Raw genomic sequence first — 55,958 nt, forward strand, 5'->3', positions numbered from 1 at the left:
TGGACTATTTCTGCAAGGTGAGAAAACAAGGCCTTCCAGCCCCTTTGCCGAGTGCTATCTGGTTTGTTGACATCGATAAGCTTATACTTGAAAACATTTCTTCATGTTTCTCCTTCGATAGTATTCTGAGTATTCTGTCTTAGTTAGGGTTTATATTTCTGTGATAAAACACCATAGCCATAAGCAACTTGAGGAAGAACAGGCTTATTTTAACTTATAGCTTGTAACCTAGCATCAAGAAGTCCAGGCAGTAACTCAAGCAGGAAGCAGGAGCTGATGCAGAGGCTATGGAGGGGTGCTGCTTACTGGCTTGTTCACCGTGGCTTGCTCAGCCTGCTTTCTTAAAGAACCCAGGGCCACCTGTCCTGGGATGGCACCACCGCAATAGACTGGGCTATCCCACACCAATCAGTAAGGAAGAGAACGCACTTTTAAGCTGTGTACAGGCAAAGCTTATAGAGATATTTCCTCAGTTAAGAGTCTCTTTTCTGACTCTGGCCTTGTGTCAAACTGACAGAAAACTAGCCAGAACAAGGTTGATAGACAATATCTCTGTCTCCTCCTCATCCCATTTCCATTTAAAGGTGTAGTCAGTGTAGGTCACTATTCAGAAAAAAAAAAAAATAACATTCATCTTCATGTAAATAGCTTTTCTTTTGTTTGAGGAGCTAACGGAGAAAACAATGAAGTCATATCCTTCAAAGAAGTTTAAAGGTAAACTGAGAGCCCAGGAATGTACAACTCATCGGGAAGGTCAGAAGTCCTGAGTGAACAAAGTCCTGAGTCAGTGTGGGTTTTTTACATAGGCATGATCATGTTAAGGACCATATCTGTAAACCATGGAAGAATGGCAAAGCTTACCTCATGTAGGTTGAGGTTTGGAGGAATGGAAAAGTCTTTCTTTGGTTGGTGTGTGGATGTCAGTAGGGTAGAAAATGTCCATTATAGTTTTTCTCCCAAGACATTTACAGCCTGAAGACTGCTCCCCTGCAGAGACTTCTACCTAGATTGGCCTGTCTAGGTATACCTGTCTCTTTGGCCAGCTGTATACCATAAACCCTGCTGCCTTGTTCATCAGTATGCAGCAAACCTGCCTCCTTGTGCAGATGTATGTAATAACCCACCTCTCTGTTCCGTTGCATGTAGTGAAGGTGCTGGGCTTCCATGCTTTTCTCCATCAGAGAGCTCTGTCCACCCAGCTTGCCTGTGTCTGTGTCTGTCTTCTCTTCATTCCCTCACTGCCATAGTTAGTTCATCCTTGCAGCCTTGTTGGAGGCAGAAATAGCTACTTATAAATAACACATCTCCATTTTTAAAAATAAATCCAGATATGAGTGGGTGCTTCACTTTCAAGATAAAATAAAAGCTCATTTATCCAGAATATTGACATGACATACAAAGTGAAGACTACCTTTATATATAACAATTATTATCTTTGCATATAAACATAGGAACTTAATCTCCCCTTCACTGTTTTTTTTTTTTTTTTTTTTTTTTACTTAATAGAGTTTTGTTCCCGTAATAATTTAAACTAGATAACAACACACGAAACTTGGCAAGCTAACCTAGCTATGAACAAAGTAAAAGTTTTCTTAATTTAAAATAAAGACAGGTAAGACTAGAAACAGAGGACTCGGGCTGTTTTCAGCACGCTGCTGTAAGGAGCACTGTGTTTCCGGAAAGAGTGGCATGTCTTCTCAGCAGGCACCCCGCTCTTCCTCCTTCTGCAGAACCCTGAGTTTGTTTGTGGAGCAAGTGTGCTTATGCTTAGTAGTGCAGGAAGGATCACAGTTGCCCTGAAAAAGTCATGAACTCCTCAAGGACCCGGGCCTAGACAGTTCTTGTGCCAAAAGAATGTCCTTATTGCTTGAGACTTAGTGGTATCTCTTGGACTGAGTTTTTCCTGACAGAATACTGTATTATTTGCCTTCAAGCTTTCCAGTCATCAACCCCTAAAGAGACAACTTACTACACCTAAAACAAACAGAAATTTGTTTTAGATCATAACCTCCCTCCAAAGCATAGTGTAGTTAAGACCAAAGAAGACCAGGGTTTCTGGGGCTGCACTCACTTATGTGATCTATTTAAAATTCCACATGAAAGCACTGATGATCAGACACTGTAATCAGCCACCCGAGCCAATGGACTTCCTCTTCTCACACAATTTATTATTCACTTTGAAGCTTTGTTCTCCACATTCGTCTGAGGTTATAATACTATTCTTGAGCCAAATGAAAAGGCATTTAACAAATTAATGTGGCTGCTGAGTGCAGAGAAATTGTTTCTTGGAATCTGACCTATGGCTTCCACATCCTAAACCCTGAATCTGTGAGTCAGCAGATAGGATAGATGATTTCCCTGTACATCTTCTAGAAAGAATGTGTGTCAGAAATTGTGTGGGCATTCAGCATAAGAAAGAAAGATCACATTCTTTAAATGATGTTTTCCTCTTTCAACACTGATATGAGAAGAGATATTATTTTTGTTGAATCTTATTTTACGTAGGAGTGAAACTGTCTCTGTTTATGCTGTTATTTATATCTGGTTTAGGAGAAAGAAACAAATAAAATACTGGTAGGAAAATGTCCCTTTCTGCCTGACGCTTTGGCCATTTGAGTCCTCTGAGCATCTGCCAGAGCATTCTGCCCACAGGACGCAGCCCTCTGCCGCTTTCCCAGCAAGAGGAAGCCTCTTTGCTACTTTACTGCAAAGAATCAGCTAGCGTGGCCATGTGTGATGTGTCCTTGGAGAGGAACACTGCCTGTCCCAGGGAGGCCTGAGAAGACTTGAGCTCTTGCCATGGTTAAAAGCTGATGATGTATTCCTGATGACTTCATCCCCCAATGGAAGTGGGATCCCAGTTTTGGTCTTAGTGAAGTCTCAGGGAAAGAACAATTTGAAAACATGAAGAGGAGAGATCGTATTTTCTCTTCTGAATTAGATGAAGGAACCACTACTCAGACCCTGGGATAAAAAGTTCTTTACAGCACTGATAACAACTCTAAAAGCACAGCAAATAGAAAAAAAAAGAGTGAGAGAAACTGCCAGTGGCATTTTTCAGTGGGACTCCTGAAAGAGAAATGTAGAAATTAAATACCCAGTCCTGTGCTTTACCTTTTCATCCCATTTGTTCTGACCCCTCAGACTAGTTTCTAGTTTTCTTTTTAGAAAAAGGGAACAGTTCCATTCCAGTTGATGGTAGCATCTCTCCATTTGGTTCTGATTACCATTTCCACTGAAGAAAACCGTCTTCCTGACCCACGTTTATCTTCGTAGTGCTCTCCTTCCCAGTGATGGGAGTGAGTATCTGAGGATGGATCAACAGCATTGACATCAGGCCGGTCAGCCTTTTCCAAGGAAGCCAGAATGCAAGGAGAGGAGACAAAGGGTCCATCCCTGGCACAGGTTGCTACAGCCTTGTAACTGGCTAGGTAGAGGGATTCTTGCAGGGAGTGTATTAAAATGCCCATAAAAAATAAGTCTGTAGTGGCTGGGCTTGCTGTGTGTTGGGATGAGACTATCCGTGTCATTTAACGCAACATGATGTGACACATAGGTGTTTGTCACTGATATTACGAGGAAACGGGTAAAAGGAAAGCTCATCACTTTTTAAGAAGAGGTGTTTATTTTGAGGCAGAGTGTGGAAAGGGAATCTGGAACTTGTTTTCAAGGCCTAGGTTGGCCTCATATTAGCCAGGTGACATTTGCAAAATCACCTAAAATACCATTGCTGTGTTTCATTGATCCATTTATTGGCTAAATATAGCAACTATAGAACTAAGAATAGCTATGAGAGTACCTGCCTCATGTGGCTACTGGGAGTTTAATGCCAGCGTTACCGACACTCAACACAGTGCTCAGAACAGAATGTGTGGGATGTTTGTAAGCAGGGAAAGTGGTGTTTAGCTCACAGGCAGGGTAAAGTGAAAATGGTAATAGATCTTAAAGAACACGTGGCCAATATCACACTAAATTAAAGGAGCTAATACGCATTTATTGTAATTAAAGAAAAGAGAGAAGCTGCACAAGTATGTTCTTAGATCCATTTCGAAACGTAATGAGAGCAACAGAAAGTTAGTTAACCCCAAGCATATAATGCTAAATGCGAAGTCAGTCACTGACAAAACTATACAACCTGAGCCAAGGTTGCTGGACAGAAGTCAAGTCTGTCTGCTGCTAACATCTTGTCAAAGGTGCCAGTATTTAAGTACATTTTAAGGTTAATCATTTTTTCCTCATGACTCTAAGGAACTGGAGTTGTAATTGAGACAAAAATGGTCTTCCTGTCTGTGTCTCTCCCAGGACCTGCTAAATGTTTGCTAGCACTTACGAACAGTGGATTCCCTAGTGTCCCTCCCAGCATCTGGCTCATAGTCTGCTCTCAGAAATGCCTTTTGAATTAATCAGAACAAAAATTCATTCTCACTTTAGCTGCTTATGTCACCTGATGATTGTCTTGTGTTTGCTTGTGTACAGAACTCTGCATCTCCTTTGCTTTTGCATGCTTTTCCCCAGGCCTTAGGTACCTCGTGCTTAAAGATATGGGCCTTGGAAAAGGATTTCTGGAATTGGACTCTTCAACCTTTATCTTTTTTATCTTGTCTAAAATTTCTTTTCCTTGTTATTTCTAACACTAACACACACACACGCATGCATGCGCGCGCACACACACACACACACACACACACACACATGCACAAAAAAATGCCTCCATTTTAAAGCCACACATCACAGTGGATTTAGAGCTAGGCAGTGGCTTCATTTCAGAAATTGAGTCTAAGCATTTCTTGCAGCGATAGCATGAATCACCACACAGCTGTTGAACACCACATCTCTGGGTGCACAGAAGCACACACTTTGGAGTCTCAAGTGCTCACCTATTGTGAGATGTACAAGCTTTTTCTGTGAGGGCTGGCCACTGTAAAAGTGCAGATCAAAGACACGCTCCATTTTCCAGTCTGATAAGAGCTGCCTATTTGTGCAGAAAAGGATGCTGTAATTTCCATTGATGTTGCACAGCCAAACAGGAAAGGTGGGAGTCTTCAGCATGCTGCCCACCTGGAAGGGAAAGGAGAATGCGGATGAATATCTAGATCTTTCTGAATCGTGAAAGAGGCTGATGCATTCTCCTGTTTAAAAAGCAGTTTTGAGCTTCCTATTGTACATGTAACTTGCAGACCACTGTATATGGTATAATACTCAAAATCAAGGCTTCATGGAGATTTAATTTGCACATAAAAATGGTAATGCCTTGCTTTGCTCCAAATGGATTGTGCATTTTAAAAATGGAGAAGGTGAAGATTTTATAGTTTGGCCTTATAGTGAGATAATGTAAACTGAAATATAAAGATAGATGTGAAAAATGAGAATGCCAATTCTGTCTGTGTCATTGACTAGTGTAATTGCTCCCAGTGTAATTTCTAAGGTTCCAGCATTGGGCAGTGCTTCATGTAGCAGATGTCAAGTTTCTGGTAACACTAACCATGTATAGTAGAGAAAGAAGCTTCCAGAATGTGGGAGACACATATACCTACAAGGTAGTATGAAGATTCCTGATGAAGACATATATACAATAGGGCATACTGGTTTCATATTACCATGATGACTTGAAATTGAAAGCAGTGAAGAACTCATCAAAATTAGGTGAAAGTAGAAAAGGGCAAGCTTAATGCCATGACAGTGGATAGAGAAGAGCCAGAATGACCTGACATAAGATGATAAACTGGTTCTGCTCATTTATGGGAGCTGCCCTCTTTTTGATTCCCTCCAGCTTTCTGCTATTCAAATAAGCGACTAAGCATGGTAGTCCTTATTGGTCGATGCTTGGCTCTGGGGTTTACAGGACAGCACTCTGTTGTGAAGAACACGGTTGATTTTGATTTGATCCTCCAGAGGTTGACATAGTAACAGTTCAGTAGACCATGACACTAACATATTGGGATGTTGATGGCCTAGAATGTTTCTAGTTGTACTGTGTGAAGCCAAGTGACTCCCATAGTGTCCCAGAATTGCTTGTTCCCCACATTTGTACTTGAGAGAGAGCAAGGCCAATCTTGGGTGTTTGAGTTAAAGTTTTTTTTTTTTTTTTAAGGCTGAATGGGTTTGTATTATCACTATCCTACCTACTATAGTTGTTCTGTCAAGGTACTGTAGGGAGCAGTCATGAAGGGAAAGTTGACTGGTATGCAAATAAATGCCTGCTGGCCTGTTCTAACGGCCCTGTGGGTAATGGACTGTCTCGAATTCCTGCTGAAGCATCATGCTGAAGACCTACATTTGTTTGATTCTAGAGAAGACAAATTTGACAATTCAGTTAAAAATTCAGGCACCTGATACAGAGATCAGCTAGGGGCCAGCTAGTGGTTTTAGAAAAGGGAGTATCTAGGAGAGCCACCCAAAGTGTCTTCCCATGACAGCCAGCCCGGGAAGCTCTCAGATTTTAATGACTTGGCTTTTAAGACTCTTTTCTTTTTCACCATGTCTTGAACCATTGCTGACTTGTTTATATAGATAGAATATTTCTTCTCTATCACCAGTCTCTTTGAGCAACTGTTACTAAATAAAGACCACAGCAGTTTAGGGGGACCATGGACAAACCCAGTTCTGTATAACCTGAAGAACATTTAAAATGTAGTCCAGAGGGCAATTAAAACCAATGGCCAGAGACATAAGGACCATTATGAGCTACTATGTCTCAGGTTCTTGACAAACAGGTCACAACACAAGTAGCTAGCCCCAGAATTTGGCAGAGGATGCCCGAGGTAATTCCTCTTCTTTTATTAATCTCTAAGGATAAGGGTTTTCTTAGGGCCAAGGGCAGTAGTTAGGACCTGTTTGTGAAACTATGAGCCTCATCCACATTGAAGTCTGATTTAAAGGCTGCTCTTCTGGACCCTGTAAGATCTCATAAAGACGTTTAGATGAGTTCAAACAGAAATACAGATGTAGCAGTCAGTACCTGTCATTACCAGAAAGGGAACATAATTGTTACTCATAGGCAAGAGTGGCCATGTCTGAGGTTCAGTTCTTAAAGGAACTGGACAAGTTTCACAAGAACTTAGGATCAGGATGTACTTGGACAAAGAAGAAGGCATCCATTAAGTCTGGAACTAATCAAGCAAGTTTCTGGGAGTTTGTCCTAAGAGAGGATAAAATTTGGTTCAACATGCTATGGAGAGGCCATAGCCTCTTTAATGGTTCAAACGTCTTGTCCAAGTTGATTAGTATCACCAGGCCTTTGCCTATAAAGATGGGTGTATTACAGAGGCAGTACAGACTGGTGGCCAAAAGTTATGGAAAAAGGTTGTAGCCATCACTGGGACTCAGACTTGAAGGGTTATTGGGAGAAGCTAGAAAAATTCGAGGAAAGCTATTTCAGGGGTTTCAGACAGTATCATCCAGGCAGAATGGCATCCCAGACCCCAGAAGAAACTTTTGAGAACTGACTACAAACTTGTGAAACAACTGTAGTACTGTTTCAGAGGAACTTTATGTCCAAGATTATTGATATAACCTGGAGTACATGTAGGCCCCTGGTGGGGACGGGAAAGAGAAAGACTAGAGGCTGAAAAGGGGAATAATGGGAAGGCAGGTTTAGAATGGGAGAGGAATGGCAGGGCAGGGTAGAAAAGGGGATGGATGAGGGATAACTAAGGATGTTTGAAAAGACCCATATGGAAACCTATTTTATAAGATATATCCATATCTATGTATGCTATTACAATTGCTCTTGGATACCTACCATAACTTGATGGTGAGAGCATATTTTCTGAAGAGACCACATACTTTGGTCACAGGACATGAAAAAAAATTAAGTTAGAACTGACAAGAAAGCTTCTAGCTAGCTTTTATAGAATTGGAAGGTGTTGTGTAAGCTTCTGGTGGGACGGGAGGAATCATTAACAGTTTTACCTAGATTTGAACCTGTGCACTTCAATAATGACCCATGTAGCAAGATATCTCATGGGTATAATAGTGGCATTAGTGTTACAGGATTAAGTAACCACTTTCTAATAGGATGTAAGGCCTGCTCCAAAGGAGAAAACATATGCCTTGTACTTTAAATCTAGCCAAGAATCCATGGTTGGGAACTGAAAAGCCGTGGAGTCAGCCAACTGCTGTTATTTTGTTAATTGGACAAACTGTCCTCTAAATTCACATCTCTATACCCATAGATGGGTGCAGACTTCAGACATCATCAGAGAATTTTCTTTGTGCAGTGGTCGTTTAGTGCAAATACTCACGACTTATCAAAGGGATGAAAATATGCGTCGCTGGACTGCTCAGTCACAAATGGGACATCTCTGTTACCCGTCCTCAAGCCAAGGCTCAGGGACCTTCTGGGAATAAGTGCAAGAGGTCAGTGTCTTCTGGACAGGACAGGCCTGCTGCACACATGGACTCACAGAAGTGGGAGTTCCTTAGAAAAGACCTGATAAAGTTTAAGCTAGTTAACATTCTAGCAGAGAGTGGCTCATGAGCCCTTGCCCCTAACAGAGGAGCTATTGACAGTTGATGGCTTCTGGGGGAGGGACAGTCAATTTTCTTTAAGGGTGTTGCTTCTAGTAGGTTGGCCTTTTTACAGTGGAATTAATCAGAGTATTATATTAAAAAAAGTTTCCAAGGAGCTGGGCCTGGTGGCACACCCTTATAATCCCAGCACTCAGGGAGGCAGAGGCAGAGGCAGGTGGAGCTCTGTGAGTTTGAGGCCAGCCTGGTCTACAAAGTGAGTCCGAGTCCAGGACAGACAGAGCTACACAGAGAAACTCTGTCTCCAAAAAACAAAAACAAAAGCTTCCAAGAGCATTGGAAAATAAAAGTAAGTAGTAAGTGTAGCCTTGTGTAATTTCCCAATATCTAAACTTAGTTGTGGAACAGGTAACTTCAGTGCCTCACAATCACACACACACACACACACACACAGCTTCTATAGATATATAGTTGTGCTCAAGAACCTGGCTCCATCTAAATCAGGCCTTCAGGTTGCATATCCTCCAGTGACCATGCATCTTCAGTAGGCCCTGGACACAAAAATATTATAGTGTATTTTCATAGAATATATATGTGTGTGTGTGTGTGTGTGTGTGTGTGTGTGTTTCTGAGTCAGGGTTTCTCTGTGTAGCCATGGCTGTCTTGGACTTACTTTGTAGACCAGGCTGGCCTCAAACTCACAGAGATCCACTTGCCTCTGCTTTCCTAAGTTCTGGGGGTGCTGTTCATCATTTTTTAAAGGCAGGAAAGCATCGTTTTTTTCCAAAAGAAAAATTTTACATAATTAATTCTTTTAAATATTAAGAATGATTTTTTTAAGCTTGATGTGGTGGCACATCAAGTTACAATTATAGTATTCATGAGGTAGAGGCAGGAGGATCACACGTTCAAGGTCAACCTGGGCTGCGCAGTAAGTACTAGACTAACCTGAACTATGAGCCAGACATTGTCTCAAAACAAGGACAGGAAGACAAAAACAAAGCACAAAAAACATCTTCATTGTTGTTGGGTTTTTTTTTTTCCTACTTAAAAAGATAAACATGAGTTACTTGGAAAACACCATGATTTCTACATAAGGTTGGGGAGAGCAACTAACCTCTGCTCTTGCTGTCCTCCTGAAATGCAAGGGCTCAGGGGAGGGGCCCTTTCAGTCCTTTTCTTCAGTCCTTGGGATTGTACTGTTTCTTCAGAAACCAACTCTGTTCTATGGAAGAGTAAGCTTTGAAAGATCACCACATGTTATAAACCCAAGTATTAGAGGCTAATAATATGATTCTTTTTCCTTTTAGTAATTTTATTCAAATTGCTTCATTTTTTTTTAAAAAAAATTCTTCAGTTGTGAATGAAACTGGAGACACTTTTGTCTTTCAGTGTTTCACTTTTGGTTGGCTAGAAAAAACTATTTTATTGTGCTTAAAAGAAAGCAAAAGCAAGGCTTGTTCCAGTTAATAGTTTAGAAAGGGCACATCCCTAGCACCCATCTGCCCTAGGATTAGTGCCTCTGGTCCAATGCAACCTGAGTGTGCCGGCAGTTTCCTGTCAACTTGACATAAACTAAAGTCATCTGAGAGGAGGGGAATACCTCCCTGAGATTAGTCTGTAGGCAAGCCTGTAGGGCATTTTCTCAATTAGCGGTCGGTGTGCAAAAGCCTAGACCATTGTACACGGGGCCACCCCTGTGTTAGGGGCCCTGGGTTCTACACGAAAGCAGGCTGAGCAAGTCAGAGTAGTACTCTTCCATGGCCTATGCCTCCGCTTCTGCCCCCAGGTTCCTGCCCTGCCTGAGTTCTTGTCCTGACTTCCTTTGATGATGCACTGTGGTGTGGAAGTGTAAGCCAAATAAACCCTTTCCTCTTCAAGTTGCTTTGGTCATGGTGCTTCATCACAGGAATAGTAACCCTAAGCAAGACACTGAGTATCTCACCTTCGAACAAGGGGCAATTCTACCCTAACTTCATGAAAAGACAGACAACCCCAGCTTTAGTTTCAGATACATTTCTCCCGAGTTGCAAATAACTTTTTAACTATCCATGAGTTAAACTGAACACAGTAGTTTCTAGGCATCTTTTTGCAATAGTTATGGCTTGGAATAACATTATACATAATGAAGATATGATATCTAGGACAAGCAATATTTAATATAATTATTAATATTCTGAGACAGTTGTGGTGCATAGCTTAACACTTGCTATGTAATCTTGGCTGGCCTCAAGCTCATGACCCTCCTGCCTCTGCTGAAATTGCTAGTGTGTATTACCACACTCAAGTAGAACACACAATTATTAATGTTGAAAAAACGAGATAGAGTAACTAGGAGACTGAATGCTGTTTGTGAGAAAGTGTCATGCCATATGAATTGAAATGATTTTAAATCAAGAAAGTCTCTGTAAATTCTGGGTGGAGGAATAGTTTGCACACATAGGTATATAGATATGTATAAAAATATTTTTCATAGAACATTTGTAAAATGGGCAAAATTCTACTGGCTTCAATGCGTGCACTGGTGTGGTTCTGACACCGCAGCACTGTTACTTTACACCACAATGCAATGATGCCTCTGCGGAACTCAAAGCTACTGGATCACTTCTGAACTCTACAGTGACCAGATTTCACCCTGAGCAGGCAGTATTTCCTGCCTGGAGAGATTGCGGTGGAAGGGAAATACAATGCCCTGTGTGACAGTCATGGCACTTGGGTAACAAGTCAGGATATGAGCCTTACGATTACCACTGAGAAGACAGCTGGTTTAAAGTAATTGAACTGGTCGGGCAGAAAGGAAGATCTTCTAAAGAGACATTTGTGCCTCTTTGTGACTATTGGGCTATTAAAACAATGGACCCTAAAGAAATGGGACTTTCCCCAGGAATCTCATGCTGGGAGAAAGAAAAGGCCCTAGCAGAGAGAGAAATTCAGCACCTGGACAGAGATTTCAACCCGTTCTAACAAGTTGGAAGGAACTTAGAGGATGAGAGGAGCCCAGAAAATATTGGGTGGCTGATGGGCAGGACCACCCATTGGCCAGGGCTGTTTAGATGAATACATCCTTGACCTAGCTATTTAAACTTTGTTCTCATTTTAGGACCCAAAGATGGCTTTAGGGGAGTTGCTAGATCTCTCTGGCCCTCTTCCCAAAGTGGCTACACTGAATAAATTTCTGCTTTCTGTTTTCCATGGTGAATTTAATGACTTTAATTGGCTTACTGAGGACAGGTGGTTGTACCTGGCTTGAGCCACAGCTGTGACCCCCAAGTCTGAAGACAAGTCCTGCAAGAACAAAACAAAGCACCTTCTGGTTGAAGTCTGTCAGCTCTCACCCCAACTTCTGCTCCCATTTTGGGGATACCACATGGACATTTGTCTGATATTTTCTAGTTTTAATTGTTTTTTGGATAGACATGGTTTACCAGCTACCCCTCCCCCTTTGCAGGATTCTAAATAGATTTTATTGGTGAGATTCCACCAGTTCTGAATCTGTGCATGTTGCCATGGTAAAAAGAAAATTAAATTGTGATACAGCAGTACTATAAATAAAATACCTTTAGGTTCATGAATTGTGTAATAAGCTCAGTAGTTTAAGTATTTCCTTGCACCAACAAAAACCTCTGTAACACAGACCTTACTTTAAGGCAGCGTAAAATGGTAAGGACAGGGAAGATGGACACAGTCTAACACTAGACAGCAACTACTGAGTCCATGTAAATTTTCTTCTTGTGCCACTAGTGCAACGGTGATTAGAACGTGTTTTTGCATAATGAACTTAATATTGCAAGTGTCCTAGCCCCAGGCTGGTAATATGACTGGGAGAAAGGTGTCAGAAATGCCGTGCTTTCTTCATGGAGCCCTGGTGACAATTCCAGTGCATACCTGTTAATGGTCTGGCTTTTCTCTCTGCCACCTGGAACACACAGCAGATGTAACTTCTCTGGCAGAGTTTGCAGGTATGTTGTAAAGACAAATTAGATCATGCTTGCGGGGTGTAACCTTGGTGACTTAGTGGCAGAGTGTAGCGAGTGCCGCTTCATTAGGTATTTTCAAGGTTGGATTTCTTCTCATCAGGCTCTCCAAAGGGAAGATGTAAAGAGAGAAGAGAGTGCCACTGGGATGGAAGTAGGAGCTGCCAGGGCTGCTGTGGGAATGATTCTGGCAAGACCTAAATGACTTCATTCCCTTCTAAATATCAGAGTTGATTTTTCTTCCCACTGGCAGGTGTGACGATAATGTGAGCCTCCTAAGGCTTTCCAGATGGTGTTAGACTCAGACTGCTGTATGTTCTCACTTAGGTATCGGAGCCTCACACTCAAACCTGTACCTTCAAATAGAATGGTAATGGTGAGGCTTCAAAATAGTGCCTCGCCTCCTGGCTGCTTCCTGCAGGAACTGTCAGCCCGGTGGGCTCTAGGGGGCTTGCCGTGTCTTCTAATGAGAATGTCATCTTTTTCTCCTTTTGAATCTCACCCACTGAGCCATGACATTGGGATAGAAAGTTGTTTTTCCCCCCCCCCCCCCTCAATCTCTGCAGCTTTATCACAGAGTAAGCAAAGACTGGCTTGGGGAAGACAAAGGCAGAGCTACAGAAGGGGTTTTACCTCAGCCACAGAAAACAGCAGTCAGGCAGCATTTGAGTTACCTTCTAAATTTAGAAACCTTTTTGTGTGTGTGTGTGTGTGTGTGTTTTTTCCCTGATTGGTTCTCCTCATCAGTGCATACACATATTATTCAAATCTATTGCACCCCCTGCCCCAGTAGGTCCCACCAGATGTCCTGAAAGCAGTACATAGCACACCTATGGGTCTCGTAGGTTACCATGCCTTGGAGCAGAGAGTAAGGGCCCTGGCTGTGGAGGGTATCCAAGCCAGCAGTATGAGTAACACTAGCGAATGCCTGCTCCGCAAGGTGTTTCCATTTCAGGGGAGGAGGTTGTGAAACATTTGACTTCACAATTCACTGCAGCCAGGGCAGATGGGTACAGCACAACTCCAGGCACTGATGAGGTTATACTAATGAAGGTGAGGAGTGTGGATACCTGATAGACATAATCTGCCTTTCCAGAAACTGAATGGGAGAAAACACTTTAGAAAACATCTGACCAAGTGCTTGTGATTCCTATCAACACAAATTCATAACAGCTTTAGCTTGAAACTACTCAACTGTCATACATTAAAACCCTTATGCTGGGTGGTAGTAGAACATGCCTTTAATCCTAGCACCCGGGAGGCAGAGGCCAGGTGGATCTCTGTGAGTTCGTAGGCCAGCCTGATCTACAGAGTGAATTCCAGGACAGCCAGGGCTGCACAGAGAAACCCTATCTCAAGAACAGTAAAAACAACAACAAAAATCCTTGCCACTGTGTAAAGGCTAGAGCCCATCAGCAGTGTATATGTGGCAAACACTAAAGGTTGCAGAAGATCAATCTGCACTTATGATTGATTTTTAAAGGACTAACTATGGCATACAATGCCAAGAACTAGTATTCATATACTGATAATTTATTCGAAAATGACTGACCCGGCAGAGCAGAGACTGTGAGCTTCCAGTGTAGATAATGACAGAACTCACAACCTCGCTCTGATATGTAACTAGTCAAGGCTTTGCTCCTTTACCTCCACTCTGGCCTTTCTAATCTCTTAACTGAATGACCGCGCAACAAACCGGATTTAAGCATGGAGATGTAAGTGGAATAGAGATCATTGGTGGTATCTGTCGCTAGTAGGAAGGCTGGCAAAACTAGGTGCCCTCTGCCCATAGCTGTGAGCACTACAGTGCGTGAAGCTACCCCATGATACATCCTCTAGCTATCATCTGCCAGGGGTAGTGCAAAATTACATCAATGCTTCATGAGCTAAGAATTGCCTTTGTCCTGAGAGAGCGAGATGATATGGATAGAATAAAAAAAAAATGCTTCACGTAAAATCAACTGTGTATATGTGTATTTTATATATCCACATTTCAGAAGCTTAAGTAAGACAAATGTCAGCCTCTAGCTGCTCTATAATACATTTTTTAAAACCAAACTCCAAGTGCATGACAGAAACATCATCATAAACGTCCCCAGGGTTTTGAGCCATTAGTGTACAATTTCAGGCAATTTTCACTGAGGGCACATTCACAGACATCTCCCCGGGGAGCGGACTCTGAGTCCGAGAAAGAAGGATGAAAAGTCACATTAGTCACTTTCCCAAAAGCTGGAAGCATTTTAGATCTGGTTTCTATGTAGATTTTAAAGTGACCCCAGGCAGTCTCCAGGCCCTGCCCTACTTCCAATTGGCAAACAAACCTTCCTTTGGATGGCGCCCCCATGCTCCTGCACCCTACCCTCTCCCCAGCAGCAAAGAGTTCATTTTTTTTCTGGATGTGCTGCGGGCTCTCAACTGCCTTTAAGGTCCTTGCAAACATCCTCTTCCTATTAGAGGATATTTTAGGCTCTGCAGGTAATTTTCTTTAGGGCATGGTTTAGTCCTGGATCCCCGTGAATTCTTGACTCTGAAGCGCTCCACCTCTCCGTGGTGGCATTTTCTCTGATGTGGCCCCTTTCTTCGGAGCAGCTTAGCAGCTGCTTTGCAAATACCTGTTCAATTTTAGCCTCAGCTAAAGCCTGCAGCTTGTTCTCAAAGCCTTGCAAATGTTACCCGGGAACAAAAGGCTGTCCACCTCGTCAGCTCTGAGACAAGGATTTGCTGTTTCTTGTAGGTTCTGTTGAGATAGCTGGCTTCCCAGTTCTTCACACCGTGTATTTAGTGACTGAGCCAAAGATGTTACTTTAATTTCCTTCCTTCTTCCTTTAGAACAGTAATTCTCATCTAGGGACAATTCTGCCCTCACCACCTGAAGACATTTGGAAATGTCTGCAAATGTCTGCAGATGTTTTGGACTGCCATGATGGGGACAGGGAAGCTGCACCTCGTGGGTGCTGTCCAAGAGCTTGCAGTGGGCAGCACAGCGCCTCAGCCATTGACAAGTATTCAGTGTCCAAAGGTGAGCTGCCCTGCTTGGGACAGAGGTTTCTAGCCCTCACTGACCATTAGGATCACCTGTAAAGTTTAAGTTCAAGTGTCCAGTGCCCCTCAGATGAAGAAACATTATTTCATAGCCTTTCATTCTTAGGACCCGCTACAAAATGAAAAAGCAGTGACTCTTGGTAAAACAAACAAACAAACAAACAAACAAAACCTGTAACAATGTGCAGCTCTATGTAACGATGAGTGCTTTACTTGGGAAGTTGTGACTTTGGGGGATCTCCCTGGTATCAGTAGTTTTTCCCCAGAGATTTCCGAATGGGTTTAGTCTGCAGCCAGGCTGACGTCTTTGCTAGGCAGCCGTTATCACTTGGGTTATTCTAGAACTGAGACTCAATGTGTGGGAAGTGAACAGCCGTTTCACAGTGTGCATTTAAGAACACCAGAAAACACAGGTATTTACACTATGGTTCGTAAGAGTAGCAAAATTGCAGTTATGATGTAGCAACAAAAATAATTTTATGGTTGGGGCTTACGACAACATGAGTAACTGGACTAAAGGGTGGCAGAATTAGGAAGGTTGAGAATCACTGATCTAGAAGAATCAGCCTGTGGCATCTGTGGTCCAAATGGGACTCACTCTTGTATCTGGATCCTTCTACCTAAGCGATACTGAGTTATCCTAGCTGATGGAAGCATTAGAATGCTATTCTTCGTCATCTGCCGCAAGTCTTATCTGTGCAGAGGACATTCTGGCCTTCCATGAGAACTAAGATTCATGATTCTGTTTGCGGAAAGGTCAGGGAAGGCTCATTAGTTGTCAGCTCAGAATAAGTGTCCCTGCTGAGGTCTGTGGCCTTCTAGGCAGGATCATTTTCCACCACTGTAGGACCTACCTTGCCTTTATACCAAGGCTTCCAAACAGGGGAGGGGTTGCCCATTGCTGGAATGTGGTATGGAAGCCAGTGGTGTGAGAAAAACATTTTAAAACTAACATTTATTTGTTTACATGTATACAAAGAAAAAGCAATTGCTTGGTTTATATCATCACTACAATAAAGGTTAAAACAATCTTAAAATTGCGTTGTTTTAAGGAAAAACATCAGTAGTAGTATGGGTGATGTAGGGGGCATGGCACAGCCTTTAAATCACAGTACAATATTGTGAAAGGACTTTGTAATAATAGATGAAGCACTAAAATTACTGTTGCTTTTGTGTTCCACCCCTTGGAACGTGATCTACTATATTCCTCCAGTTTTCTCAAAACAGAATCTTGGCACACTGCTAGTTCTGAGAGGTATACAATATTAGATCACAGACATATAGTGACTATGTGTGGCTAACAGAAAAGCAAAATGTGTAAAAATGAACCCTTACTTCTTGCCTGAGTTTTCTTTATGGTACTTACTAAAGTCCAAAGTGAACCCCAAAATTTTCTAGAAAATGTGATTAGGGATTTTATGGCTACAGTCCATCTCTTCTCATCCAGGGTGTACCAAAGTTTAGTCTTTACCATTCATGTAGTGGGATTCTTTGCAGCCATGGAATTCACTAAAGGCCAGATTCTCACTGATGTATACAGATAAACTAGAAAAAGATTCCAGGAGAGTAACATAAAATTATACATGAGGAAGAAAAAGAGAGGGAAGCATTCCTGAAAAGACAGACCACTGGCTAATGGGATTGGGTTAATTTCTCTTAGTTTATTTGGTACTTCTTACTTTTTGTCTGATGGACCTGGATTATACAACCTAAGGAACAACAAGAAGACATCCACAGAATATTTATGCATAAAAGCTGGCACCCTGCCATGCTGATGCTATTTCCTTGATGTCATCCAGACACGTGCATAAGAGGAACCGGAGAATTGACAGGCCGCATAGGTACCAAGTGGGGCCCTTCCTTGCCACCAGGGTTAGGAAGGATGGACAAGGGAGCCTCCCTTAGAGGAACTGCCTTCCAGGTGATGTCAGAGTCACTCCAGAGAAGTGCTGCTTTCCCAGAGAATTGGTCTTGCCTCTCCCAGGAGTCAGGATGAAAACCTCTAAGCATCTTTAGTTTATGTGCTGGGAAAAGTGTTTGCCCTTTTACTCTCCAGTCCTTATTCTCTTTTTGTACACAGTTTGCTTTCTGGCTATCAGATGTTGTATATCCCCTGAGCTGAGGATGTCTGTGACAGACTTATCATAAAGGGGGTCCCATTTCTAGTATATTTTTAAAGTGTTCAGCAACAGGAGGAATAGATACATTCATTTGCAAAGGTAAAAGATTGGGGGGCACAACCACTAGCTGGCAGTATTTCAGAGAAGGAGGCTGCCTGGGCATGAAAGGAAACTTCTATCCATTTGAGTATTTTAAATATTAATTTTCAGTAAGTGTTTTCACATGTGGTTTTTATTTTATATACACCTTGTGGGCATTAAAATATGTGAAATACAATACCAAGATGATAGTCTTGGATGATTCAATTTAGACTGTGTGTGTGTGTGTGTGTGTGTGTGTGTATGTGTGTGTGTGTGTGTAGAGAGAGAGAGAGAAAGAGGTATATCAAAGGTACCAAAAGGAAAAAGAAGCTCAGATTTGAACTGATATCGAAACTTTTTTAAAAATGCCAAAATACTTGCCTTCTGGTTATAGAGTTAATCATCAAGACACACTAACCTGTGAGAGTCGGTCACCCTCAGAAGTGTCTTTATCCCACTGCAAGTAGCCAACATCACTGCGGGTCAGGACTCCATGTAATGTTTCCTCAGACCTCCCTTTCTCATAGCCATTGAAGACATTTGGACTTGCTCTCCCAGTCAAAATCATGTTTAGAACTGCCTAGATGGAATATTTTGTTAATATTTATATTAGGTAGCAATGAAATGAAGTCTTTTTTTTTTTTAATTACTACAGAAACGGTCTGGGATTGCAGCTCAGTGGTAGAGTACTTGCTTGTCGGGCTGAAGGGCCTACAGTCAACCCTCAGTACAAAAAAAAAAGCAAAAAGCAAAATAAAAAAAAATCACTTTAAGAGAAAGCAGCTACGCAAAACACAGTTCTATAAAAGCATGCGTGTGTTGTGAAACTGATAGAATGAAAACAATAGTCTCTTGGCTTTCCTTGCTTCTTGCCCCAGAACTCATCCTTCCCATCCACCTGCTGACTTTTCTTCCTTTGCATTTGTTTTAAAGAGGTTTCCCCTGTTGCAAGTTAGGATGCATAGAGATAAAATGTTTCACACTGTTTGTTCCTATTGGATATCAGGCAGTCTCGTCAACACGTCTTCTGTCTCTGAGATCTCAGGCTTTTGGAGTTAATCTAAGAAGGACTGTGGCAACCAGAAGGTATGGCCTGGCAGCAATACCTCATCTTTCAAAGACAGTGCGATCAGGTCTACAAAAGAAATGCAGTCTTCCCACCTACCTGCCTGCACGAGATGCTTCCAGATTGACACTGCAAGAGGTGAGTGGTGCTGATGTCCAGGTCTTTCTGAAGCCTGCAGAATGAGAACTGTCAGTATCTGGCCAGAAACAGTGATCACATCAGGGGGTACAGCAGTAACAAGGCCACTGGTCCTTGTGCGTGCCCTTCATGTGTTCCGACATCTCATAGGACTAAGATCTATGGAGGCATGCTGTGGTTGGGGATGATGATTTGAGTAGAGTAAGGAATAAGTGGATAAGGAATAAGGAGGATGAAGGCACAGACATGCCACGAATAGAATCCCTGTGTGTGCTCTAGATGGATGCTGGGCTCCGTAGGGAGACAGCTTATCCTATGACAGATGTTTGGCTGACAGTGTTGACCAGGCCAGAGAGTGCTGGCTTAAAGCAAGCCTGAACAGGCCTATCAAGTGGAAAACAGAATGGCCGCAACTTCATTCTTGGCTCAAAGATCAGAGGGCAGCAGTTCCTGCCCTTGACCATATAAGGAGGCCTGCTAGTCTTGCTGTCAACTGTGAAGTGTGAGTGCTGAGATGGAAACTGTATGTGTTCTTGTGTTGATTTATTCATGACACTGGAGGGCATGCCCTCTGTAAGTGACACCTAAAGATTTAGTGATATCATGTAATTGAGGGTGGTGCTCTTCAAGAGCATAAACGAAGGTGATATAGATCTGAGCAGTTAAATGTTGGTAGTAGCTGAAATTCAGTAGTAGCATGGCGGCACAGTGTTGTGCTGTAATCCCGCCTATGCGGGAGGCTGAGCCAGAAGAAGGGCAAATGTGAGGTCAGCCTGTATAATTTAGCAAGAACATTTCTCAAAAGGTGAAAATGAAACATTATTTAAAAGGCTGGGTGTTGTAGCTCAGTAGTAGGGCTTGCCTAGTGATTGTAAGGTCCTGTGTTCTAATCTCAGCATGCACAGGCATACACAGGGCAGGGGGAGAAGGAAAGGATGGAGGGAGAACTTATAGTGATGTATTTATTTAAATATATGGTTTCTGTTGTTATATTTGGGGTTGGACCTTAGGCCTCATACAAATAAGTCAAGTGCCCTATGGCTAAGCTACATTTCTAGTTTTATCTTGATAAAACCATGATACTTAGGAACATCAGAGGACAACTTGTGGGAACTCTATTCACCCTCACACTGTGGGTTCTCTGGCTCAAACTCAGGTCTGAAGGCTCAGTAACAAGTGCCTTTTGCCTGCTGACCCTTCTTGCCAGCTTTTTAGCCCCCAGTTCACTCCTTATTTTGAATTAAAATCATACTAAATTAGACAGTCTGGCCTTAAGTTCAATCTGTAACCCAGGCAAACCTTGAACTTGTGATCCCCCTGACTCAGCCTCCTGAATGGTTGGGTTTACAGGCCTGTGCAGGCATGACTACTACATCTTTATCATAGCAAATGTCTTAAAGAACTCAAATGTTAATGTTTAGAAACATGTTGATTTAAATAAACTTAGTAACCAAATAATAGCATAGCCTGCACAAGTGTGATTGTCAAATCTGAAGACAAATTTCGGATCTGGTTCAGATCCTGTAGTCTTTTATCCTAGAAACCATTACCCCTTATCTGGCTCTCAAAATCATGTATTTCTTTCAGAGTCCAGAAAACAGCCTACCTCTCCTATGACACTTTCTGTGCTTACTCCAGGACCCTTCCTCCTCTAGAATCCACCAAGACATACTACCGCTACACCACTTTGAGCAAGTACTGCCTGGGTTTTGTCCAATATTTCTGGATCTATCTGTTATCTTTCCTGGAGTGGAACCCACAGAAGATCAGTGCCTCATCTTCTCTTATTCATACTTCCCATGGTGCCAAGAAGAGAACTTTGCAGGGCATAGGCAAAAATTAGACATCTTAGGGTTTATTTTTTTGTGGATAATAAAATATTCAGAAAAATACTTGACAAAAGACACTTTGCCTGCCCATATGGGCAAATCAACTGAAGAAAAAGACATGCTGACAGATAATAAGCATTGGATAAAATGTGGGATGAGGACATTTTGCTACCCAAGAGTCCACATCTATGTGACCCCAACCTGTAGGCAATGCCTGTGTGGACATTTGTGACATTTACCTCTCAAATGTTCTGGAGAACACCAGGCCGTAGAGGAAGACGATGACACCATGGCTTCCTTCCCCTTTGAACTATAAAAAGGAGACATACACCTTTGCTTAAACTTTGCTTAAAAGCGCTTCAGATAGAGAGCACACGTGCGGGTATGACTTCAAGGCCTTAGATCTAAGAAAAGCCTCCTCCCTAGTCCTCCTAGTCCTCCTCCCTGGGAGCATGGAGTCTCTTCTTTCCTGAGTCATCATCTTCTCTCTCAGTTGCTTCCTTCTTCCTTGCTTGAAGACCCCCACAGGGCCAACATTCTCTTCAGCTTCAACTTAGCCTTTCTTTTACTTCTATTCACTAATTCTCTTCAAATCAAAGCTAAGACATACAGTTCCCTAGCAAGAACTTTGGTGCTGCACGGAGCTGTCTTCCTGGGCCCCACCTTTGCTAGGTGAGTCTTTTCTAGTTACCTCATTAACCCAGAAGAAACAGGAGACTCACAGAAACAGCTCTGGTTGGCTGTGCATTGACAGCTGCACATAGACAGTTTTGTTCGTTGGTTTCTTTAATTTTATCTGCAACTTGCAGCAAATATTACATTGTTTTGTTTTTCCCCCCTGGGATTTGTTCCAAAGGTTAAATGTATGGTACACATTTTGGAATATTTTGGATCCATAGAAACTGTTCCTCATTAAAAGCTGTTCTGCTTAGAACTTTCAAAAGGTAATTTGTGACTGCGTGGATCATATCCAAACTGATCAAATCTAAGTCTCTCTGGGGCTAGCTTTATCTTATCTTTCTGTCAGTATTCTTCTCACTGCAAAGCAGCCCCTTTGCTGGCCTTCTGGGTGTCCAGGGCTAAAGCTTCATTTGAAGGTATGGCAACTGAAATGATTTTTTTTTTTTATATCAAGACATGTTTATTTTTCTTCGTGAATGAGTGTGTCTACATGTCTATCTAAGATCTGGTAGACCTCAGAATCCGAAGACCCAAGAACAGGCTCCAGCGGCAAAGGAGGCAGAAAGGAATTTAAATAAGTGTTCTTCAGGGTATAAGAGAAACAAGCAGGGTGGGGCCTGAGACTAACTGAAAAGCTGTTGTGTATTAGTGATCTAATTGCTGCTGTAACAATACCACAGACTTACTTCTAATGGAGATGGGCTTTTTCTAACTTTAAATCTGTCCTCATCTCTTATTCATAAGCCACTAATTAGTTGTTTTCTCTATCCTTACACTTCTTTCCCTTTGTAATGGACACTATGGTTAATTACACCCATCAGTCCAATCCGGAGTCACCCACCCCCGCCCCATCTCAAGATCCCGAGTCACACCTGCACAGGGCCTTCTCAGGTATGACCCCCCTCCATCCCACCACAGGTTTTCCCTTGGGGTCAGCAGCCTACCAGTTAACTGAAGATGTAAAAGTGTAGTCATCTTTTCTGGGACAAATTCAGGTTCCACGACTCTGACATGAAAATTTCTGATTATTTTTGGCACGCGCAGATTCTGATGTGAAGAGCTGTAGCGCTAGGCAGGCGCATGCCCAGCCCATGTGAGACAGTATACTGATTTCCTAGGTTTGCAGCCACACTGTATGAGAGCAGAGCGGTGCTTTCCACGAAGGCCCTGGTGAAGAGCCCTTCCTGAGTCTTCCTACATTGTTTGCTGACGACGTCACTGGCATCTGTTGGCTTGCAGGCCCATTGCTCAGACCTCTCTCGGCCTTAGCTATTTTCCATGGAACTCATCCCATGAAGCACTTTGCAACCTTTCCCTCTTACCAAATGCCAGCCATTGGATTCCGGCTCACCCTGGTCCAGTCTGACCTCCTCTGAACTTGACGGCGTCTTTAAAGACCCACTTTTAAATGAGGTCACACTCCTGGGAACTTCAATCTGTAGGTTTGCAGGGTAGGGGAAGGGTGCCTAGGACCTTGGCATTTCACTTGGTGGGGGGCAGCTGGACTTGCAACAGTGGTCCTCCTGCCCATAAGCAGCCCCTAAGTTTCTGTGTTGAAATCTCTGTCTAAATAAAATGGGACGCGGGACAGATGCCGTTGATAGTAAGCGGGATTTGATTAAGGTCTGTTGGTTACACTGTGCAGCCTCACTTGAGGAGGTGCTCTCCCTCCCTCAGGACATGGTGCCTGTTCCTCCTTAGTGGGGCTGCAGTGATGGCCAGCTTGGGTTGGCTTGATTCAGGTGGCTCTCATGCCTCTCTACCAGCAATGTATAGTCCTCACGGGCTTCCGGCATTTTCTACCCATGCCTGCCCAGTTCTTCATTTTTGACTGGGAAATGTGTCTGCAGCCTCAGCTTAGATCCTCTGACGGAAACCCTGCCTACATTAGTTTAACCAAGATCATCTAAAGTGTGTGTGGGCAAGTACTCAAACCTAAGTTCTCTGCCTCTACTGCCTTTGCAATGAGTTTCAGAAGCCCAGCTGCTGCCCGTGTTCTCTGCAGCTTAGTTAGCTTGCTAATCATCTGCTGCTTACACTGTAGGTATCTTAAGAAAATTATGGTCCATTTTCTCTCCCATCTTCTTTTAAAAGAGTCTTTTAAAAACCCTTCCACTCTCTGCCACTGTTCCTTATTACTTTGTCCCCCTTCCCTAGCGCAGAAAAGAGGTAATGCATATTCTGTAGAACGTGCCGTTAGAGGAGGTTAAAGAAGGCTGCCTTTGCGAGGCCATCACTCACTTACTTGAAGTCAGTGTAACTGTCTTGCAGACAGCTGAGTTTTCCTCCATTTCTGTTTGTTATTCATTAGATGAGGTAAGCCTGCTTTAACATTTTTCTTTCCTCAAAAGAAATCCTGGTAGAAGGCCTGAAAGGTGCTATTCTCTGGCACTTATTAGCTGAAGAAAAGGAGGCATCCATGTGTGGCCTCCGTGTGATCCGGCCTCTTTCTAGGCTGTGATGGGGGGAGAGGCAGCCTCTTCTGTCTCTTTTTCTGCCCTTCCTTAGCCTTCAAAAATGACCTGGTTTTCTTAACAAGCACCATTAGAAATACGCTTTATGAAAGAATGAAGATCTCTGTAAGATCAGTAGCACAGGAAGGAATTATCTCAACATTTAAACACTTACACATTGTAAATGATCATAGATGAATTTCTCGGTGGCTCCTTTCTCTGAAAATTCAAACAGCTGGAGCTATAGATAGGGAATTGAAGATAAAAATGAAAAGGAAGATGAAAGTCACCTCTAAGAGATATCATTTCATGGTTATTACCTGAAGGGAGGTTTTGTTTCATTACAAAATCATGTTGCTAAAACTGACATCCAACACAAGGCCACATAAAATATACAGGGTGAAGCCAATGGTGGCAGCATCCCTCTCACATCCCTCAATTTTCAATCACTGTGATATATAAAATAACAAGACCATAAGCAGATTTTCCCCTGATAGAGTTCAGCTATCTTTATGACAGCAGATAGAGATATACCGTTCATGATTATTTGAGATGCGGATTTTTTTTCTTTCTTTGGCGGAGCATATCAAACCCAGGGCTTAGGAGTACGTGGTACTACTAAGATACGCTGAAGCCCACCAGCCCAAATGCAGTATATTCTCCATTAAAGTGAACGTTGGGAGAAATTCGCCATTTTGGCTGCTCGGGTCACTAACAGCCCTCGGGGCTTGCGTCCTCTGAAGGTACCTCTGGCTAATCCAGGCCATCAGTGGGGGCTGTGCTTACATGACCACGTGCACGCTCAGCTGCAGTGCACTCACCCTCTCAATGAAATTGTCGCTGGAGTAGTCACAGGTCGAAGTGCTCTGGATGTCTTGGGTGACCAAACAGACGATTGCTTTCTGAGCTGCTCCTGCGGCCCATAGGATGTCAGCCAGCACAGCAGCTAGAGCTTGTTCCTGCTCCCGCTGGCTCAGGTTACATAAGCTGCAAAGGCAGGCGGTGAGGGAATGAGCAACCTGGCCTCCGATGTCGCGTCCTTCTCTGAGTGTGGGGATAGCCCACTGGCTTCCCTCTCGGCCTGAAATGTCAGGATGCTGAGCTTTCTGCTTGGATTATAACTGCGGTCGCCGCAGCAGCGTATTACTTCCCTCAGCAGCATCAGCCTGTCTCTGAACTCCAAAATGGGTCGCCCTGAACTTGTTCCCGATGGACACAGTCGTTTCAAGTACAACCCCAAATAATGTTTCCAGTTTCATCTCCCAGATGCTCACTTGGCAAAACCGTTTCCCACACGTTTCCCCCGGTACGTTTCCTCCCCATTCCTTGCCCTCAGGCGCATTTATCTTCAGTTTGCACCACCTCCCTTTCCACCTGGTCACATCTTAAAGAGGTGACGTCTGCTCCCCACTTCGCTATCACACACGGCACTCAGCGCTCTGCACAGATTACCTCATTTAACCCACAAAAGTGCTTTAGGGCAATATAGATTTGTTTCCATGTTAGAGGAGGGCGAGATACAGATGGGCTGGGCTCTGGACGCTCACCTTTAAAATGAAAGGTCTCTGGTCTACACTCAGGTGTCTGGGTCCTGAGACTCTGTGCTATACTATCACAAGGAGCGCCGAGCAACTTCTTTGGGAAGTGGGAACAATCTTTCCTCTGCTTATTTATTTATTTTTTTAATTTAGCATGTGCTTGCACAAAGAAATGCAGAAAGTGGCTACCAGTTATTTGTATAGTTTATCTAGCTCTTTGCTGGGATGGAATAACTGCAAAGCTCTAGTGCAGACAGAATGACAGAAAGACAACTATAACAAAGAAGGTTCAGGAAGGTTGCATGGAGCAGGGCTCCCGGAGAAAAGACTCATTTGTATTTATTCAGTGTTTTCTTTCAGCCCAGGCCAAGTGCTAAGCTGTGTGCTTATGGGTGTATGCTTTGTTTCAGATCTCTTGAACTCACATGGTGGGTGTGATCTACTTTGGGTCTTATGTCACGTGACTCTAACTTTTCTAGTGGATTTGAATCACTTTGCCAGAAATGACTGAAAGTGATGTACTTTCCTTTTGGATGGCCCATAGCCAGTGGGGGTTGGGGTGGGAGGAATAGCAGCCCTGCCTGTTAAATGAATCTAGACAGACTGAAGAGCAAAGCGTGGTCCCTGGTCCCCCTGAATCTCACTGACATCTCTAGAGACCACCACCCCCCTAAGGTCCGTCTCTTTCCTTGTCCCGTTTCTTCACCCTCTTACAGATATCTCCCGAGGGCACTCCCCTAGCAAATCAGTCACATAAAGAATTTACATCCTGAGCTATGCTTCTGCTGAACGTGACTATTCATGATCTTAGGATGAATTATACCTTCATCTCCGATGAAGTTTGGGGTGATAACTTACTTTGCTGAAAGATAGATACTTTGCCTTTTGGTGATTTTTATTCCTTTAATAGCTAACATAGGGATGATGAGAGAGGTTCTAAGAATAAACTAATGTATGAATTGATTCTTTAACAAAAGGACAAACTCAAAACACTGTCCTGTGTCAGCAGGTTAAGTAGGAAGATGGATCCTTCATTAGTCAGATTTTTCATCACTGCTTGAGTCTCCTTAGAGATGTTAGGTTTGGCTTCCCATATAATACAGAATCTGGTGTTTCACTTTACTTGGCCAGTGGTCTGCAGTAGAACACGGGAGTCTGCCATGCTCACTCTGCAGGTGAACATTGAGTGCAACCTCGGGAGAGCCCTCCCCAGGTAACCCAGGCCCTCTGAGAGAACCTGAGCCATTTCTGTCTTGTGGGGCAAATATCCTTCCTGAAGCAAGTGAGACTTTCATTCTGGCTGTTTAGCATGTAAGGATTCTAGGTCCTCAGGCCACTCTTTCAAGTGCTGACCACCAGTCCTCTCACCTGTGAAGGTCGTGGTCCTTTCCCTCTCTAGTAAACAGTAGGTATTTGATGATAGATCCTTGTACTGCCATCTGAATGCTCTGGGCTCCTCCCTGAAGTGGGTAAAAAGAACAGTGAGGTAGGAAGGCTGGAGCTGGACTTTGCTGTTCTGGTGGAAGCTCCATGCCAGCATTACAGGAAATAAATCTCAGAACTGGATGTTCCTTTGTCCTTGCCTCTCTGCAACCTTCCCTTCCTGGTGTCTCTTGAGGCTTAGCTAAGGGACATTCTCTTCTGGGTCACCTTCTCTGTGTGCTATCGCTGTGTGCCATCACCAAGCCAGAATCTACAGTGACTACTTTTCGGTGGTGCCCTCAGCCTGTGTGATCAAGGTCCTCTCCCTCCTGCCATCACTGTGCCATCACTTCATACCACACTTTTACATTGGAAGGAGGCAAGAAACCAGCTGGCGAGCTCCTGAAGTTTGGGTATGGTAGTGATTTCTGACATGAACTACTGATGTTCAAAACAAGCCAGAAAGTGTTTCTAGACTTCCCTTTGCCTTGGGAATCTTTATGGGGGCTTGAAATATGGAGAGAAGGAACACTGTGAGGCCTGAGAAGGACTGGAGGAATAAAGACAGGCAGGCTTTGTTAGAACCTAACCAATATTCGGTAACTTTAAAAATCATCATTTGTAGTTACACATTCATTTCTACATTTGATTGACACATGCACCCACCAAGAAACACAGATGGGCATGGGGAAGACTGAGCCATCTGTCACCTTTTCTACTTGTAAAGCAAAGGCCAGGTCAGAGAAAGGATCGTGGAACTTGAAATGTGCTTTTCTCCAGTCACTGCTGAGGACTTGGTTAGTGTCTCCAAAGAGGCTTTTTTGCAGCATCTGAAAAAGGGAAGGGGGTAAAAAGAACAGCCAAGTAAATGACTCAGCCAAAGAGAATACCTCCCGGTCACACCACTCTTGGTGAAATCATCCTGCCTTGTTCTCAGCTATGTTTAGATTTGCCTCAGACTTGAGTTCCAGTTTTCATTGTATAAAGCCCTGGGCAAAACTTTCACATCAGGTTCTCTTAGGACACTATTGTGAAAATTTAGTGTGCCTGGTTGTGTCTCTGTGTCTTGATTACACTGTCAGCCAGCTCCAGCACATGCTACTGCTCTGCTCTTGTGCCTCTTGTCCAATATCTGTGACTCAAAGATAGTTGAGATTTTTCTCTTGATCCAGGGGAGGAGGTGAAATAGACAGGACCCCATATTTCTATCCGCAGTACAATACAATAGTAAGAGATTTCGATGACATTCACCAAGTCATCTTGTATACTTTCCTGGGTTATAAAACACACTGAGATCTGTGAGAAACTTTTCAGGAGAGAGAGAGAGAGAGAGAGAGAGAGAGAGAGAGAGAGAACAAGCTTTTCTTAAACCAAACCCACAAATGAAATGGAAGGATTGATTTTATTGTCGTAACAAATTATCATTTCTCTCATGTTATCAGAAGGTTTAATCCTATTTTTGTGGGGAAAAGACATGGCAGATAGAACCTAGCAAGAAAGGATGGATGGGAGAATGTTAGAGCCTGGATATTTTTCCTATTCCCCCCTTATTCTAGCTGTGTCTTGGACTGTATACAGAGGAGAAAGTGAGCTGACCACAGCATTCACGTTTCTGCTTCCGAGTTTGGGGTGGGTTAAGGCCATCTGCTTCAAGCTCCTGATGTTTTAACTTTCCTGCCATAATATACAGCAACCTTGTAAGCAGAAATAAACCCTTTCCCCTTGAGCTGCTTCTGTCATAGTGTTTTATCACGGCCCTTGCTTTCTGACTGTTTTGATCTGTCGTTATATCCCCTACCATGATGGATGAGACCCTCTGATGCTACGAGCCAAACTTAACAAGAGAAACTAAGATGCCTATCATCCTCCTTTTATCTAGATTGGGGAACTGAAGGCAGAGGAGGGAGGCATTTGCAGCCACCAAGCTAGCAGAAACATTGGGATTGCACCCCATTCCTCTAATATGGCCCACACTTTGATTCTGTATGTTCCATCTTTATGTTTTAGTTTGTCTTGTGTAAAAGTACTACTCAATATTTTCATTTTAGATCAGGCTGCTTTTTGTAATTTGATAAATGCTTGTTTTAAAGGGACACTTTTTACCATTTCCTCCGGTGAAAAGCAAAATCACTTGTCATATGTCATCAAAGAAATAAGATAAAAGTTGAACAGGGTTAAGGATGATAGCTAGAGACTGCTGTCCTGTCCTGGCTCTTCATCCTGAAGGAGAGAGGTATGGCTGTGTACTGTTCTTTGCTGGGTCTATTCTCCTGGCCTGCCAGAGTGGAGAAGGGGATGACTTCCTTGAAAATAACAGCTCTGTAGCATGTTATTTATTACCACATCTCTAGGAACAGAAGTACTCATCCACACTGTGAGGCAGTCTAAACAGAGAGGAAGACAGGCTCATGTCAAGGATGTCCTAGCATGGACTAGTGAGAGATTGGAGAGAGGGGTCAAAGGGTGACACAAAGTGTGGACACTGAGAGTGGAAAGCACCTGTGACCTGATCCCAGAAGGCTTTAAATATACTGAGGGGTTTGGAGCCAGTTACAGAACAGGATCAAACAGGCACTAGAGCATGGCTGGTCCAGAGCAGGTTCCTTGGGGTTGCAGAAGGACATTTAGGAGAATCTAACATGCTCTTCCCATGCCAGCCCAGGGCCTGGTTCCACAGCTGGAGCTGATTTCCTATCCATCTATATGTCTCCCTTCAAGAAAAGTTTATTTTTAAAAAGGCTAGAAGTGTGTACATTTCCTTGGGAGCCAGGCCTGAGCAGTAGAAAAACTTTCTGAGCTGGGTCTCAGGACAAGAGTATGGGAAGGAAAAGCAGCAATCATGCCCAGCAGCTGGAAATAAAAGCTGCTCTTGGGATTACAAAATGGGCATACTGTGGCAAAGAGGCCATCAGCCCACAGTGAGTGCAGGAGAAACACCACAAACTAAGGAGAAGTGTTTCCCCATCCACAGACTTCTAATTGCCCAGAAGAAGGACTTTAATAAGCCTGCCTCTGTGTTAGGCTTAAGCCATTTTGTAACTGGGCATGGTGGCACAGGCGTGTAATTCCAGCACTCTGGGAGTCAGATTGTTGTGAATTCAAGGCCAGCCTCGTCTACAAAGTGAGTCTAGACAAGGCTACACAGAGAACCCTGTCTTAAAAAACCAAAAAAAGAAAAAAAAAGCCATTTTATAGTAAAAACAAACTAGGTTCATTCCTGTTTATGATTAAACCCCTGTTTCTCAAGGATTGCGCTATGCCCCACCTGTAACCTTAACTTCAAATGGTTCTATACCGCCTGTTCCAGAGATGGCAATCATGCCTTTGTTTCAAAAGGTTATTATGACAATCTGCTGTTATGACCACCTTGTTATGTTTATGTTTTGCTTCTGTAACTCCACCTATTTGTCTGCCAATACAAAAGTCCCTCATTGGAAAGTCCAGGAAACCCCCTGCTCCTGGACTGCAAAAGCATTTATCTTACCCATGTCCAGTGCTGATCTCTTCAACCCTTTCTTTAAAGAGAGATAGCTTCTGTACATAAATTTAAAAAAAAAGAAAGCCTGCTTTGACTAATTGCTCGCTTAAATTAATTTGGCTATTATTTGGGTCAGTTGTCCTCCTCAAATCTGTGGGATTAATAGTTTCCAACCCAAGGACTGAGAGCTCCAACTAGCTCTAACCATGTTGACCATGGACACATTCTTATTTCTGTATTGAGAGGTGGGACAGCTGCTTTCATTCCATATCATGTGGGTTTTTGAGACAGAAGAATAAAAAGGGGCTTTGGTAACCATGAGTGCTGAGTTAGTGCAGAATGTTACTATCTTTGTAAACACTGCTTATTGGTAGGCAATTATATGTGCAGTATGAAAGAAAGCCCCAATACAGATGGGAAAATACCATAGACCAGCAAGAAGGAGGGAGGAGCAGCCACGTATAAATTAAGACTGAGAAAGTTTAGGATTCAAATTCAATTTAAAACCATCTGCAAGTCCAGCCAGACTTCCTGTTGCTGTTGCTGGCTGCCACCCTCAATTTAGCACCACCCTCCAATTGTACCTCTGGGGTACTCTGGAGCAGAGAGCTGGAGCCCCTCCCGCACAGCCAGCGTAACGAAGATGGCCTATCTTACATGCACCATGTTCATTTTCATATCCGATATAATTTATGATAAAATTAATCTGATATGCCCTTAATGATATTCATATGTTGTGCTGCCCGGGAACTAGAGGCGAATGGCTGTAAAAGATGACTATACGTTTATTATTATTCGACATGATGAAGCACAGTTTACAGTGTTTCCATCCTCCTTTGCTGGTTTTCTAGTGTTGGCAACGTGCACATTCAAACAGGTGCTTCAATGATTCTCCCTGTTTGAATATGTATGAGTGGCACTTGTGTGAATGAGATCACTGTCATTGTCACAGTCATCATCAGTCCTATGGAACATGGAGCCAGTAGAGAGGGGATTTTGTTACAAATACGGACTGTTTATAAACGTGTGGGCAGGGGGAGGGGTCACCACAGTGGTTCGTACTCTTACAGAGTCTTGGGAAATCAACTTCGACAAGTCAAGACAGTACAAAAACTCTTACATCTTGTATTCTTGTTGAGGCCATTTCAGGTTTAACTAGAATCTGATCTAGTGGACGGAATATTACCTAATTCATTCTAGGAACCAAAGGTCACAATGACCTAGCTAACTTATATTAGCCTGTTTGGAAACTCCTAACCACTCAGCTTCTGCTAAACAGCTTGTTTCTGCAAAGCCCCTTCCCCTCACCCCCACCACACTCCTGCAGCTGCTGAGCAAGAGGCCAGGATGTGCCTTCAAAACTCTGTGCTCTGGACACTCAGCATCACACTTAGATTCCCAAATACCTGGGTGTGATCCAGCTGGCTGGAATAAGACTTTCAACTGGCTATAAACTGTGTCTGAGTGGTCATCTCTGGTAGGCTACCCATAACACAGCAGTAGGGAGTCATAATTTGTGACCTCTAGATGGGAGGTAGTGGGATCTTGAGGTAAAAAAAGAAGAATTCTTACCCCTCCCGACTTTCTTCTTTTTCTGTCACCAGTGTCATCTTAGGGATCTCTATTGCTCAAACCCAGCAGAACCCAGGGTAAGGGTTTCCCTGTTGATAGGGGGGTGCCCTGTTTGTAGAACTCTAGAGTTCAAGTTCATGGGCAGAAAGCAGGAAGGTTCATAGCAGATATCATCAGATGCCTTGGAGGGATGTGCAGAGGGAGAGAGTTAATAACTCCCATTTAGGTCTGACTCGGAACCAGACCTCTTACCGATGCATTAGGCTCTGCCATCTTGCAGCCAAAAACACAGGTGCTGATATAAGAGGTCACCAGAATGTGTTCCAGGCTGGGATGTGGGAGAAGGGTCTGGAAGTGGAAGAAGTTGAGGATCTGGGGCTGAAGAGATGGAAGGCTACTGGACAGGACTGGATAAGATCCCAATGGTCATGACTTGGTTTCCCTCGGGGCTGTTGGACCATTCCATCCAGCCAAGCTTGCCATGAAAGTCAGGAAGGGAAAAGAAAAAGCTCTAGTCTGAGACAAAAGGCAACAAAAAGTAAGAAACAGGAGAGGTGAGGATAGAGCTGGTGGGAGGGTTGCTGTATCCCATCCCCATTTCCTGTGGGGATTCCCAGCAATGAGACAGCCTGTGCCCTGTCAGAAAGCATCATGTATCAAGAGCAGCAGAGCCACACAAAAGACACTCAGCGAGTGTTTTCACTCAGAGCCTCTGATAATTTGCCAGGTGGCTGCACTGTTGAAATGCTGATTAGAACTGGTCAAGCTTCCAAGACTCCTCCCTGGAACAGGCACATTCAGAATCCCAAGGCTCCATGGTGAAGTCCCAAGGTGTGCTTAATGAATGCTGCTGTTATTCAGAGACACACTAGCATCTGGGCCACATAATGGGGATAAATCTGAATTCATTTTTTTAAAGAAAAATCAATTCTCTCTACTTCTGGGACTTTCTTAACACTCCATCAACTCTGTTTCCACTGCGCTGGTTTGAATCTTTTGTTTTACAGCCTCTTCCGAAGGGAAAGAACTGCCCTGGGGAAGATGGGGAGAGCTTCCCCCTGGCCTCTGTGATTGCTGGTTAGAGGAGCTTTCGGATTTGTGCTCTCCTGCCTCCCCAACACAAGGCTTTCAAACATCTGTGAGTGCTTTTTTTATTTTTAAAATTTGTGTGTGTGTTTAAAAATAGACAGTACATTGTGTAGCTCAAAAGCCAGGGTACAAAATGTAAAAAGGCTTCCTCCCATTTGTCTCCTTGCACACAACCCACCTCCCTTTGCGGCCTAGGAAGCCTTGTGAAATTTTCTTCTTTATTTACAGGCAAATATCAGTATAGAATCACAATTTTCTCTCTTTTTTTTTAACATAAACAATGGTCTATGTTTTAAATTTTAAACATATAAATTTTATCAATTTTAAAATGATAATATAGATAGAAATTCCTTACAGATGTAAGAACATTATCTTATCAGGTAAAGGTTCATGTAAAAGCTGACTGACCCTCATCCAGAATGCTTTGGGATGTGTCATGTGTTTCAGAATTTGGAATATTATGTGTACAGACTCATGTGTTCATGTGCATCTACGTGTTTGTGTGTGTGTATGGGGAACAGGGCTCAATATGAATATGAAGCTAGTTACACTTTATATAAATCTTATGCCCATTGCACAAAGGTAGCTGGTGTGACATTTAGCTTGCCTGCTTTTTTTTTTTTTAACTGCAACTCTCAGGTCAGGTGTGGGACTTTCCTCGTGTCATGAGGAAAAGTTTCTGAGAAAAAGAAAAGTTTCGGGTTTTGGAGCATTTCGGGAATTGCACTAGACATGCACAGGCTGTATTTGCTTCTGAACTACAGCCCAGCATAGGCTTCATAACTTCTGAGGCCTACAGCACTCCCAGAATTCCACACGACTGTTTGTTATGTAGAAAAAGGAACAGCTGACTGGAGGTGTAAGGCAGAAGTTGAGACTCTATTTCAGGTGTCTCAGCCACAGTGAAGAAGAGCATCTTGGGTCTGATAAGAGCTCTGCTGTTCTATGAACCAGGGAGAGGGAAAACAAAAAAGCTGAGAGGGAGATGGATCTATGAGAAAGCACAGCCGGACTTGATGCCAAGAAGCCCAATGAAGAATTTCTGTGATAGTTCTGTTTGGCATATCCAGGAGAGGTTTTAGTATCTGCTCATGGCTCTCAAGTGGGACCTTGTAGAGTGTCCAAACTGTGGCTTCATGTATGTGGTGGTTCTGACCACACAGCAAATGCTGCTGGTCTTTGCCAAGATACTTGGGCTGTTTTTGTTTGTCTTTGCAACTGTCCAGGTGCACAAGTCTTTGAAGGGACTGCTTCTTCTAACTCTCACCTTAAGCCTTGAGGTTCTAGAATGTGGCACAGACCTTTGGAGGATGGAGAGAGTGGAGGACACTGTCTTGGGTGCCATTATGATTTAAAGGACCCTAATCAGAGAGAGCTCCCACCCTAGTCAGTGCTTTTGCCCTGGCTTAACCTTCCCTCGCTTACCAGCTTTCAGCTATGGTTTTTGACCATGATAGAAGCTCCTTCTGACACTTGTCAGGATCTTGCCTCCAATGCTGGCTTGTTTGATCCAATGGGGTGACACTCTGTTTTTGTTCCCTGGCTAGGCTTCTGCTGCTACCTCACTCTTGCCAGGTTCAAGACTTGCACTTAAAATGCTCTCTGAACCCAGAGGTTTCCAGATCACCTCAGAGCCTCAAATGTTGGATTGTTGGTTTGTTTGTTTTTGACACTTACCCTCTATGTAGTACTAGCTGTCGTGAACTCACTGTGTAGACCAGGCTGGCCTCAGACTCAAGAGATCTGCTTCTGCCTGCTGAGTGATGGTATTGAAGATGTGTGCCACCATGCCTACTCTGTCTTTTTAAGACTATGTATTAATTGATAGCTCCCTGAACTGTTTCCTTCTGAGGTCAATGCCTTGTTCTAAGACCTAGGAAACCTCTTTCTCTCTTTCCCTCCTATCTACTCACAAGCAGGGCCCTCTCTTATCTACATTATTTTTAAAAATAATTGTTTATGTGCATTGGTGTTTTGCCTGTATTTATGTCTGTGTGAAGGTGACAGACATTGGAGTTACAGACAGTTGTAAATTGCCATGTGGGTGCGGGGAGTTGAACCCGGATCCTCTGGAAGAGCAGTCAGTGCTCTTAACTGCTGAGGAATCCCTCCAGCCCTATCTGCATTGTTTTTACACATTTGTAGCACTCACCCACCTGCCACTTAGAGGGTCTGTCCTAGTGTACGCTAAGTAACAAACCATTAGCATGTCTGCCCTGCCTCAAGTATAACTGTCAGATTGAGGAAGCAAAGAGACATGGAGTCTGTGAGGAAAAGACAGCTACCGCCAGTGCCCTTCACAAGTACCATAAATAAGTCATTTTAATTATATACTCCTTTTACCAATAATTGCCATCTGTAGTCTCATCTTCAGTAATACCGTCACACGACAGGAGATCAGATTCCCCAGTGTTGCTGTCTGGGGGAAGATCACATTTCATTTCATGTTTAATTGACAAGCTGTACTTACTGTGGCCATTGATGGGGAGATAAGAAAACCATCCAGTTTTGAAGAGAGGATGGTGAGTCTGGGAATAGAGCAAAATCCACTGGATAGCAACTGTCCTTGTCCTCTGGGGCGAAGCATTCTGGATCTGTCTCCAGTTTCCTCAGCAGACATATGGGTGCCATCGTCATTCTGTGTGAAATGTCACCCCCAAGTAAAGCAAACAGCTAGTGAAGACCTCGCTTTAAGTCTTCCAGTGTTCAGAAGCTGTTGTATCATTTTTAAAGATGCCTAAAACTGTGATAAACAGTAGTAAAATAACTGAAAAGGCCCAATGTCTGTGTCAAAGGGATTTTCCCTAACTTTATGGGCTCGGGAGGGTGAAATGTAACTATGGAAATATAATTAATGCTATCAAGACTGTGCTTCCAAATTATGTTTAGAGATCTCTGTGAGTTTGAGGCCTGCCAGCCTGGTCTGCAAAGAGGGTCTAGGAGAGCCAAGGTTATACAGAGAAACCGTGTCTCAAAAAACAAATGAAAGAAAGGAAAGAAAGCAAGAAAAAGAAAGCAAGAAAGCAAGAAAGCAAGAAAGCAAGAAAGCAAGAAAGAAAGAAAGAAAGAAAGAAAGAAAGAAAGAAAGAAATTATTTTTAGAGAATGTAAATGTTACCATGTCTTGTTTGGAGATGTCAGCATTTTAAGTGTTGAGTGAGTTATCAGTCTAGGCCAGGTTATCCTTATCTTATTTACTGGATAATCAAAGAATTGCCTCACCCATTGATTCTTATTCCCTCTCAAGGGGGTGTGAAACTTACCACACTTACCCATATCTTTTTAAACTTTTTTAAAATTTTATTTATTTATTTTATTTATTATAATGTATTTACTTTGTATCCTAACCGTACCCCTTCCCTCGTCCCCTCCCAATCCCACCCTCCCTCTCTCCTTCTCCTCTCATGCCCTTCCCCTAGTCCACTGATAGGGGAGGTCCTCCTCCCCTTCCACCTGACCCTAACCTATCAGGTCTAATCAGGGCTGGCTGCATCATCTTCCTCTGTGGCCTTATAAAGCTGCTTCCCATTCAGGGGGAGGTTATCAAAGAGCCAGCCACTGAGTTCATATCAGAGACAGTCCCTGTTCTCCTTACTAGGGAACCCACTTGGAGACTGAGCTGCCATGGGCTACATCTGTGCAGGGTTTCTCTTAAAAAAAATAACTTTTTCCATTTCTTGACTGATACTTCTGGATTTGTGTGTCAGCTAACATCAACTCTTTCAATTCACTCATTCCTATACCAGTGTTGTGAAAACAGCTTCCCCACCGGTAGCTAGATCACGAAGGACACTGCTTTCTTAATTCTTCTGTATTCCTGGAGGTGAGGATGCTTTCTTATCTCGTGAACACAGAGTCTGAACCATCAGCATCTCACAGCTTTTGGGATGAGATCAATTTTGTAACCCAAATGGAAAAGTTTCACATTTATACCAGTGGGCTTACCCATCCTATGTAAAACCATAACTTGACATTTATTTACTCCTTCCTTTCAAAAATTGTCTTATCTTTTGAGAGTTCCATCTTCCTAGAGGTAACTATCGAAATTTAATATTTCCAGAACTAAAGTAGAAACATTATCTTTCTGATTCTAATTTAGACTATGACCAAGAGGGCTTTAGAAAAAAAAATAAGGCTTTGCGTACACATTACCTGAAATAAGGAACTTTAAGCACTGTAGTTAATATTAACAGTTCAGTTGTCTGAGCATTTTGTGCCTTAACATTTTGGACTGTGTTGGTTCAGAGACTGAAATGCATCCTGAAATTCAAAGTCCCTACCTTCTTATGTTTTCAGGCTGTATGGAATACAAACATCATTCATTCTACATTGTCTGAGAGATTGAAAAATGCCTTTTCAACATCTGAATATAATTTTATTTCCCTTAATTAAAAACAGTAAGGAAAACTCACACACTTAATCCCAGCACTCGGGAGGCATAGGCAGGTGGATCTCTGTGAATTTGAGGACAGCCTGATCTACATAGAGAGTTCCAGGGCAGCTAAAACAACAACAATAAAATAAAGCTAAAACTTCCCCAAACAAAACAAAACAAACAACAACAAAATAACGAGCAAGGGAAAACAAATCTTCAGAAGCCTATAAAGATAGAAAGATTAGTATTTTCAAAGCTACTTTTCTTTAGGGACCACACTCAGCTCACTACATTGTTACAATGTAGCTTTGATTCACAAATGTAGGAACTTTTTCTTCTAATATCACTTTCTCTTAAAGGTGTGCTTAATGGTAAAAAGTAGCTCTTGAAAGTAGGGAGAGAAATTTATGAAGGAAAAAAAAATCTTCCATGGGCTTTCTAGCTTTACATTTTCACACAATAAATGCCAGTACCTGTGTGATGCTATGTGCATTGAATAATTGTGAATTATGTTACTTAATGTTATTGTTTGAAGAAGCAACTAGAGAAAAAAAAAAAGCACATTGAGAAAGTAATTACCTGAGGAGTTGTGTCATTTTTTCCCAACCTATAAGTGAGGGAGAAAACATCAAGTATATTACTCAGGCCATTCAAACCTTACTTCCTCACACCTCCCTAGATCCTGCCTTGCTAGGGAAGTCTCCCTCAACAAATAGATATTTGGGAAGCATTTTAAATGGAAGCCTATTGTTGAAACGTGTCATGCGGCAAGAACCTCTTACCTGTGATTCTTACCTGAAGATTCCCCTCCATTTGTCGAGAAACAAAATTTTCCTAGTAATTTCTTTTAAATCCAGCTCTAGGGGACTTTGTTCCTGGACTGGGATCTCTGGATCCATTCAGATAAGCGAGGATTCTGAGGATAAGAAGAAGGCTGTTCAGGTGCGGGGAGCAGCCTGAGTGGCGAGGAGAGCCGTCTGGAACACGGGCTAGTGATGGCAACCCCACAGCTACCCAGAGCTCAGGCCACACAATTGCTACTCTGAGCAGATTCCATTAAACTTTCATTAGAGGCAGAGGGCATTTTTGTATTTTTGTCCACTGTGTAGGTGCCATAAATGTTTAATCCAAGATAGATTTAAAAACAAAAGGATTTCATTACCTGTATCAAATCATTGGAGATAATGTAATTGGTGAGATACTATTCGGGCATGAAGTAATTGTTTCTTATGCTAGGGTAGGTCCTGGAAATTGTTTGTGGAGCAGAAATACACTGACACTGGGGCTGAAAACCATACTGGTCACATAAGAAATATAGGCCAAGAAAAATAGGCCAAGAAGGACACTGGCTAACAGACAGATATCTGTCATAGAATTTAGAGGACAGATATCTGGCACAAACACAGAAGGGCTGGTCTGATTTGCTTCAAGGAGAAATCTAAAAATTTTCATCTCCTGTTGGCTGAATGTGTTGTACTCACAATAACTGGCACCGTAAAAAAGTATATCAGTCGTCATGATCATGCAGATTTGAATGCCAGTTTGGCTGCTGCTGCAAAGACAAAGGATTCAGCAAAAGTTTCAGTCCCAACTTCTAACTACTGAGTGGTAACATTGAGTCTCTTTAGGAGATCATTTTCTCTGAAGACATTCCTGCACATCAGTTCCATAAAAAGCAAAGAGGTCACTTGGATTTGTGGTAACTGAAGTGGTCAGAGAGGATTGGTTACCTATATTATTGCAAAGGCGTTGAACATAGCAAGGCACTAAAAACAGGCAGATTTAGACTTCTACAATCTACCACTGTTTCTTAGGCTAATTCTGGGTGATGCTAATCATTTCATATTCACATGCCCTATAAATGTCTGTTGTATTTAGTATTCTGTTGTAAACCAAAGAGTTATAAATAAATCCTTTCTTATTGCCCCTCTTTAACTATAAATTTTATTCCAAAAAATAAAGAACGTTTTTGTTTTCCTCTTTGTAATTTTATAGTGGTAATGGAAGCATCACTGTTTAATATTTATTAAGCACTCCTATTACAAAGAAAAAGAGGAAATAAGAAATTGCATAATTCTTGTTCTCAACTAATATAATAATGAGAAATGTCTCAAAATTCTTATTTAGAAAACTGTATTAAAACTAAATTTTAGATCTGCCATTTAAATTATTTAAAGACTCAAAAACCAGGAAAGAAAAACAGCTAAGAAGGTCATTTTTTTTTCTTAAGAATCATTATTAAACCTGAGTGTTTGGGGCTATATTTTTGTTCTGACTTGCATAGGATGCTTTGAAGATAGACATGTAAGTCCCAGTGATTAGACAAGTTACTGATAAATGTGAGAGGTGCTAGCAGATGCCAGAGTGAATAAGATGTTCTTGCTCTCTAAGGTACAGGAAGCACACAGAGAGGAAAGGCTGTGAGAATAGCACAGGGCATGAACAAGGGAAAGCCAGATTACTTGCACAGCCTCTAGACTTAGGTTGCTTATTTCTGGGTCATAGCTTCACCCACTACAAGCTGCCTTGGACAAGTTATTTAATCTTTTTGCACATAAGATTTTTCTTTTTCTGTGAGATAGGAATATTTGCTGTCTTAACTCTATTAAGATGTTTAATCTCTGAACATGGTTCAGCCTCTTCTTTAGACCATATTTATCTTCCACATGCTCTATAGACTTAATCCAAGACTTGTTTAAATCAGACAATAATGCCCATTTATGCATACTCATCATTTCTGATTATCCCTCGTTCATACTCTCCCTACTTCCTCAACTTTTCTTTTTCCTTTTCAGTTAGGTGCTGGCAAGGAATCCACAGGTAGAAAGAGCTGATTCTGGATACCTAGAATTAGTAACGGGACTTAGCCACATCCAGCAGAAGCCACTAGCCTTTTGTGCATTTTGTAAAAAGACATAGAATGGAGGGGCTGGATATAAAAAGTGGAGTGATAGGAGAAGACAGGGCTACAAGGTCCTGGAGTGGGGCTGGAAGGTTGGGGCAGTGAAAGGCACAGGACTATGAGTTCTTTTTCTATATTTTCTATCTTTTCCCCTAGCCCACAGGATACAGTCACCCAGTGACCCTGCCCCAAGACTGCTTTTGATGCAATGAAGAAGTGTGGGTAATTTGAATACTGAGTATGAAATTTCAACCATGAGAAAAGCTAGTGAGGATTCCAAGTGTGAAGGGGAGTGTGTGAGACTGTGATGGTATCAGGATTTGCTCTGCTTCTTTGGAAAGCAATGGCTATCTTAATAATCATTTACTTACATCAGCCTGTGGTCAAGTATATAAGCCTGGGGCTTGCACAAGCATTTTCATTAGCTTGCAAAATTACCCCAAAACTTTTTTCTTGTTGTTTTTATGTAACATCTCATAAACAGAAAGACTGAGGCAGAATTTTAGAGGTTTTATTTTGGAGTTCTTGCTACTGTCTAGTTAGCCTTGCTTCTGGAAAAGTTTTCTTTAGGATCAGGTTAAATCCTGTAGGCATGATTACTCATTTTTTTCTATACCTAGTCTCTGACACAGAACTTTCTGGGTATATTCCTTCCTAACATAATTCTGCTCATCTGTATCTCCTAGGAGATGGCTTGTTTGTTCTCCTTTTGCTCCTTGGTAGTGTGGTAAAGAGGAGGAAGACAGGGTCAGGCCCAGGGTCAGATTTCTGCTCTTCAAACAATGTAACCGTCAAGAAGTTATTTAGTCTCATACCCCCTTTTGATTTATGTAATAGATCCCTAATGATTATGACTCACCAGAAAACTAACTTTTGATCAGTGTTTTCTTATCCTTTACAGTTAAAAATGTCCCCTGAATATTTTCATATTTATAGTTTTTGTTTTTATTTACTTTACTTTATTTCATTTTTTAATTTTCAGAGTAGCAGCAAGAGTCTTTGAGAGAAAAAAAATCCTGAGAGAAAAAATGGACTTTGGTCTCAACTCAGCCCCTCACTCATTGGCCTTTGGCCAATTAGTAGTCATTACCTGAAAGGCCTTAGAACTAGGGTAGTACATGGGAAAAGTACATGTTTGGGTTTTTTTGCACCTGATTCCTAAAGCCTTGGGAATTCCTGAATAACAAAGGAGCTAGGTGGTCCTTTCCTACAAGCTGGCAGTTTTAGAATAGAGGCTGATCACTAGGAACCCTAAGCCTTGATTAGAGCTTTGGAACTTTCCATTGTAACCTCTGACCTCTGTGGAGTGAAGAGAGGTTGAAGATTTAGTTTATCACCAAGGCTAACGGCTTAACTGTCAGTAATGCCAAAGTAAGAACATCCCTAAGCAATAGGATTCAGGGAGCTTCTCAGCTGATAACTGTGTCCAAGCACTAGAAGCCTCATTCCTTTGGGGACAGAGAGTTCTGCCTTGGGACCCGTCCAGACCTCCCCCTTATAAATGTCTGAATCTTGTTGCTTATTTGCATCTTTTTTTGATAAAAATAAGAGGCTTTCTGAGTTCTGTGATCCATTCTGTTATTACCCAGGTGTCTTGGGAACCATTTTTTTTAAAGCTAGTAGGTAAAATGTACAGGTAACCATTACAGATGATTTGAAATGTTGAAAGTCAAAAATAGAGAGGGGGTTGTAGCCCAAGAGTGAGGAGTTTGCTTATGCATCATGTTCTTTTTTTTTTTTCTCCCTATGACCGAATACCAGTCGCAAGCCACTTAAAAGGAATATTTATTTTAGTTCACAGTTTCATGGCAGAGAAGGTACAATAGCTAACACAGATCACAGTTTCTTGGTAGAGAAGGCGTGATGGCTAACACAGATCACGGTGTCTCGCTGGAGAAGGCACAGTGACTAGCCTGGCTGGATCTTCTGTCGTAGAAGCCTAGGGAACAGCTTATTCCCCAGGTTGGTAGGCCGCATGCATGTTTTAACCCCTTCCACACCCACAGTGGTCTGTCTGTCAGTTAGGCCCAATGTCAAAAGGTTCCAAAATCTACAAAACAGCCCATCAGCTGCGGACCAAATGTTCAAACACACGCACCTGTCCAGGACAGTTTACTTCAACCCTGGACTCAATCCAAGCACTGAAGTAAACAAAAAATGTGTTTAATGCAGTTAATCTACCATCATGGCTCGGTCGCACCTCGTGTAAGAGCACCTATATCAAGTGACAGTGAAGCCAAAGTCACCTGATCCAAAACCTACCTTCCATCGGTGTTGACTATCGTCTGTGGTTTAATATACCAGGATGGCCATATGAATAAGCTTTGGTTTGGTACTCCAAGTTTTATCATAGGGGATCTGACACCAGCAGTTAGAACACAAGTCCTAAAGTCTGACTGTCTTAGTGGGAAACTTTATTTCTCTTTGTGTTATTGAAATACAAATTAACATAGACAAGGCAGCTTCAGACAGCACCCATCTGTTATCTACAGTGTCTGTGGCTCAGGAATTTGGGCATGGCTTAGTGGAATCCTGCACAGAGTCTCACAAGCCAGTGGGCCAGTCTGGGTCTCCATCCTTGTTTAAACTTGGTGGACTAATTCTGAGCTGTCATGGTTGATACAAGAGCTTGTGTGTTTTGTTTTGAAAGAGGGTCTCCATATGGAGCCTTGGCTGGCCTGGAACTTATTATGTAGGCCAGGCTTGCATCAAACTCATGAGAGATCTGCCTGTTTCCACCTCTTGGGTTCTGGGATTAAAGGCCACCACACCTTATTTATTAAAGGTCCACAACTTCTTCATAGATTGGTTGCTTCAAGACTATGGCAAGAGAAGGGTCTTTGTGACCCAGGGGAAAATATAGGCATGTATCAAGGGCTCACAGACATGAGTTTGTGATCTTACTACTTGGGAGACTAGCAAAGTACCAGGCTAACCTCAGCTGCATAGTAACACTCTGCTTCAAAACAAAACAAAGAACATTTGAACAAAACGGCAATTCACCTCTCCAACCACTCCTGAACGAGTGACAGGAGACTGAGACAACTCTTATTTCAAAGTACACAGTATTCTTATTTTTTATATCTTATTATATTTATTTTGTTATATTTTTTCCTTTTTAAATTTTTTTATATTAATTACATTTTATTTACTTTGTATCCCAGCTGTAGTCCCCTCTTCCCTTCCAAACCCACCCACCCTCATCTCCTCCCTGCCCCTCTTAAGTCCACTGATGGAGGAGGTCTTCCTCTCCTTCCATCTGACCCTAGCTTATCAGGTCTCATCAGGTCTGGCTGCAATGTCCTTCTCTGTGGCCTAGCAAGACTGCTCCTCCCTCTAGGGGAAGGGGGAGGGGTAAAAGAGCCAGCCACTGAGTTTATGTCAGAGACAGTCCCTGTTCCCCTTACTAAGGTACTCACTTGGATACTAAGCTGCCATAGGCTTCGTCTGAGGATTTCTAAGTTATAACCACACGTTGTCCTTGGTTAGAGAATCAGTCTCTGAAAAGAGCCCTGTGCTCATATATATTTGGTCTTTGTTGAGCTCTTGTCCTCTTCAGGTCTTAATAACTCCTCCTTCTTTCATGTGATTCCCTGCACTCTGCCCAAGGTTTGGTTATGGGTCTCAGCATCTGCTTTGATACACTGGTAGGTGGAGTTTTTCAGAGACTCTTTATGGTAGGCTCCTGTCCTGTTTCTGGTCTTCTCCTACTTCCAATGTCCATCCCATTTGTCTTTCTAAGTGAGGATTGGTCATCTTACCCCGTGTCCTCCTTGTTTAGCTTCTTTAGGAGTGTAGATTGTAGTATGTTTATCCTATCTTTTATGTCCAGTATCCGCTTATAAGTGAGTGTATACCATGTGTGTCTTTCTGCTTCTGGGATACCTTGCTCCGGATGATCATTTCTAGATCCCACCATTTGCCTGCAAATTTCATGATTTCCTTGTTTTTAATTGCTGAGTAGTTAGTATTCCATTGTGTAAAAGTATCACAATTTCTGTATCCATTCCTCCGTTGAGGGACATCTGGGTTGTTTCCAGGTTCTGGCTATTACTAATAAAGGTACTACAAACATGACTGAACAAATGTTCTTGTTGTGTACTTGAGCATATTTTGGATACATGCCTAGGAGTGGTATAGCTGGATCTGGAGGAAGCACTGTTCCTAGTTGTGTGAGAAAGTGCCAGATTGATTTCCAAAGTGGTTGTACCAGTTTACATTCCCACCAGCAGTGGAGGAGGGTTCCCCTTTCTCCACAACCTCTCCAGCATGTGTTGTCACTTGAGTTTTTGATCTTAGCCATTCTCATTGGTGTAAGGTGAAATCTCAGGGTCATTTGGATTTGCATTTCCCTGATGACTAAGGATGTTGAGCATTTCTTTAAGTGTTTCTCTGCCATTTGATGTTCCTTTATAGAGAATTCTCTGTTTAGTTCTCTACCCTATTTTTTAAATTGAATTACTTGATTTGTTGCTTTTTAACTTCTTTAGTTCTTTATATATTCTGGATATTAATCTTCTGTCAGATATAGGATTGGTGAAGATCATTTCCCAGTCTGTAGGCTGTCGTTTTGTTCTGATGACAGTGTCTTTTGCTTTACAGAAGTTTTTCAGTTTCATGAGGTCTCATTTATTGATAGTTGATCTTAGAGCTTGTGCTGTTGGTGTTCTGTTCAGGAAGTTGTCTCCTGTGCCAATGAGTTCTAGGCTCTTCCCCACTTTTTCTTCTAACAGGTTTAGTGTGTCTGGTTTTATGTTGAGGTCTTTGATCCACTTAGACTTTAATTTTTGCAGGGTGATAAATATGGATCTATTTTCATTTTTCTGCATGTGGACATCCAGTTGGACTAGCAACATTAGTTGAAGATGCTGTCTTTTTTCCATTGAATGGTTTTGGCTTCTTTGACAAAAATCAAGTATCCATAGGTGTGTGGATTTATTTCTGGCTCTTCTATTCTGTTCCATTGATCCACCATCTGTTTCTATGCCAATAACATGAAGTTTTTATTACTATTGCTCTGTAGTACAGCTTGAGATCAGGGATGGAGATACCTCCAAACAATCTGTTGTTATACAGGATCATTTTGTAAATTCTGGGTTTTTTGTTTTTCCATATGAAGTTGAGAATTTTTCTTTTAAGGTCTATGAAGAATTTTGTTGGTATTTTGATGGGAATTGCATTGAATCTGTAGATTGCTTTTGGCAGAATAGTCGTTTTCACTATGTTAATCCTACCAATCCATGAGCATGGGAGATCTTTCCATCTTCTGATACCTTCTTCAATATCTTTATTCAGAGACTTGAAGTTTTTTTTCAAACAGGTCTTTTACTTGCTTGGTTAGAGTCACACCAAGGTACTTCATGTTATTAGTGGCTATTGTGAAGGGTGTTGTTTCTCTAATTTCTTTCTTGGCCCTTTTGTCTTTGGTATACAGGAAGGCTACTGAATTTTTTTGGGTTTTTTTGAGTTAATTTTGTATCCAGCCACTTTACTGAAGGTGTTTATCAGCTGTAGGAGTTCCCTGGTTGAATTTTTGCAGTTGCTCATGTACACTATCATATCATCTGTGAATAGTGACACTTTGACTTCTTCCTTTCCAATTTGTATCCCCATGATCTCCTTTAGTTGTCTTATTGCTCTAGCTAGGACTTCAAGTACTATGTTGAAGAGATATGGAGACAGTGGGCAGCCTTGCCTTGTCCCTGATTTCAGTGGGATTGCTTTAAGTTTCTCTCCATTGAGTTTGATGTTGCTGCATATTGCCTTTACTATGTTTAGGTATGTGACTTGTACCCCTGATCTCTCCAAGACTTTAAACATGAATGGGTGTTGGATTTTGTCAAATGCTTTTTCAGCATCTTAGGTTGCCATCTGTGGTCCCTTAAAGTCTGCATGACTTTTGGTCAGGCCCTTCTGGCTTTCATAGTTTCTGATCAGAAGTCTGGACTGATTCTGAGAGGTCTACCTGTATATGTTACTTGGCCTTTTTTCCTTGCTGCTTTTAATATCTTTTCTTTGTTCTGTAAATTTAGTATTTTGACTATGATGTGATGTGAGGAGTTTCTTTTCTGGTCTAGTCTATTTGGTGTTCTGTAGGTCTCTTGTATCTCTTTTAGGTTGGGAAAATTTTCTTCTTTTTTATTTTTTTTAAGATATTTTCTAGACCTTGGAGCCTGGTATCTTCTTTTTCATCAATTCTTATTATTCTTAGATTTTGCCTTTTCATGGCATCCTTGATTTCTTGGATGTTTCATGTTAGGGACTTTTCTGATTTTACTTTTTCTTTGAGAGAAGTATCAATTTCTGGAAGTGTATCTTCAGCACCAGAGATTCTCTCTTCCATCTCTTGTATTCCATTGGTGATGCTTACCTTTGTGGTTCCTGATCTTTTCTCTAAGTTCTCCAGCTCCAGGGTTTTCTCTGTTTGTGTTTTCTTTATTGGTTCTAATTCTGTTTTCATGCCTTGCACCATTTCCTTCATCTGTTTGAATGTGGATTCTTGTCTCTCTATTTTTTTGTTGGTTTCCTCTTTATATGCCAGTAATTGTACCACTACTTGTGCCTCTATTTGTTTGGCTATATTTGCCTGTGTTTCTTTCAGAGCCTTGTTTATTTCCTCTTTATTTGCTTCTAATTGTATGGGTATTTCTTTGAGAGGTTTGTTTGTTTCCTCTTTATCTTCCTTTAATAACTGGATAAGCATAGCTTTAAAATAGTTTTCCTGTGTTTCCGATTAATTGGAGTATCAATTGATTTTTGGGATTGCTGGTGATGCCATAATGTCCTGATTTTTGTTGGATGTGTTCTTATGCCAACCTCAGCCATTTGCTTATCTGTAACCTTCACTGTTTGTTCCTGAACTCTGCAGTTCAAACTGGTACCGTCTTTCTCTGGTGTCTGGAGAGTTCTTCAGGAAGCTGAGAGAGGTCCAGTGTTTGAGACTGTGTGTTGGTGATTCAGCTGTATCTGTGGGAGGAAGATTCGTGGGTGCAGAAGGACAAATGATGGCGAGCATGTGGGTATGTGTGAAAGTGTGCCTTGACGGACAGGGTGTTAGAGAATGTAAATGCCTGAAGTGTGAGGCAGGGGTGCTGTGCAGACACCAAAGTGATTGCAGGTGCTTGAGGTCTTCCCAGGTGCAATTTGCTTGTGCAGATTCCCTGAAAACCGCAGTGGCCTTCAGGCCACAGGAATTCAGCTCTGTCTGAGCTCACGGAGTTATTTGCCTGAACTCCACTGGTAGACCTGCAGAACCGGGGCTTCAATGTTGAGAACACTGTCTCTCTGTTTCCCACAGTGGATGCATGGGTGGGAGGGATCTGATGTCTGGCTGCTAGCTTAGAGGGACCCTGGATCTAGGGCTCTACAGTCACTTGAAGGCGCACTCACTCTCTAACAGGTCAAATCAGAAATCACAGGGGTTCCCCCTATTCTCTACTCTCAGTTTTGGGCTGGCTGGGTCAAATGCGAGTGTAGGAGCTCTTTGAGCTCAGTGGTGCTGCAGCTGCTAATCTTGGGAGTCCAGCTGCAGCTGCAGCAGCAGTGCTGGGAGGCTGGTCCAGGTCCCTGATAGGAAGTCCCAGGGAGCCACAACAGTAGTCCATGGACTTAGGTGGCCTGGCACCTGGTGCAGTGAGTCGTTTGGCGGGTCTGGCGACTTTGGTGGTTACACAGCCGGCTATCCGGCACTGAGGGATTGGGCCATCCGTACAGTCACTAGCTGGGAGGCCCTGTGGAGTCTGTACAGTTTCTTGGAGACCCAACATCCAGAAGGATGGTACCACAGATCTGGGACTCAGAAGGCTGGTACAGGTGGCAGCTGCTGCTGGAGAGTTAGGAGCCCCTCCTCTGCTGTTTCAGTCCACAGGCAGTGAGTTCTGTGCTAAGAGTCTCTGGGGTCTCTAAGAGTCTCTGTGGGCCAGTTCTGCTGAGGAGGAGGGAGGCCTGAAATGGGGAAGTGCAAGCCATTTCGAATGTTCACCCCTCTCTGTCCCCAGGGAAGTCTGAGGGTAACCTGAATCTAAATAGTCTCAGCTCATGTGATGTCCCCTCTTGTTCAGGAAGCCTCAAGTTTGATTTTCTGGCCTCAGTTAAACCTCCACTCACCAATTTTGGAGTTTCAGATCCTCTGCCTCTCAGATACAGTGCAGGCTGGTCACTGCCATCTTGGATCCCCCAGAACACTGTATTCTTGAGTGATAACTCATTGCTCAGCATCTCAGCCATTAAACCTGAGGACCACAGCTACAGTGATGGCACTGAAGTTTAGCACTGGATACCTGCAGCAATGTGGCACACCCTGTTCTTTCTGTTCCTCATGGTGTTAACAAATGCCTGTTCTGTTTCCTTGACCATGCAGTGACAGACTCGTGGTTGTTTACGCCGACGGACTGGGGACACAACAGTTCTGCCTGATTCATCATGTTGGTGGTTTGTATCTACTCATTTTCCAGCTCTGAGCTATTCTCTCTCTGGGTTTCAAGGCTACTCCAGCACCCCGGGAGTGATGAAGAAGCACTACAGTCTGTTTATTGAATCTTCTGGGCAGTCTTACACAAGTAACTTCCCTTCCTGGGCCAGAGTAAATGAATAAAATACTGGGTTGGCAGTAAGAGCTAATTCCTGTGTAATATGCTCCTGGTTTACAGACGCTGAATTCTCAGTTCTGCCTAGCTCTCCTGAAGTCTCTTGACTTGGGGCCCAGAGATGTTTGTGGTCGTTAGGCTTTGTAGCATTCCCTGCTTCTTTCATGGACACAAAAAGGTTCCATTTTCTTTGCGATCCAGAAAGCTCCTTCAGAGACAACAGAATTCATCAGGAATGTAATTCCAGGAGCCAGAAGCCTCACATTTTGCTAATAAAATCAGAAAGGGAGGCAGGCTAGCTAATGTGCCCAATGAGAAATAAGGTGCAGGAAGGTAGTGTGAGGCCACCTGTCCTCCCACCTCTTACACCACCTGCCACGCGTGTCCAGCCAGCAGTGACTGCTTATGTGACTCTTGTTAGTCATGGGGACAGCCCACTGAGTGTAGCTTTCCGCCATCTCCTGAAGCTGTGACTCTAAGATTGTGTCTATCCTAAGGTCCTAGAGCAGGATTTCCCTGGCTCTTGTAACTAATTGTAATCAGATCCCTCCCCCTCTCTCCTGGGAAATAAGTTATGAATCACAAATCAAAGTGCTCTGTCATCAGAGGCTGTGGTTACTAGGAGACAGACACTGCAGTCAAGTTCTTTGTTGCCACCGAACATCCGCACTGCTGTGTGAGCTTGGGTTCCTGCTGTTGGCCTTTCAAATAATTCTTTTAATAATTTATTTTAATTTTATTTTATGTGTATTGGTGTGAGGGTGTCAGATCCCCTGGAACTGGAGTTACACACAGCTGCCACGTGGGTGCTAGGAATCAAACCTGGGTCCTCCAGAAGAGCAGTCAGTGCTCTTAGCCACTGAGCCATCTCTTTGGCCGCTGGAATCATTCTTAAATATACATTGCTGCACAGTAAATGGCTCTTTGCTTGCTTTTAAAAAATGGGTTCTCATCTGAACGGCTATGAAACTTTGGATGAACTGATTCACCTCTCTTAGCTTATTTCTCATTAGAGAGACAAGCTGGGTGGGTTACATTAATGACTGGCAAAATTTATTCTTCTGTTTTGGTATGATTTTAAAAAATTGAGTGATTTAAATTTTTTTTAACTTCTTATATTATTACTGCTTTGATTTCTTGAGACAAAGTTGCCCCGTGTAGCCCAGGTTGGTCACCTGCCCCAGCCTCCTAAGTGCTGACAGGCACAGGTCACCATGCCTGCCTGATTGTTATGTGTTTATATGATTGAAGAACTGAAAGAACATTCATGACATAAAATATTACACTATTTCATAGTATACTATAGAGCATACGATTATAGAAGGTATGATAATACAATTGCATACTGTATGACAACATAAAATTTTATACCTGAACATTTGTGTCTATGAATAGCTTTACTGAAACACAGACGCATTCTGGGTTTCTGTGCTGACTATGAGCCCTTTTGCACACAATAGCAGAATTGAAGAGTGACAACAGAAACCATAGCGCCTTCCAAGCCTAACATACTTTCTATTTGACCCCATGTAGAAACTATGCTGACCCCAGAGCTAGATAGTCTCTTAGATTCTGGCAGCTCCACTTTATTAATTGCCTAATTCTCATCACATCTTATTGTCTATCTTGAAAGAGATGCTAGGCTCTTGGTAACCCTGGCCTGGGACAGTGGTGGAGGGTCTCTCTTATTTTGAAAGGTCCTGCAAAGGGCTAGGATATGTGCTGGCCAGGGAAAAGGCTGGATACTGAATTCATGCTCCCCTGATCAGTGTCAGTCCAGGACTTGGGCTGAAGACACCCAAGCTTTCTCTGAGAGTTAGGGGCTGCAGTAGTTCTAGAATTAGGGCACCCTTGTGTGGCAGAGAGATCCCCAAATACGCAACTGAAATACATTTGAGGCCCAAGAATCCTTCCCATAAAAGCCGCGGTCACTGAATGTCAAAAGATAGATGGCAACTAATTATTATTGAGTATATTTGAAGAAAAAAAGACAATTAGGGAAAATTAAGTACTGCATGTTTGACAATAAAAAGTATTATTTTTTTCCATTTGCGATGTTGGTATTGTGATCATATTTTTAAAAAAAGAGTTCTGGGTTATTAAAATACTTATGGATAAACTATATGATATTTAGCATTTGCCACAAATAATCCTGTTTCTCTCCTGCCATTAGCTGTGCATTCCAGAGCAGATAAAAGGGTAGGTACCTTAAGAGCACAAAATGAAATTTGTATATGGCATGTTTGTTCACATTCCATAGGCCAGAATCATGCCACCATTAGTGTCAAGGGTGGCTGGAAATCCATGGAGCAGCCATCCAGTTCAGTCAGGAAGTTATTACTATCCAGGAAGGAAATGGTAGACACTGAAGGGCACTCAAGAGCTCCTTCTGCGAATGTCTTACGTGTTTGCTACAAGATGCTAGGTGCTTCCTTCAGGTCTGAGCCTGTTTCTTGCCTTTTCCTCTCCTGCTATTCTGTGCTCTACTCCTTGTCCTCTTCTTCCTGCCTTCTTGTCAACGGCTTGACGGGTCCAGCGTTAGTTTACAAGTCAATGCTCTAGCCCGCTCTCAGGTTGCCATCACCTGCCACCACCCAGTGTCTGCGCACCAGACATAAAGGAGTGGCCCAGTACTGCATGCTCTCTCTGCCTCAGTTTCCCCCCCTCTGATTTCCTTTTCTCACTGGGGGCACCCAACTCATCCCGCTTTCTCTCTTATGCTCTCCTACACACTCTCTCTCAGTCTCTGTCTCTCTCTTCATCTCCGTACAATAAATTTCTTCATACCAGATCTATTATGTGTGGCATTTTAAAATATATTATTATATTGGTGCTGAAACCCAGGCTTCTCTTTTTTTTTTTTTTTTTTGTTTTTTTTTTTTTTTTTTTTGTTTTAGGAAAAGAGAGGAATGTACTAGGAATCACAAGTCGATGTACTAGCCCACTCCTAGGTTGCTTAGCAACTGCCATCATCAGGTGTGAGTGCACCAGATGTAAAGGGTTGGCCCATCACCGCAAGCTCTCTCTGCCTCGGTTTCTCTCCCTTTCTCTGACTTTCTCTCTTGGGGCACCTCACGAACCCTCTTTTTTCTCTTCTATAGAAGTTGTCTTCTGTTTCCACCTAGCACTAACCACCGCTCAACCACACACGCCCAGGACCTGCCCTTTCAGCCTCCAGCTACTATAATCTGCTCTGGCTGCTTGTGCCAGTCTTCTATTGTTCAGTAAGCAAATGCCCATTTCAAGGGCCTCCCTGCGCTGCCTTTGTCTGGGATGTCCCCATTACCCAAGCAGGATGCCTGCTCCAGCTGAAAATCTGGCCACTCCTGAGTTGTTTGTAAATTTGCTTGTAAATCTGATCATAAATTCTATTCTTCTTTCCACCTGGAGCCACTCATGGCTGCTCACCACTCACCACTCCCCCACTCTTGTAGAGACCCCAACATGCTCTCCCTGGCTTTTAATTGCTCTCACTTACAAAAATCTAGCCACATATAAACCATTCTGCTAATACTTAAGCCCTACTCTTATCTCTAAAACTATACTTTCCAACTTTTTTTGTTATTATCATGTATTACAATTTATTCAATTTGTATCCAGCTGTATCCCCTCCCTCATCTCCTCCCAATCCCACCCTCCCTCCCTCTTCACCCCCTGTGCCCCTCCCCTAGTCCACTGGTAGGGGAGGTCTTCTTCCCCTTCTATCTGACCCTAGCCTGTCAGGTCTCATCAGGACTGGTTGCATTATCTTCCTCTACAGCCTGGCAAGGCTGCATCCTCACAGGGGGAGGTGATCAGAGAGCCTGTCACTGAGTTCATGCCAGAGAAATCTCCTGCTCCCCTTACTAGAGAACCCACTTGGAGGCTAAGTCTCTGGGCTACATCTGAGCCAGGCTTTTAGGTCCTCTCCATGCATTGTCCTTGGTTGGGGTATCAGTCTCTTTAGTGTCCCCAGGACTCAGTTTTATTGGCTCTGTTTTTTTTTTTTTTTTTTTTTTTTTTTTTTTGGATGTGCTGTCTCCTCCAGGTCTTTCTTTCTTTTTTTTTTTTTTTTCAGTTCCCAGATTTGTTTAATGCAGCTCATAATTGTCTGTAAATCCATTTCCATGCAATCCAATGTTCTTGTCTTCCCTCTGCTGGCACTAAGTATACTTTTGGTTTGCAAACACATGTGCGTACACACAAAATAAAAATAAATAAATATTAAAACCTTCCACACAAAAAATTAGAAAAACACATGAAGACAAGAATTTCTTAACAGCTTGTATTTTTTTTATTTTTTTTATTTTTATTTTTTTTTTATTTTTTATCAGTTACATTTTATTAACTCTGTATCCCAGCCGTGTCCCTATCCCTCATTCCCTCCCAGTCCCTCCCTCCCTCCCTCCCTCATCTCCACCATGCCCCTTTCCAAGTCGACTGATAGGGGGGACCTCCTCCCCATTCATCTGATCCTGTTTTATCAGATATCTTCAGGACTGGCTGCAAAGCCCTCCTCCCCCTTCTTTCATAAGATTACCTGCACTCTGCCCAAAGTTTGGCTATGAGCAACCATGCACATAACATCTCTATTCATAATAGCCAGAAGCTGGAAATAACATAGATGTCCCTCAACAGAGGATACAGACACTGTGGTACATTTACACAATGGAATACTACTCAGCTATTAAAAAGAAGGAAAGCACGAAATTTGCAGGCAAATGGTGGGAACTAGAAAAGATCGTCTTGAGTGAGGTAACCCAAAAGCAGAAAGACACACATGGTATATACTTACTCATAAGTAGATATTAGCCATATAATATAGGATAAACCTACTAAAATCCATAGTCCTAAAGAACAAGGAAGACCCTAGGGAAGATGCTCAATGCTCATTCAGAAGGGCAAATGTGATAGACATTGGAAGCAGGAGAAGACAGAGAACAGAATAGGAGCCTACCACAGATGGCCTCTGAAAGACTCTACTGATTGACGTTTTGAAGCAGAGGCTGAGACTTTCCAACTCTTTAAAAACGAAAAACAAACAAACAAACAAAACGACTTAAGATTAAACTGTAAACCTTAAGATGATCACATGGTATGAAATAACAGTTTTAAAGTGTTTTAGTCATAATTAACTCTGTTTATCTTAATTAACCTTCTGTTTATTTTATCTCCTTTTAGACTAAGAAAGCAACAAGTCTCATTTTACATTGGTATGGGGTTTTATATAAATTCAAAGTTATATTTTTACAACATGCTATATCTATGATTCAATCCTGGTTCAAAATATTTTTATATGATGCTGAAATTTCAAGATTATAGAGGTCTATTCAAATTAAAAGGCTAATTTAAAATGTATGTCTAACTATGTATGTTTTTACCAGTTCTTGTATGAATGAATGAATGAATGAATGAATGAATGCTGTTTCTCCCATCACGAGCTATGTGTGATCTGGGTTCATCACTAAGCTTTCTGGCCAATAAATTCAGTTTAATAAACTCAAATGTTATTCTAAAATAGTTTTATACTGATCTACTGTATTGCTCATTCTAAAACTCATAACTCAGGGTTTCTAGGTAAAGATACCCTTAAACTGTATGATATGCCTCCAAAGATACTTTAAATTGAGATATATTAATTCGAGAGACACTCATTTGTTTACAGTGTTATAAATTGGTCATTGTGTTCTATCTTCACTTCCAAAAAGGTTAAAAATCACTGCCTTAGAAATATGTTTAGCCTTAGACTTTTTTAAGCTATGGACTTTTTAAAAAAATATTTTATTTTTATTAATTATAGTTTATTGACTTTGTATCCCAGCTGTAGCACCCTTCCTCATCCCCTCCCAATCCCACCCTCCCTCCATCTTCTTCTCCTGTGCCCTTCCCCCAGTCCAATGAAAGGGGAGGCACTCCTTCCTTTCCATCTGACCCTAGTCTATCAGGTCTCATCAGACTGGCTTCTTTGTCTTCCTCTGTGGACTGGTAGGGCTGCTCCCCTATCAGGTGGAGGTGATCAAAGAGCCAGCCCATGAGTTCATGTCAGAGACAGTCCCTGTTCCTATTATTTAGGAACTCTCTTAGACACTGAGCTGCCATGGTATTTATCTGTGCAGGGGTTCTAAGTTATCTCCATGCATGATCCTTGTTTGGAGTATCACTATCAGAAAAGACCCTTGTGCTCAGATTTTTTGGTTCTGTTGTTCTCCTTCTGGAGCTCCTGTTCCCTCCAGAGCTTTCTATTCCCCCCTTCTTTCATAAGATTCCCTGCACTCTGCCCAAAGTTTGGCTAAGAATCTCAGTATATGTTTTGGTACCCTCCTGGGTAGAGTGTTTCAAAGGCCCTCTGTGATAGGCTCCTGTTCTGTTCTCTGTTTTCTCCCTCTTTCAATGTTTATCTCATTTGTCTTTCTGAATGAAGATTGAGCATCTTACCCAGGGTCTTCCTTCTTGATTAGCTTTCATAGGTGTACATATTTTAGTATGATTATCCTATATTGTATGTCTAATGTCCACTTATAAGTGAGTATATACCATGTGTGTCTTTCTGCTTCTGAGATACCCCACTCAGCATGATCTTTTCTAGATCCCACCATTTGCCTGCAAATTTCATGATTTCTTTGTTTTTAATTGCTGAGTAGGATTCCATTGTGTAAATGTACCACAATTTCTGTATCCATTCCTTAACTGAGGGACATCTGGGTTGTTTCCAGTGGATCAAAGATCTCAATATAAAAGCAGACACATTAAATCTGTTAGAAGAAAAAATGAGGAAGAGCTTAGAACTCATTGGCACAGGAGACAAGTTCCTGAACAGAACACCAACAGCACAGGCTATAGGATCAACAATCAATAAATGGGAACTCATGAAACTGAAAAGCTTCTATAAAGCAAAGGCAATGCAATCAGAACAAAATGACAGCCTACAGATTGGGAAAAGATCTTCACCAACCGTATATCTGACAAAGGGCTAATATCCAAAATATATAAAGGACTTAAGAAGTTAAACAGCAACACATCAAGTAACCCAATTGAAAAATAGGGTACAGAGCTAAACACAGAATTATCTGTAAGGGAACATCGAATGGCAGAGAAACACTTAAAGAAATGCTCAACATCCTTAGTCATCAGGGAAATGCAAATCAAAATGACCCTGAGATTTCACC

At 42.3% G+C, this 55,958-nt stretch overlaps 1 protein-coding gene across 1 annotated transcript; it reads right to left on the reverse strand.

Annotated features, from left to right (window-relative positions):
* Positions 1–3,164: 3,164 nt before the first annotated feature.
* Positions 3,165–38,225, reverse strand: Mindy4b (MINDY family member 4B). The gene is made up of 12 exons (XM_060378347.1): positions 38,119–38,225; positions 37,906–37,939; positions 35,423–35,590; positions 27,524–27,643; positions 26,760–26,851; positions 24,675–24,840; positions 24,029–24,094; positions 20,959–21,029; positions 18,852–18,924; positions 18,105–18,266; positions 4,878–5,058; positions 3,165–3,307 (listed from the first exon to the last, which is right to left on the reverse strand). The coding sequence occupies exons 1-12, from the start codon at positions 38,223–38,225 to the stop codon at positions 3,165–3,167; spliced, it is 1,383 nt and encodes a 460-aa protein (XP_060234330.1).
* Positions 38,226–55,958: the final 17,733 nt, after the last annotated feature.

Source organism: Meriones unguiculatus, chromosome 2 (genome assembly GCF_030254825.1).
Source record: "Meriones unguiculatus strain TT.TT164.6M chromosome 2, Bangor_MerUng_6.1, whole genome shotgun sequence".
Lineage (NCBI taxonomy): Eukaryota > Metazoa > Chordata > Mammalia > Rodentia > Muridae > Meriones > Meriones unguiculatus.

Bases quoted from the DNA above. Each gene is read 5' to 3' on its own strand.
- Mindy4b (XM_060378347.1), bottom strand. From the start codon at position 38,225: ATGGATCCAGAGATCCCAGTCCAGGAACAAAGTCCCCTAGAGCTGGAT. The intron at 35,591-37,905 runs GTAATTACTTTC...CATTTCACACAG, and splicing joins AAAATGACACAACTCCTCAG to AATGACGATGGCACCCATAT. The intron at 5,059-18,104 runs GTTAGTGTGTCT...TTTCCCTTCCAG, and splicing joins AGGGTGACCGACTCTCACAG to GTGGGCAGCATGCTGAAGAC.